This window comes from Papaver somniferum, chromosome 8, assembly GCF_003573695.1.
Source record: "Papaver somniferum cultivar HN1 chromosome 8, ASM357369v1, whole genome shotgun sequence".
NCBI classification, from domain to species: domain Eukaryota; kingdom Viridiplantae; phylum Streptophyta; class Magnoliopsida; order Ranunculales; family Papaveraceae; genus Papaver; species Papaver somniferum.
This window is the reverse complement of record NC_039365.1, coordinates 127,564,936-127,625,883: the sequence shown is the minus strand read 5'-3', so window position 1 is coordinate 127,625,883 and position 60,948 is coordinate 127,564,936. Positions and strand designations below refer to the sequence as shown.

The 60,948-nt window shown below is 37.3% G+C and overlaps 2 protein-coding genes and 1 non-coding gene across 3 annotated transcripts; all 3 read right to left on the bottom strand.

The window, feature by feature from the left end:
- Positions 1 to 6,999: 6,999 nt before the first annotated feature.
- On the bottom strand, positions 7,000 to 10,933 carry LOC113306024. Its single transcript, XM_026555013.1, has 5 exons — positions 10,865 to 10,933; positions 10,387 to 10,767; positions 8,534 to 9,576; positions 8,029 to 8,333; positions 7,000 to 7,853 (listed from the first exon to the last, which is right to left on the bottom strand). Exons 1-5 carry the CDS (start codon positions 10,931 to 10,933, stop codon positions 7,000 to 7,002), a joined length of 2,652 nt encoding a protein of 883 aa, XP_026410798.1.
- Positions 10,934 to 14,905: 3,972 nt separating this feature from the next.
- Positions 14,906 to 16,024, bottom strand: LOC113306023. Its single transcript, XM_026555012.1, has 2 exons — positions 15,404 to 16,024; positions 14,906 to 15,280 (listed from the first exon to the last, which is right to left on the bottom strand). The coding sequence occupies exons 1-2, from the start codon at positions 16,022 to 16,024 to the stop codon at positions 14,906 to 14,908; spliced, it is 996 nt and encodes a 331-aa protein (XP_026410797.1).
- Positions 16,025 to 20,186: 4,162 nt separating this feature from the next.
- Positions 20,187 to 20,290, bottom strand: LOC113307116. The gene has a single exon (XR_003339039.1). It is a non-coding gene; the product is annotated as a small nucleolar RNA R71 (small nucleolar RNA).
- Positions 20,291 to 60,948: the final 40,658 nt, after the last annotated feature.

The window sequence follows — 60,948 nt, the reverse complement described above, 5'->3', positions numbered from 1 at the left end:
ATTGAATACAAGAGAAATCACTTGAACGGTACCAAAGACCAATGTTCAAGTATCAATCAATGTAAATCAACAACCAAAAATTGGATATCTAATTGATTGATTTCAAACGCAGAACCTGTGATATTTCAATTATATAACAAAATATAATGTGGAAAAGAAATAACACAGACACCAGAATTTTGTTAATGAGGAAACCGCAAACGCAGAAAACCCCCGGGACCTAGTCCAGATTGAACACACACTGTATTAAGCCGCTATAGACACTAGACTACTACAAACTAACTTCGGTCTGGACTGTAGTTGAAACCCAATCAATCTCACACTGATCCAAGGTATAGTTGCGCTCCTTACGTCTCTGATCCCAGCAGGATACTACACACTTGATTCCCTTAGCTGATCTCACCCACAACTAAGGGTTGCTACGACCCAAAGTCGAAGACTTTAATAAAAAAATCTGTATCACACAGAAAAGTATACGATAATAGATAAATCTGTCTCCCACAGAAATACCCACAAGTTTTGTTCCGTCTTTTGATAAATCAAGGTGAACATGAACCAACTGATAACCCGGACTTATATTCCCGAAGAACATCCTAGAATTATCAATCACCTCACAATAATCTTAATCGACCCGACGAAAGAAGATATTGTGGAATCACAAACGATGAGGCGAAGATGTTTGTGACTACTTTTATATCTTGCATATAGGAGATAACAATCTTAAGCCAATCGTTACTATTGTACTCAACACGATAGAGTCAGCAAGATTAGATCACACAACTACAAGAAAGTAGTATCGGTCTGGCTTCACAATCCCAATGAAGTCTTAAAGTTGCTAACCTGGTTTTCAAGAAGAAACCTAAGGTTAAAGGATAATCGACTCTAGATTATACAACTAGTATCACACAGGAGGTGCGGGGATTAGGTTTCCCAGTTGCTAGAGTTCTCCCTTATATAGTCTTTCAAATCAGGGTTTGCGATCAATGTTAGATTAGTAACAAAGCATTCAATATTCACCGTTAGATTAAAACCTGATTAGATTCAAGCTAACATTTTTCAACCGTTGGATCGAAAACCTAGCTTGTTACACACAAATGAAATGCACGTTTCTAGGTTTGTGTAACCGTACCCAAACATGTACATTTGTTGGTTCAATCAGTAGTTAACCAAATGGTTAGCCATATGAGCACTTTCATATCAACCATATTCTTCTTCACCATAACTAGTTCAAATGACTCAAATTAACTAGTTAGAGAGTTGTTCGATTGTATATATCTTATATAACTATACAAGGCACAATCGAAGCAAAAACGATTTGATTCACTCGAATCGATTCATGAACTTTATAGCCATGGTTTGCAATTTGCATTCCTTAGTTTAATATAAATATATGTTCACAAATAATCGTCTTTAGATATAACCAACTCAAGTACGCGGACTTAGTTCGCGGACTTAAGTTCCCGGAAGGAGTTTACAAATTCCAGCAGATATTCTCGGGATGAGAACCTCCGCCAGTTCGGGGACTGAGTTCACATCTCTTGATCCGGTTTTACTAATCAACAAAGTAAGCATAATTTGGTTCAAGGAATAAGGACTTATACATATATGTGTTCCCATACAATGCTTATATCCAACATTGGTTATATAATCTAAACTCTCATTTCAATTATTGAAACATTCTTAGAGGATGTTATATAGTTGTTATTCACAAACCATTTTTCGTCAAATCCATTTTGAAAGTGATTGAAACATAACATGACTTTCGCCAATAGGTAAAGATGAACTTGTCCAAAGCGAAAGCTTACCAACACATATTTCGAGAAATAGATAAGTGAGATAAACTCGGCTCGAAATAGCAAATGTGTATAATCAAAGTCTATATAGCAAAACGACTTTTGTCTCAAGATAGGAGATAGAGTATATAGACTTTTGAGTGATAGATAAGTTCAAGTCTCCACATGCCTTTTAGTCGATGAAGTTCCACCAGTTCCTTGAGTAGTTCTTCGTCTTGTATGATAATCTCCATGGAGTTCTTGAGCTCAACTACACTTTTTATCCTAGTCCGAGACTTAGATATAGTAGACTAGAAATCAAGACTTATAGTTTTGATCACTAACATTGACAAACATGCTTGAGATAGAAACGCATGCGAGTTCGACCGAGCAATGCTCTAACAAATATGTCTTGACGCTGTGCCTTGGAGAAATACAAAATCTTACATAAATGTTCCATCATGGAATATGTTTTGTGGATGGAGTCCCCAGAAATCATGCAGGTCCTGACAGGAGGAGGATCTCTGTGAATTCCTTAATTGAAGTTCTCCTACATCCGCCTTCTCCTTGTAAATGTGCTTCAATTTGTTGCAGTCACTGGTTGGGTGATTGGAAAACCTATGGTAATGGAAATATTTGGGATCCGCCACTTCTTTTTCAGTTAGTGAACATCTGAGAGGCGGTAGTTTGACGTTATCATCTTGAATCCATTCTTCTAAGAGTTCGATTACCTCTTCAATCGGATACGGGAGGGCTCGGTATTATTTTGTTCGTTGATGAGACGCTTGTTCCCTCGAGTCTTGCGTGCATCTTCGTTCCTGGAGGGTCTGGTTCTTTCAAGCAATGCTGGTGCGTTAATGCAGGATTCCACCAACTATTTTTTAGGAGCAATGCGATCCTCTTCATCTATCCGTCCCGCTGAAGTGCTTGCGTCAGGGGTGTTAAAAGTATTCCATGTCAGCTCCATCGAGAACTTCTTGTCTTTCCATCAAATCAACAATGGTAATATGGGGTTGGCTTCCTCTGGCTCCTCCAAACTCTCGTCCTGATGGAGGAGTAGCAGTAGCTCTGGTAACAATTGGGGGCGTTACGCTCGAAGAAACATTGAGAAAGGTGGCAGCGGCTTTGGCTTTGGTGATATGAGGTGTCACGCTGGAAGGATCATTTCATGTGCCGCTGGTGTTGGTGGTAGAGGATGTAACACCATGAGATGCGTCGAGTGTGTTGGCGAGCGGTACATTGGTGTTAGCAACAGGGATAGTGACGCCAAGAGTATTACCAGTGCCAGCAGCATCAAGATTGGTAACTGACCCAGACCTAAGATCCACCATCTTGAAATTGATAGGATTGAAATGAAATTGAAAATTGATCTTGCAACCGAGAGATGAACCTTCCACTGTGGTCTCCAATTGTTTGAGGGTAAAAACTGGTTATGCTGTTTTTGGTAAATTTAGGTGTGTTGATGAGAAACGAATTGAAACCCTAAACAAATGTACTGCACATGAGTACTTTTGAGTTCGAGAGATCAATATGTATAAGACTCTGGCCTAAACCAAGAAATGTTCGTTCCAGATTCAATTCGGTCACAAGGTGAAGGAGAAGGGTTGATCTTAGGTATGGAAGCGAAGAAGGTGTTTGAGATCAGAATGTTGAATTATGAAGGTGTGGCTTTTTTATGACTTGTATCAGAAAATGCTTTCTGGATACTTACGTTGATAAAAATTGTGTCCCCCTCTTTTGTCGAAATAGATTGAAAACCTATTTATACAAGTCATTGAGCGCACCCTGATCTCATAGGAAATGGAGGAAATTAAGTAGTGGAGAAGTGGGTTTGTGCGGAAGGTGGTAATAATCGTGTTTCCGTTATGAAGGAAGACTGATCACATATTCACCCACTACTCTTATTACTGTTAACCATCCGTCTTTCTTGACACTTTCTCGTAATGGGCACGTTGCACGCCGCACGTTGTAAACGGCCAGACCAATACCCCAGTGAGCATCCCCCAGTTTGTGACATGTTTGATGTCTCGAGTAAGTCGAGTCGTGGGACTCGTAGCTGAAGCAGCACATAGTGCTTTTAGTTCAGATAATAAATTATTTGTGAAACCAATATTTATAAAGTATTGCTTATAATCGATATATATAAAGCATCGCTTTCGAATAAGCAGCTGGAAATAATCGATGTGCTAGAAGCATCGCTGATTTTGAGCTCGGTCGAATCAGTCACGGATTGAGCGTCTAAAAAGTAGCACAACCGGCCATCTTTGGGTAATCGTTTGAGGACCCTATGGTTGAGCTGTCTCTTTGTCGAGCATTTCCTGTGGATGAGGCATGGCCGGTGATCACAATGCTACTTTGTTATTTTTCTAAAAATAAATCTACACCATCCAACTAGGCTGGCGAAGTTGGACGGACGAGATGATTTGCGGCAGTTGTGTATTGCCGTTAATGCAATTTTAGGGTTTAGGGGCCACACAACCAACATATTTTGGTTAATCAAATCCAAGCGTCGGGCGCTAATTGAAACAGGCCAATCAACCATGTGTGAAGATGAGCCGCTAGTGAGTATGTTGACATCTCTTGGGTCATCTAAAATCATATCTAAGCCGCTCGATTCGGTTGGCGAAGATGAATGGTCACGATCGATTTGCGACAGTAGCACACTGTCGCAAACATGAATTAGGGTTTTAGAAACGGCCGCGTCTACCCTAGTTCAATCGAGTAACTTTATACGTCATTGACTTCCCACGGGTAAGTCAATCAGATGGGAATAAAGTTGGGCCGGTGGTGAACTCATGTGCACCTCCTTGATCATCTGAAACGCGAGTTAAGTCGTCCAACTAGGATGGATAAGTTGGACAGACACGATCTATTTGCGACAGTTGTATACTTCCACGGCCCAAATTAGGCTTTTGGAAACAGTGTGTTTGCCCTAGTTTGGGTAAACAATTTGTTGCTCGACAGACTTTCCACGAGCAGATCGATCGACCAAGGGAGATGCTGGGCCGCCAATGAACACGCTAGTACTTCCTTAATCGTTTGCATGAAAATATAAGCCGTCCAACTAGGATAGCGAAGTTGGACGATCATGATGTTTCTAAGACCGTTTTGGACAGTCTAGCTCGTTTGAGCTCTCCTTTTCAACAGCGCGATCACCCATGTTAGGGTTGGCGTTCAAAGGCATTGCGTATAGAATAAATGGATCTCGACCGTCTGGGATGCTAGTGGGCCTGCCGGTGGTCCTCATGATGGTCGCCTAGTTCCACTGGGAGTGGGTTAGGCTTGTTGAATCATGCGACCAAATCGTGTGGCTGTGATCGTTTCTGAGACTGATATTAACAATCTAGATTTTCCTTAAGGAATTCAAGAGTGTTCGATCGAGCTAACTTAAAAGTGCATCGATACAAATTTCTCTTTGTCAGAGAGTGATACAACCTATATGGGCACTTCCATGCGGATCTTAATACTGACACTTCGGGAGACTCATGCTACTCTGTTGAGACTGAACATTTAATCGTCATATCATGTCAATATTGAGAGTTCGGCTGGGAACATAGCGTAGGAAAATACTAGGCAAGTAATGCATTAGCGAATAATGCCGGTGGAAGGTAAAATTCACAGATATTTGGGATTGTTGTTGCACGCACCATTCTGAATAAATTTCATATATACAAATTTATTGAATTACTCAACACATATGTGAGCGAAGAGGATTAAGCACTCATTGCTTTTAAATGGCTTTTGTTCCTTTGCAGGATGACAATGCATTAAATACATGGTTTACGATTTTATCCCTTGAACTAAAAACCACCATCAACAGTCGCAGAACTTGATGTCTTAAAAGGAGCACGACCAGCCATCTTCAGGAAGATGCCAAGAGCCGTATGGGTAGGATTAGGGTTGGCCAATCAGTTCGTATGGAGGCGATCACAGCGGCATCTCATTGGTTCAAGTATTTAGTTATTCTCCCCTCCTTTAAAACACTAAGTCATATAAGCTCCCACATCGCACGGTGAGTTTGACACCCCTCTCAAATTAAATGAGATAAAAGCTTTGAACTATAACAATTCTTGAGAGGACAAGTGGCGGGACACTATTAGTCGGAGCATTAAAATTTGAATTACACTCCGTTTACACCCTATATTTAACTGGTTGTTTGTAGAACCGTCATCTTAAAGGTGGATGGACAATACTTCCGTCACAGTATACACCTAACTAACTTAATTACACTTGGTTTACACCAAATACTTAACGGGATGTTAGTCACGGCGTCTGATGTAGACAATACTCCCGTCATAAACTTTAACCTAACTAAGATATCCATTGTTTAAAGAGAAAATTAAATTTCAAGTAACCCTAATAATCTCATACTAAAACCTAAAAATACGTATAGTGCCTCCCTTCTCATACTTTCTTCTAAACCCTCCATTCTCTGCCTCCATTTTCCCTCCAACCTTAATAAGTTGATATTCTTCTCTGCCGCCCTCATCTCTCGCCTCTTTCTTTGATTTATTCTTCTTTATTTTGTTTTAGTTTGTTGGTACGTGTTTACTGTAAATGATAATACCTAACCCTATTCTCTTCGAGTGAAATAAAAATTAGGTTTTCTTTTATTTTATTTTTTTGATTTAATTTTAATTTGTTGTGAACATAATAAGAATTAATCATGAGAATGAGATCGTCGTGATGCTGAGATGAAATTAATTGATGTATGATGAATTGGGTTGTCGTTCAATTTGAGTTTCCAGCGATTTGTGGAGAGAAAGTCAGTGAGGAAGATTGAGAGATGGTGAATGGTTGAAGATGAATTCGAAGAAGAGACATATACTGATATTGTAAGAAGTGAGAACAAATGGGTTCATGCGATATGGGTTTGCTGCAGTGGAGTATGTGATTATGTTTAGAAGGTGGTTATGTTTTATCATGGATTTTGTTGTTGCAATGAAGATAAAAGGAGGGTGCATTGTTGTGGTTGAATCTGGCAGAGAAAGGGATCGAATTTGATGGATGTGGTGGTCGTTGTTCAACCAAGAAGATGGTTTTTTTGAATCAGTGGTGTTTTCTATTTTGGTTAATTAGGTATATGTTTTAAATTTAAGTGAATGGTATTTAAGTAATCCCCCTCCTTTAAAACACTAAGTCATATAAAATCCCACGTCGCAGGGTGAGTGTGACACCCCTCTCAAAAAAAAATGAAGGGGGAAAGGGCTCAAAAAGAGCCCAACTTTTATTGAACTACCTCAAAATTGAGGTTTGCTGAGATACAAAGGGGTGGATAATTAGCATTCCACCAATTATTTACATTATCATGAAAAACATGTTGGCATAATTTGTGTGCCAGATGATTTGCACTCTTGCGAACATGCTCAAATTTGATATCATCAAATAAACCTGCATAGTCTTTAATTCTCAGAACCTCAGAACTAATCGACCATGGAATATCTCTAGACTCCCCAAGGACAACAACAATCACATTAGATGCATCTCCCTCAATGATGAATTTTGGAAAGTTATGTCTCAAACCAAGTTCCAAACCTAGTCTGCATGCGATTGTTTCAGCCAAAAGAGAAGAGGTACAGTAAAAGGTTCTCGATGCACATACCAAGAATCTTCCATTGCAGTCTTTGGCTATAGCACCCGCCGCTCCATTATTTGGGATAAACGCAGCATCTACATTTATCTTAATAAAGTGCTGGTTTGGAGGAGACCATGTATGCACTATATTATCATGAATCACATTGTTTTCCTTGAAGTTTTCCATACATAGCTGGAAATATTTGTTAATATTCTTCAAAGTGTGGCTGATCGAAAAGTTTCCTTGGGAAAAAAGGATATCATTCCTGGTTTTCCAGATATTCCACAGAGTGCACATTCTTTTCACAAATTCTTCCGTTGAGCCGTCTTCAATACAATTCCTGACTATTTCCATAACAGTAATATCTCGAACTGATAAATCAGAACCCAGACCCGCAGCATCAAATACCAGTTTTGCTCTTGCACAGAAAAATAGTAAATGAATTACCGATTCATCTTCTTGGCCACACAGCGTACATGTTGTATAAGTGTTAGGAACAAATTTGGCTATATTTGATTTAACAGATATACCATTGTTCAATATCTTCCACACGAAAATTAATATTTTGGGCATGATGAAACCAAATGACCATAGTTTCTTCCACGGAAATGCACCAAAATTCAGATGAAGTAGGCAGATTTCGTATAAGTTGCTTGTAACAAGATTTTATTGAGAACTTACCTGATGGAGTACATTTCCACACCAATACATCCTTAGATATATAATCATGACTGATATAGATAGAGGTGATGTTTCCGACTACCTCAGGAGAAAAAATATCTTCCAATAACTCCAAGTTCCAATCTCCACAATTGGGTAAGATTAAATCAGACACCTTCTGGAGATGAATCTGTGCATCTACTGGTTTAGTAATAATATGATCCATTAGTTGAGGAACCCAAGGGTTATCCCAAATTTTAATATCCATCCCATTCGAGATCTGCCAGATTACATTATTCAGTAAATACTTCCTTACTTCCAATAAACTGTACCAAATCGAGGAACAATTAGTTGGTTCTGAAGTTGTCCAGAATGAATCATCGTGAATGTACTTTGCAGCCAAAAGATTCACCCACACGACATCTTCATTCTCCAAAAATATCCAGGATAATTTACATACCAATGCTATATTCATCAGTTCCAAGTTTCGAATCCCCAGTCCACCATCTTCTTTACTTAAGAAAACCTTCGACCAATTGAAGAATTGTAATTTTTCTCATCAGTGTTGTGCCCCCACCAAAAACACCTCATTATCTTATCAATTTCTTGTGTAACACCTTTAGGGAGAAGGCAAATTCCCATGCAGTATATAGGAATTGAGGAGAGACTAGTTTTTAATAAAATAGTTCTACCTGCCATATTTGTATAATGAAATCTCCATCCTGGAAACCTGGAATTGAATTTATCCACAAGATAGTCATAGCTTGCAACTCTATAATCTGATTTTAAAGGAAAAATCCCCAGATACTTAACATCAGAAACCATTTCTCTAACTCCCAGGTCTTGAATTGTCGTTTGTCTTCTTAGGTCGGAGATTCCTTTGCTGAAATATATTGCAGATTTATTGTAATTTGTCATTTGACCCGACAATGATGCATACTGATCCAACAGTTTCTTCATATTAAGTACATTAATTCTGGAATGCTCACCAAAGAAGAACAGATCGTCAGCGAACATCAAATGTGTAATTGTAGGCGCCCACCTGTTGATTTTATAACCTTGATATAATCCTTGAGATTCAAACTGATTCATCAGAATTGAGATACCCTGAGAGCAGATAATGAATAAGGATGGGGATAAGGGGCATCCTTGTCGAATTCCTCTTTCACTCTTGAAAAATCCTTGGGGAGAGCCATTGATGTTGATCGAGAATGAAATACTTATTACACAGGCCATGATTAATAAGTGAGTTTTTCCATTAATTCCCATAACATGTAACATATCTCCAAGAAATCTCCAGTTTACACGATCATATGCCTTGACCATATCCACCTTTAGTGCAAAGTGTCCATTAACTGCTCCTGAATTGTTCATGGAATGAAGTAATTCTTTTGCAATAATGATGTTGTCTAATATCTGACGACCAGGAACAAAAGCACTTTGCGACCAACATATAAATTCTTCCAAGTATGGCTTGATTCTATTTGACAGAATTTTGGCCACAATCTTGTATAATACATTACACAGATATATTGGGTGATAAGCTGACAGTGCTGCTGGATTCTTAATCTTAGGAATCAATGTAATATTAGTGTGATTCAATAACTCAGGGAAAACAACATACTAAAATATTTCTTTTATTAATTTGAAAACATCATTACATACTGTACCCCAACATTTTCTATAGGATACTGGAGAATATCCATCTGCACCTAGAGATGTGAAGGATCCCATCTTTGAAACTACATACCAAATTTCTTCCATTGACGGAATTCTACAGATTTCATCATTATCTAAATTGGATACTGCCTGACCTTAGATGTTGAAATGTGGAGGATCTGTCGTAGATTGCTCTTGGAAAATGGATTTGAAGTGTTGTATTAGTTCACGGGAAATTTCACTTTGATCTGATGTCCATGTTGAAAAATGACTTATAGTATCCTTCCTTTGTCTTTGTTGAACTGAAAGATGAAAGTGTCTCGTGTTCCTATCTCCACTCTTCTCCCATTGTTGTTTCTTTCTTTGATCCCAGTAAGTAGCCTCCATGATTTATTATTCATTAAGATGAGCCATCACCAATTTTTGTTTTTGAATGTTAGCAGCAGAAGGTCGTCAAAATTGAATCCGAAATAACTTGGTTTTCAAAACTGAAATTTTATGTTTGATGCAGCCAATTCTTCCGCCACCCCATTCAGTAAGAAAGGAACCAAGTTTTCTTAACTTTGATTGAATATCTTCATCGTCATCTTGAGACCAGCATACAGTAACCTTTTGAAGAAATTACGGGTGCGATAGCCAATGATCTTCAAACTTGTAATTTGGCGCCGCTCGTGCAATGTTCCTGCAGGTAGTTAATAATATTGGAGCGTGATCACTCACAATTCTGGGAAGATGAAGTACAACGACATTATGGAAACTAATGAACCATTCCGTATTTGCTAGAACCCTGTCAAGACGCTGCATTATCAAGCCATCTATCTCTCTTCCATTCGTCCACGTATAAGAAGGACCCTTATAACCCAGATCAATCAAATGATTCATTTGAATGAAATCATTAAAGTAAGAGATATTATAATTTAAAACTGGTAGACCACCAAACTTTTCTTCATTTGAGACAATTGCATTGAAATCACCTATGAAGCATTTTGGACCATTGAATTCCTGAGCGTATGAAGTCATATTTTTCCAGAATTCAGATATATGAGAAGCAATCGGAGGTCCATATGAAAAATAAATTCCAAGAACCCCTTCCATCCGCACCTTGAACAGTGGCATGAATAAGATTAGAAGTCTGAGAAACTATTGCAATGTTTAGGTCATCTTTCCAAAGTAGCCAAAGTCCTCCACTTCTTCCCACCGATGCAACAATACAATGATTTTGAAAACCAAATTGGGATATACGTTGTAATGCCACTTGCTCAGCCATCTTTGTTTCAGACAAAAATAAGATTGCTGGATCAGTACCTATGAGGAATGTTTTTAGTTCTCTTATTGTTGGGGGATTCCCCAAACCCCAACAATTCCATGCCATCATTAACATTTATCACGTGGCTGATGATGTATGATTCTTCTTGCAGTCTTTTTTGAGATTTGTTATCAGCGTAGCCATCTATTTCAGGAGGTTGATTATTACCAATCTGGAGCCTTGCGCCATAATTAGGTGGCTTAGCCACTACTTTTTTTGGAGGGTATTGAATTGCAGAAGAAATTTGTTTACCCTTTTCCATAGCAGTGCGATTTGCGGTTTCTCGATATAGAATTAGTTCTGAATTCCATATACTCCTTTCCGCCACTGTCATATCAACCACATGAATTTCAGATCTGAGGATTCTCGCCATAGTGTAGTCAGTCCTTGTGTTTTGAGAATACTCTGCTGCAAATGTTGTAGAGATCTGCGGACATAACTGTGCATTCCTATCTTCACCAATTTTTGCTTTTACTCTCGGATCACGATTTATTGAAGAAGATGCTATGTTTTCATTGATGTTGCTCGCTTGGAAGTTTCTATTCTCTGATTGTTTGTAATGGATGTCATCCACCACAAAAATATCTTTGAAAACTGGTACTTCTTGTTTTGTCAATCTGCCAGAAGCACATATTGTTGACTTATAAGTTGGCTTCACTAACTCCAATGCCTCTTCCTGTAAATGTGGCGTGAAGGTATTGTAAACATGATTCTTGTAGAAACTCATGTTAAGTGCATATTTTGCATATATTTAGTGTCGAATCCATGCTAATAATTGCTTAGTTTCTTGCAAATTATTATATATTATGTTTTTTTTTTTTGTATGTTTATGTTTTGCTAGGTGAATCATCCAAAAGAAGCGAATTTGCACTTAATTGTGCAAATAAAGAAGTTAGCCGCAAGCGAAGAAGGGCCAAAGACCAAGTGAAACTCATCCAAAACGGGAAGTTATTGATGTCATCGTGAAGAGGACGAAAAGACGAAGCCAATGGCGAAAGAATGGAGTCAATTCGACGTCGTATGATGATTCTAGAAGCATTTGAAGCAAGCCAAAGTTGTCGAAACATTGAGAACCTGCAAGGTGAAGTTGAAAGGCGATTTCTAAAGGCATCCGACTATTTTACTCGGGGCTTCCACCAGCATCTTCTTCACCAAGCATCACGACCAGTTCAGGGAACTGAAATTAGGTTACAACCATGGGTAGTTGACGAAGAGGAGATTGAGCTCGAGAGTTTCAGGGAAGTAATGTTGCTGCGAATGGTTTACAAGGGCTGTAAGAAGAAGGGGCTTGCTGTGGGAATTCAGGGAGATGTATTCACTGTCACTAATTGTTGCCAGTTCGATCGAGATAGCAGCATTGATGATGCTCACGGTGGAGTCTGTGATGGAGAATATGATGTTTCGATAAGAAGGCAGTGCTGACTCGAGTTGGAGGTGCTGCTGATTAATAATGGTGACTGATATGGGTGAATATCATGGAGATCGATAGAAGGCTATGGTCGCTGTAGAGAGGAATGAGAAGAAAATGGTTGCTGCCATTAACAACCATTGACAATGGATAAATGGAGAGTTGTTGTTGCCGGTGTTGAAGTTTGCTGGCAGTGAAGTTGATAGTAATGCTCGTGATCAAGAGAAGGAAGTGACTCAGGTTTGGGTTTCGAGGCAATCGAATAATGGCAGAGATGATAAACCGAGATGGACCAGAGTCTGGGTTCTGTTTCTTAATATGCAGTGAAGATGTTAGAAGCATGTGGTTTTCACGGAGAGCCTGGTATACGCGGGAGTTATTGGTTAGAGTTTGAAAACTCAGATGATTGTAAAACTCACGCAGATGTGAGTGTCTGAGGAAGATTGGTCGAGAAGTGAAAATCCAGGGGAAAAAATATTTCGCGGAGATACTACTGTCCGTGAATCTTATGGGAGCAAATTAAAAATCCAGGGGAAAATTTATTTCACGGTAAGATGATTGTCCGTGGATGGAGAAGCCGTGGATATCAAGGAATGGACTTTTTGCAACCTGCGCAAGCCCAAATGGTTCTGTTACATCTTTACACGGAAGTTTATGGAGAACCATAATATTGGGCATACCAAAATCTTCCAAGGCATACTGAATGAAGACAAAAAAGGTTGTGAAATAGCAAAATCAGATAACCCCTTAACCCAAATTTTTTTAATGGCAAATCTGCCCTTTACGTATTAGTGTTAATAATCTTGATTAGTGATTAAATATTTTGTTTAGTGATTAAAATAATTTTCATTAGATGAAAAATTTGAGGAAAAAAAATCAAAGTTTTGGTTTGGTTAAGAAGGAGAGAAAGAGAAGGAGTGAGAAAATTCTAATTCTTGATTCAATGGAGGATGAGGAGGGTCATATATCATCTAAAAAACCTAGGAAAATGCACATCAACTACACCAATGATTCCCAAACCATTGGAGGATGAAAAGGTTCGACTTACATTTATGAGCCGAATCGATCCCTTTATGAACAGTTCGGCTAGCTGAAACGGTTTAGGTATGCGCCGAACATTTGCTAGACACTAGTTCGGCTTGTATAAAATTTTCCTAGAAAGCCGAACCTATTCCTAAGAGTTCTGGAATAAAAAATGTTAATGGTTCGGCTTATATAATGAAAATCGTATCAGCCGAACTGTTCATATACACTTTCAGGCTGAAAATTTGAAGAACCGTTCGGCTTAAAAAACAACAACATTATGCGCCGAACTTAGGTTCGGCTCACAACGCAACTATATTATGCGCCGAACCTAGGTTCGGCTCACAACTCACCTAAATTATGCGCCGAACCTTGATCTGAAACCTGGATATTGACAACTAATGAACAGTTCGGCAAGCTGAAAGTGTTATTGTTATGAGCCGAACCAACTAGTTCGGCTTGTTTAAAAATATCATAATGTGCCGAACCTAGTCCTGTGTGATCTGGAAGAAAAATTATGTGAGGTTCGGATCATAGATGTAAGCCGAACTGTTCATCAATGGGTTGGTTCGGCTCATAGATGTAAGCCGAACCTTTTCCTGAGAGTTCAGGAATAAAAAATGTGAATGGTTCAGCTTATATAATGAAAATCGTAGATCTTAACTCACTAAAATCAAGTAGATTTTATCTTCATCTTCAAGAGAATGAAAATACGAAGATAACACAAAAAGAATGAGGTCATTCCGACATTGGACGAAGAAGTTATGATCAAAACAAGATCGAAAGAATTCAGTCTACAGCGGGAAGTTCGGCTGATAACTCATCAACACGAGTCAGCCGAACCTAAAGCCTATAAATCAATATTTTCGAAGTGTTTAAGGGTGTATAGGTCATTGCATACCCATTAGACACCCCTTATCAATACACCCTGGTTAGGAAAATGACTTTGTATGCCTATAAAGTTTTTGGTATGCCCAATATTATGGTTCTTTATGGAAGTGAGATATTTGGCTCGGGTTTTGGCAAGTTTTGGATACCATTCAAACGGGATTTGGTAAGCGGGCACAGCCACAATTTGGACACCTATATAAGAGATATTTTTATCTCTTAATCTTTTTTTTTGCTAAGATAAAAGATTTCAGTTCAGAAAAGAGATTACAGATCTAGGAGAAAGTCAGGTTTTTCACATGTCCATTCAACCATTACATTATTTCTCCTACAATGTTTTGTTGCTTTATCATCTATGGAAATAAAAATTTTATTAACGTAATCAACTCTTGAGAAAGGAAAAATATTTAAAAGAAAACGACAATCATCTAAAATAGTTGATTAAACCAGCATAGTTGATGGTTATTATTCTTCAGGTAATTAATTGCACTCTTTGCATCATTGCGAACACAGAATGTGGTTATGTCTTTGTTCTCCATCCATTTGATTCCTTCTAGTAATGCGATGCATTCTGCTTCTTCTGCTGATCTAGCTACTCCTTTGATGATCAAACATCATTCAAAAGACCCTGTCAAATCAGTTAATACAAGATCAGAGCCTGCTTCATTAGTATCAGAGTCATAGCTAGCATCACAATATAGAATACGGCAATGCTCAGGCAGGCCACTGTTATCTGGTGATTGTATAGGTACAATAGATATGTCTAGTGGAACAATTGGTTCTGGCATACAAGCATCTATGTCTGCTAAGAGTTTCAAAGCATGATTGGCAGTGCTCAATGGTGTCAAAGTTTGATTTTGAAAGGTCTTGAAACACCTATCCCTCCATATGCACCATGCTGTGACAAATATTGATTGTTTGATAGCAATACCATGACTAATTTTCAACCATTCATCAAACCAAGTCCTAATACTTGTTTCGGTAAGATCCTATGATGTTACATAGTGACCAAAGGGAGTATTTTCCCAAACAGTTTTTGCATAATCACAGTGAAGAAAAAGATGTTCAGCTGATTCATCAGAATTAGAATCACATAAGCAACAAGTATCTACCTGGTTTCTGTATTGTGAGAGTCTGACTCCAGTAGGTAAGACATTTTTTATACACTTCCATAGGAAGAGATGTATCTTAGGAAGAGTGGGGAAGCTCCGTAGAGCTTTGTAGGTAGGTTGACTGGGATGGGGATTCTGTAAATAGTTTATCTCGCCAGAGAGAGCTTTATAACAAGTTTTCACGGAAAATTCACCATTCTTAGTATACAAACATACTAATCCGTCATCCCCTGTGAGGGGAATTCTAATGTTGGCTATCTTTTGGGCATTGTCCAAAGTGAAAAAACTATTAATAAGATCTATATTCCAAGTCCTAGTATGAGGGTCTATGAAATCAGACACCGGCATATTAGGATTAGGGTAACAATGAAAAAGAGGAGAGGATGCATCAGAAATCCAATTATCAGTAAAAGCATGAATACTATACCCGTTCTTGACTTTCCAAATAGAATTTTTCCTAATGATGTCTAGACCAACATCAATACCTTTCCATAACCAAGAATAATCTAGAGATTTTCTAGCATGCAAGGGATGACAATTCTTGAAATATTTACATTTAAAGATTTTAACCCACAACTCAGTTGGGGAGTGAATAAGGGCCCAAGCTAATCTGTCTAACATCGCCCTATTAAAGATTTTTAAGTCTTTAAAGCCAAGGCCCCTTGGAGTTTGTGAGAACAAACATCTCTCTAGTTTTTAATGTAAATACCACCTTGGTTATTCTTTCCCCACCATAAATCCCTTTGGGATTGTCCCATTTTTTGAGTTATGGTGTCTGGAATGAGAAAGGTACTCATATGGTAAACTGGAGAAGATTTCAAGACATTCTGCACCATTATGGATCGACCAGCTTGAGAAAACTGCTTTCCTCTCCATTGCGCAGTTCTTTTACCAAAATGATCAAGTAAAATGGCTAAAAGATTCAGTTTTATTTCTATCAATGAATAAAGTAATGCCTAGATATTTCTCCTTTAGATCGATTTTCTTAACTTCGCATTAATAAGCGATACAGCAAGATCAGGATGTACATTCTTACTGAAAAAGCATCCTGATTTGTCAAAATTGATTACTTGACCAGAAATATTACCAAAATATTTGATCAAAGCCATCAAATTACTAGCTTGTTCATGGGAAGCCTTGAGAAATATGAGGCAGTCATCGGCAAAGAGTAAGTGTGAAACACTTGGTATCTCTTTGCTGATGCGAACCCCTTGAATTAGCTTATTGTTTTCAGCGTGTACAAGATATCTAAATTAACGATTTCATACATAAAATAAATAGGTAAGGAGATAATGGGTCCCCCTGTCGCATACCTCTAGTTGGTTTGAAAGAAGGACAGGGGGATCCATTAAGCATGATAAAAATATTGGTGGTGCTAATACATTGATAAATAAGAGCACACCAATCATCGGAAAAACCAAAGCATTTAAGAATATCAATCATAAAAGACCACTCGACTCTGTCAAAGGCCTTAGACATATCAAGTTTAAGGCCCATGACTCAATTTCTATATTTTTTCCTTTTCCTTTTCATAGTATGAACTATCTCTTGCGCTATGACAACATTATCAGAAATGTGTCTCTTAGGAACGTACGCAGCTTGATAAGGAGAGATTAGTTTACTAAGTAAAGGCTTCATTCTATTTACAAGAAGTTTAGAAATAATCTTGTAACTAGTACTGCACAAGGAAATTGGCCTAAAGTCGGATGGAGATGAAGGACTGCTGACTTTAGGGATAAGTGATAGAAAAGTATGATTCATATAGTTAAGTAAATGCTTTGACTCGAAAAAAGACTTAGCAGTATTCCAAACATCGATTTCAAGCAACTATAAATTCTGTTTGTAGAATCCTGGGGGGAACCATCAGGTCCAGGGGTTGACCAAGAGGTCATATGTTTGATGGTTTCCCTTATTTCCTCGAGGGAAATAGGTCTAAGCAAATAACTATTGTCATCTGCAGTGATACCAGGTTCGATACAATTAAGAAACTCAGCATTACGAAAAGGCTGAGATGTAGAGCTTATGCTTTTAAAGTGATTAATCAGAAGGCCTTCAAGTTCATTCCTATCCTTAGACCATTCAACATTGGGTAATCTAAGAGTCTCGATGTGGTTAAAGTCTATTGATAGAAGTATGATAGAAGTTGGTATTTCTATCAGCACTTTTTATATAGTCATGTCTAGACTTTTGGGCGTAAAATTCTTCTTGAACCTTCTGCCAATGTTCAAGATCTAATTCTACTCCCCTGACCTCGTCAACATTCTGAATAGATGAAGTTTGACTATTTAAATGCTGAAGTTGGTCAGAAAGAGACTTGACTCTTTGATCAACATTCCCAAAATAATGTAAATTCCAATTTCTCAAATCATGTTTAACATTCCTGAGTCTATTAGTAAACTGAAATGCAGGCGAACCTCTAACATGTTTTGAATAAGCATTTTTAATGACATCTTTAGATGTGGGATCAGAACTCCAAAACCTAAAGTATATAAGGTTTGTGGCCTTGATTACAATTTTGGTTTGTTACAAGTACTATTGGTATATGATCTGAGCCAATAGTATCTATGTGGTAAACCTTTGAAAAGCAATAATGTTCAGTCCACAAACTGTTTCCCATGACCCTTTCTAATCTAGATTTAATTAAGTTATCACCACTTTGTCTATTTGACCAAGTAAATTTTGTACCCACATAACCCAAATCATTAAGGTCAGAAGAATCAATAATGCTTTGGATTTCAGGGATTTCAGTGGTAGTAGGATTGGTATTAGTTGATCTTTCGTGATTGAACATGGTGATGTTCAGATCCCCTATTAGAATCCAAGGCTGATTAATATTAACACCAATATCCTTAATGTAATTCCATCGTGCCATTCTTTCATTATAGTGAGTAGAGCCATAAAGAAAGGTGGCGAGGAATTCTGGTTTGCTAGGGTCATACGAAATCAAAGCATTAATCATATTATCAGTATTATGGACAATATCTAATTGAAAGCCACTTTTCCATAAGAGGGCAATGCCACCTGACAGACCTATAGAGGCATGACACCAATAACATGGATAATTAAAGCTTTTTAGATATTGATCCATTTTTGGAGTATCATTCTTAGTCTCACACAAGAAAATTATGTCAGGGCTTTGAGACCTAATAAGATTCCTTATAGAGGTTCTAGTATTAGGATTTCCAATTCCCTGACAATTCCAAGATAAGACTTTCATGATGTTTAAGCAAAAGAAAATAAGAAGACAATTTTACTACAAAAGTTATCACTGTAACTCAACTGAAAATGAAAAATGGAAACCCAAATGCAGATGTCGGCTATATGCAAGCTATTGTGAAAGCTACAAATTCTAGGGTAGGTTGGTCTTTGATTTTTAAGTAGATTAAGGGTAAAATTAGATGAATTGCGGAATTGTTGCTTATGTGATAGAAACTCAACCAAATCCTAGAACAAACAAGAGCAAACACACACAAATTTAATCTATTTATTACCCTAAAAAGAAAATATCGAAAAAATTTGAAGAAGGAAACCCAAAATTCGAAAATACACAGATGGGGGTATTAAAGCACTATAACGATTGAAAGCAATCAAGAATTTATGCATGCAATTATTAAGATGAACGAGAAACAAATTTAAAGTTTTAGAAATAGAGAATTGGATTACCTGATTTTTATCTCTTAATCATCCAATCTTTTATCAAGCTTTTGGGGAGAAGAACACAAGAGGAGAAACCTAGGGTTTTAGAGCTATTTTCATCACCATAATTATTTCTCTTACTTTTATCATATGTATCTCATGGGTTTCACTAATCCCATGAGTAGCCAAACTTCTTAGTGATTGGGGATGAATTCTAAGTTCTAATATATGATTCAATTTAGCATATAAATCTATTTAACTCTTCACATGATTATTGTTTGTTTTTTACAATAATTAATTTTATGTTTGATTGATAAATTATTTAGGTATCCAGCTGAACTAGTTTATTAGTTAACCTAATGCTAGTAGAGAATTAGGATATCCGTAATTGTTGAATAATTCTCGACACGAGTAGAAATTGTGAAACCTTGCAGAGGGATTCTGTGGAGCAATCGCAAGTAGAAACAACTCCAGAAAGTGAACCTTGCGCTAAGAGTTCAACTACTAGGATTGACCTAAATTCACAAAATATAAAGCATTCGACCGAACTACACTTAGAGTGCGCTACTTTTAGGTGGTTTATAGAATATAATCTATCATTCGAGCGCTTCGGTGTCCAGTGACTTAAGGAATTCTAAGGATAGCACTGCGCTAGATGCTTTCCTACGGTTGATAATAATCTGTGGATGATAAAGAATAGATGAATATGCTACAAGCACGTCCAAAGTTGCAAAGAAGAACCTTCTACATCAACAATGGTAGGCGGTAAAAATAATACTCCACCAGCTCCACCTGAGAGGAAGTTAGGAGAGTTAACATCTACATGCTTAAATTCACAACCACTGTGCATTACAATCACTAACCCAGTGGAGCTGAAGTCGAATCTACTTCATCATCTGCCGAAGTTCAAGGGACATCCTGGTGAAGATCCGAACCGTCATCTTCAAGTATTTCAACACAAGATGACAAGTCTTAGGCAAAGTACCGAAGAAGATAGGGATACAGCTTTATTACAATCCTTTCCATTCTCCTTAGAAGACTTAGCATAAGAATGGTTGTATTATCTTCCTTCAGGGAGTGTTACAACGTGGACTCAGATGAAAAAGCTATTTCTGGAAAAGTACTTTCCTGCTTCTAAGGAGGCTGCTGCTCGTAAAGAGATTACCGGTATTCTACAGATCACTGGAGAATCTTTTTATGAATACTGGGAGAGGTACAAGAGGTTACCGGCGAGTTGTCCTCACCAAAATATATCCTCAACACTTATCATTCAATACTTCTATGAAGGACTACTTCCAGAACAGAGGAATTTGATTGATACAGCAACCTGTGGTTCACTCACTGAGAAGACAATCTCGCAAGCAACCAGTCTGATTGAGAGTATGGCCTCAAATGCACAACAGTTTTATACAATACATGACTCAAATGTCATAAGGGTTAGCGAGATAGGGGAGTCTCAAAATACATAGAACCGGTTAAGTACAATTGAGAAGGCGATTCATCGTATAGCTTCTGTAGTAGCTCCACCATATGAAGAAGAGGCCGAGGTTAATGCTTTATTTCCTAAACCAAGGCCAAGGTATGATCCATATTCTAACACTTATAATCCAGGTTGGAAAGATCATCCTAATTTCAGTTATGCAAACTGAAAAAGCGGGGGTCTAACAACACCACCCAATATTTAGCTTAGCAATCTGTATGGACTAACTCCGAAACACTTTCTAGAGAATCAACTAGACAGTCAGACTCAATCTAGATAAAAGTATCTCAAGGAGTTAATATCTCAATCTCTCGATTTAATCTTAATCAAGCAAACTACGAGTCTCAATTAAAGAGAGATAACTTGGATGGTACCAAAGACCAATATCCAAGGATCAATCAATATCAATCAATAACCATTAGGTCGGACTCTCGAATTGATTGATCTAATGCACAACCTGTATTATTTCAATTATATAACAAACATAATACGGAAAAGAAATAACACAGACACCAAAAATTTTGTTAACGAGGAAACCGAAAATGTAGAAAATCCCCGGGACCTAGTCCAGATTGAACACACACTTTATTAAGCCGCTACAGACACTAGCCTACTCCAAGCTAACTTCGGACTGGACTGTAGTTGAACCCTAATCAATCTCCCACTGATATAAGGTACAGTTATGTTCCTACGCCTCTGATCCCAGCAGGATACTGCGCACTTGATTCCCTTAGCTGATCTCACCCACAACTAAGAGTTGCTACGACCCAAAATCGCAGGCTTTAACAATAAAAAAATCTGTCTCACGCAGACAAGTCTATCAAAGGATCAATCTGTCTCCCACAGATAAACCCTAAGGTTTTGTTCCGTCTTTTGATAATAATCAAGGTGAACATGAACTAATTGATAATCCAGTCTTATATTTCCGAAGAATAGCCTAGATTAATCAGTCACCTCACAACAATCTTAATCATATGGTAGCGAAACAAGATGTTGTGGAATCACAAACGATGAGACGAAGGTGTTTGTGATTACTTTTTATATCATGCCTATCAGAAATATCAAATCTCAAGCCAATCAATATGATTGTACTCGTACGATAGAAGATGCAAGATCAGATCACACAACTACTATGAAAGTAGTATCGGTCTGGCTTCACAATCCCAATGAAGTCTTTAAGTCGTTAACCCCGTTTGAGAAAATAAAACCAGAGGGTTAAAGGAGAATCGACTCTAGTATTCAAACTAGTATCACATGTAAGGTGTGGGGATTAGTTTTGCACAATACTAGATGTCTCCTATATATAGTCTTTCAAATCAGGGTTTTGCCTTGGTTACAAAGCAAACGATATCCACCTTTAGATGAAAACCTTATTTAGATTCAAGCTAATATTTCTCAACCATTATATCGAAAACTTAGCTAGTTATACACAATTGAACTGCACGCTTCTAGGTTTGTTAACCGTACCCAAACGTGTTCATTGTTGGTTCAAAAATAGTCAACCAAAAGGTTAGCCATATGAGCATTTCATATCAACCATGTTCTTATTCACCATAACTACTTCAAATGACTCAGATGAACTAGTTAAGAGAGTTGTTCAATTGCAAGGAAATCTCATGTACTACACAAGACACAATTGATGCAAAGATGATTTGATTCACTCAGATCGTTTCATGAACTTTATAGCCACGGTTTGCAAACTGCATTCCTTAGTCTTTATAAGTTTAAGTTCAGAAATCATCTTCAGATATATAACATTTCTCAAGCTCGCAGACTAGGTTCGCGGACTTAAGCAACCGGTAGAGTTTACAAACTCCAGTAGAAAATCTCGGCAAAGACTTTCCGCCGGTTCGCGGACTGGGTTCGTGGACGCAGCTAGTTCGTCAACTCCATCAGAATTTTTCGGGATGAGAAGTTCGGCAGTTCGCGGACTGAGTTCGCGGACTTGGCTCATGCCATTCTCCGGTTTCTCTTGATCAACAAAGTTCGCAAACTTTGGTTCAAGGAATAAGACTTATACATAAATGTGTTTCCACAACAATGTTTATTTCCATCATTGGTTATGTAATCTAAACTCTCATTTCAATCATTGAAACATTCTCAGAGGACGTTATATAGTTGTTATTCACAAACCATTTTTCGTCAGAGCAATTTTCAAGATGATTGAAACATATCATGACTTTCGTCACTAGGTAAAGATAAACTTGATCGAAGCGAAAAGCTTACCAACACATATTTCGAGATATAGATAGACGAGGTATACTCGGCTTGAAATACCAAATGTGTATAATCCAAGTCTATATATATAGCATACGACTTCTTGTCTCAAAGATTAGGAGATAGAGTATATAGACTTTTGAGTGACAGATAAGTTCAAGTCTTCACATACCTTTTTGTCGAGAAGTTCCACCTGTTCCTTGAGTAATTCTTCTTCTTGTATGATGAATCGCCATGAATTCCTTGAGCTCAACTACACTTTTCTATCCTAGTCCGAGACTTAGCTATACTAGACTAGAAATCAAGACTTATAGTTTTGATCACTAACATTGACAAACATGCTTGAGATAGCAACGCATGCGAGGTCGACCGATCAATGCTCTAACAATATTCCCCTTTGTCAATTTTAGTGACAAAACTATCAATACATATGGAATACCAAAAAGATAAAGAAACTTTAGTGGCTCCTATCCCATAGTCTAATCTTCAACATTCCTCGAAATCTTCGTCACTTCCATGTACTCCAATGATCCCAAAGGTTGTAAGTTTAGTATCACCCTTGTTGAAGATCCATAGCTATAACAATGAGAAAGCATCGTTCTTGATCATTGTTATACAATGTCATAGTATTATTACACAGTGTCAAAGTCCAATTGTATCACGACTTCAACAATAATACTATGGTGATATGTATCACTCCCCCTTAGTCAATACTCCATCTCACATGGAAACCACTCTCCCTACACAATGATACGAAAACCATATGTATTTGTAGTGTGAACTACATATTAATTATCCCTCTTTTTGTCAATAAAATTGGCAAAGGTACAAGAACGGGATCATAATGAAATTTCCGTAAGAGACATTTCATGACCAAAAGAAGAATACATACCAACTTAATTTAGATGCAATCATATAGCCTAAGCTAATAGCATTCATCAAGGAGTTTAAAGATACAAGATAACCCCTCTATTATTCCACAACCGCACTCCCCACGAAGATATTACCATTAAGCACAAGTTCAAAAGAACTCTCCCCCATTTGATGTCATTCCCGAAAGAACAACAAGAGCGACCTTAATTTCAAAAGAAAAGAAGGATTTTATTGTACACCAAAAACCATGAGAAAGATTTCTTATATCCAAAAACTCAATAAAATTAATCACAAGCAAACCCATGATTAATTTAATCGGAATACACAATCAAATTAAACACACAAAGTGGTCAACTTAATTGATTATGCTCAACATAAGAAAACTTACAGAACATATTACTAACATAACCATTAGAAAATGATTAGGATAGTCGTTCATATACTCAACACAAAGGCTTATGGAATATATGAATACTCAACTAGCCTAATTACAAGAGAACCCATCATTAATCTAATTGGAATACACAATCAAACTAATCACAAAAGTAATCAATTTAATTGTCAATTGTTTTGCTCGACATAAGAAGACTTACGGAGCAATAACTAAATAACCAATCAAGATGATTAATTTAGTTCACAATGCTCAACATAAAGTACCTCATGGGACAACCAACAAAGCTAAAATAATCAACTTCGTTGTATCGTGCTCAACATAAGACACATTACGGAGCCTCATAGTAATACATAGGATATGGATCAATAAAGATATTTACTTTGGAATACACAAGGATTCATTCTATCTTTCATCATTATATTCATAACAACATTAATAGACATAATCCTTGAAAACAAAATATTTTAACCTATCTTCAATCAAAGAATTGACAATATAGGCTTAACTTTTGTATTTGTCAAAAGTCTATTCATTCTTTAATCAATAGTGAATACTAAACATGAACGAATTTACTTTTGACAATATATGGGACCTTCACGGACGCAACCATACATATCCCATCACAAGTTGCAATATAACAAATCACAAAGATTAATACTGCAAAAACAACATCCTCCAAATATTTTTAGAATTTTAAACCCAAAAACCTAAAAAAGAAACAAGAAGATGAAAAATAATAGCTATGTGTAGTCACAATCATCCCTATTCAAGCACTAATTATTCTTCCATCTAAGCCAAAAAGAAGACATATTAGGCAACAAAAATAATCAGTTTTCCTTGATGATTTCATACCTCTGGAATGGTCCATCGAAATAGGAATCATTGATATCCTTGATCTTGTTGACAGTAGAGACCCCATGTTCATGAGTAAGAACATTAGTTTTTCGATCGACAATGCGAACAATAGTCTCTAGACTTTGCACAGTCAAGGATAACTTTCTTATGATTCCTGATCAAGATATTCAGAGTACCAAGGATCTTTGCCTGTCCATCAATGAGATGGTTTATCTGCAGTTGAAGGTTAGCAAGTTCGTTCTTTACTTCATTCTGAACGATAATTAAATCCTTGATGGATTCTCCAATCCAAGAGTTATACTCTTTTATTTCAAGCATCTTCCTCAGAATAAACTCTTGAGCAGGATCACTTCCTTTGAGATCATCCTCTACAGTAGGGTTAACTTCTTCTTTGGGAACGATTTCCATCGAGTTCCTTTTCGAAGATTAATATATATATATATATATATATTTATATTTATACATATGTTCAAGTGTACACCTTATATAGAAACCCTAGAGTTCCTTGAGGAGATATGAACGTTCGTGGACTAAGCCATACGCCAAAATCTGGACCCAACCAGGAAAACTGCATGCTGTGTTGCTTTCAAAAATTCTCCAGCCCTAAAAAGAAAGGTCACAGTGATGAATGAAAAAAATACTAAAAACTCACATCATAAGATATCAAACATACAAACTTATGAAAGTCAGCTAATCACTTGAGCAATTCTCAAACATCATCCTTGTATCTCTCAAGTTAGATACAAGAACGAAGCTTTCTACTACTAGGTAGCAGAGGAAGACATAGTCTCACCATAGGTTTTGAGAGAGTAGTTGTGATTTCCACCAGGATATCTGACTTTAGTATTTCTTATATTCCTATGGTAGTTTCCACTTTTAGGGAAATTTCTCATAGCTCTTCCTGAAATCTCAAGAGAAGAAGCTTTCTGATTACTAAGTCTAGGACCTCTAGAGATAGGTTCAAGAGTATTTTTCGAGATGGGTTTCCAAACTCTAGACTTTGACTCACCGGAGTTCTTCTTATAAGCACAGGTTATGCATTCATCAGTAGCATAAGAATTTATACCACTAGAATGCACAGTCCTGTAATGACTCCCAGGAAATAGATCATTTTTACAAGATGTATGGTTTCTTGTGAGCATGAGGTTCACTGCAGTAGTCGATTGACTATTTACTCAATTGACAATGGAAAGAAGAAAATTACGAAGTTTAGAAATTTGTTTCTTCCTGGAAAAGCAACGGATAGCATAGTGATTCCCTTTTCCACAGCAGGTACAGTTTCGTGGAGAAGACGTAATAGACGACATCTGTTCTAACTTTACAGACCTGTGAGAAGATTGTAAGTTATATAAACTTTTCTTGATGCAATATTCTATTGGGGGATATTTCTTCTGTATGTCAAGAGGAACAGGTGGAACAGAAAAAAAATCCTTAAGACAGAGTTTTCCTTTTCCAAGGTCATACACTGTTCATGTGCTAGTGATCGTGATACTTCTAGCTTCTCTTTTTCAACACGAAATCTATCAAGATCATATGAACGCGTCTTGATCAATCGTTTTTCTCTAATTGAGCCTTCTTGGATAACCTTTTCAAGATCACAAATTTTTTCACGATGTAGATTATTCTCTTGAAGAAGTTTCTCATCATCCTTAGAGAAGGACTCAATAATGTTATAGAGTACACGTTCTCGATCAATAGACTTTTCAAATTCATCAATGAGTTGATCATGATTTTGAAGATCAACAAACTCAGTAGAATTTTTTGCGATTCTGGTGAGATCCATTTCAGCTTTTTCCATTGTGGCCAATACCTCATTGGAGGAAGAGTGATCAACACAGGATGAGTCAATCTTCGTACCTCGGGATTCGGAAGAATCTACTAAGGAGCAATCCTTTGAGGTATTCCCGAGACAACTGACATAGTTGAAAGATTTTGGAGGCATCTTGGTATGCATAAGAGATTATTTCCTCAGACTCAGATTGTTACAAACACAGATTTTTGAGGTATTGAATGTGTTTGCCTGCTCTGATACCAATTGAAAACGCGGGGGTCTAACAACACCACCCATTATTTCGCTTAGCAATCTGTATGGAATAACTCTGAAACACTTTTTATAGAATCAACTAGACAGTCAGACTCAATCTAGATAAAAGTATCTCAAGAAGTTAATATCTCAATCTCTCGATTTAATCTTACTCAAGCAAACTGCGAGTCTCAATTAAAGAGAGATAACTTGGATGGTACCAAAGACCAATATCCAAGGATCAATCAATATCAATCAACAACCGTTAGGTCAGACTCTCCAATTGATTGATCTAACGTACAACCTGTATTATTTCAATTATATAACAAATATAATGCGGAAAAGAAATAACACAGACACCATAAATTTTGTTAACGAGGAAACCGCAAATACAGAAAACCCCGAGACCTAGTCCAGATTGAACACACTGTATTAAGCCGCTACAGACACTAGCCTACTCCAAGCTAACTTCGTACTAGACTGTATTTGAACCCCAATTAATCTCCCACTGATCCAAGGTACAGTTATGCTCCTACGCCTCTGATCCCAGCAGGATACTACGCACTTGATTCCCTTAGATGATCTCACCCACAACTAAGAGTTGCTACGACCCAAAATCGCAGGCTTTAACAATAAACAAATATATCTCACACTGACAAGTCTATCAAAGGATTAATCTGTCTCCCACAGATAAATCCTAAAGGTTTTGTTCCATCTTTTGATAATAATAAATGTGAACAAGAACCAATTGATAATCCGGTCTTAAATTCCCGAAGAACGACCTATATTAATCAATCACCTCACAACAATCTTAATCGTATGGTAGCGAAACAAGATGTTGTGGAATCACAAACGATGAGACGAAGGTGTTTGTGATTACCTTTTATATCTTGCCTATCAGAGATATAAAATCTCAAGCCAATCAATATGATTGTACTCGTACGATAGAAGATGCAGGATCAGATCACACAACTACGATAAAAGTAGTATCAGTCTGACTTCACAATCCCAATGACGTCTTATAAATCAGGGTTTTGCCTTGGTTATAAAGCAAACAATATCCACCGTTAGATGAAAACCTGATTTAGATTCAAGCTAATATTTCTCAACCGTTATATCGAAAACTTAGCTTGTTATACACAATTGAACTGCACGCTTCTAGGTTTGTTGATCGTACCCAAACGTGTGCATTATTGGTTCAATAATAGTCAACCAAAAGGTTAGCCATATGAGCATATCATATCAACCATGTTCTTCTTCATCATAACTATTTCAAATGACTCAGATGAACTAGTTAAGAGAGTTGTCCAATTGCAAGGAAATCTCATGTACTACACAATACACAATTGAAGCAAAGATGATTTGATTCACTCGAATCGGTTCATGAACTTTTATAGCCACGGTTTACAAGCTGCATTCCTTAGTCTTTATAAGTTTAAGTTCAGAAATCATCTTCAGATATATAACCTTTCTCAAGTTCGCAGACTAGGTTCGCGGACTTAAGCAACCGGTATAGTTTACAAACTCCAGCAGAAAATCTCGGCAAAGACTTTTCGTCAGTTCGCGGACTGGGTTCCCGGACGCAGCTAGTTCGTCAACTCCAGCAGAATTTCTCGGGATGAGAAGTTCGGCAGTTCGCGGGCTGAGTTCGTGGACTGAGTTCGTGGACTTGGCTCACGCCATTCTCCGGTTTCTCTTGATCAACAATGTTCGCAAACTTTTGTTCAAGGAATAAGACCTATACATAAATGTGTTTTCACAACAATGTTTATATCCATCATTGGTTATGTAATCTAAACTCTCATTTCAATCATTGAAACATTCTCAGAGGACGTTATGTAGTTGTTATTCACAAACCATTTTTCGTCAGAGCAATTTTCAAGATGATTGAAACATATCATGACTTTCGTCACTAGGTAAAGATAAACTTGATCGAAGTAAAAAGCTTACCATCACATATTTCGAGATATAGATAGACGAGGTATACTCGGCTCGAAATACCAAATGTGTATAATCCAAGTCTATATATATATCATACGATTTCTTGTATCAAAGAGTAGGAGATAGAGTATATTTGAGTGACAGATAAGTTCAAGTATTCACATACCTTTTTGTCGAGAAGTTCCACCGGTTCCTTGAGTAGTTCTTCTTCTTGTATGATGAACCGCCATGAAGTCTTTGAGCTCAAATACACTTTTCTATCCTAGTCCGAGACTTATCTATACTAGACTAGAAATCAAGACTCATAGTTTCGATCACTAACATTGACAAACATGCTTGAGATAGCAACGCATGCGAGGTCGACCGAGCAATGCTTTAACACAAATAAGCAAGCTGCAGCTCCTAATCCTTATGCGAGGCAAGGTGGTTTTCAACAATAATTCAAACCACAACCGCAACCACAAGCTCCAAAGGAGGATGCCTCTGAGAAGATGATTACCATGATGCAAGGTCTTTCATCTATGTTCCAACAAAGTCAACAGAAAGCCGAACAAAATCAGTTAAAAACTGATAATGCTATTAGAGATCTACAAACTCAAATGGGGCAGTTGGCTACGAATGTGAATCTACGGAAATCACAAGCATCGACAAAGTTGCCATCTCAACCTTTTGTGAATCCAAGAGAGCATCTCAATGCAGTGACTTTAAGAAGTGGGAAACAAACGGAAGAGCTAAACCAACAAGAAGTGGTTAATAACGATATCGAAAAGGAAGTACAGGTACCATACCAAAAGAAAATCCAACCTCAACCGGCCAACCTAAGGACACGGTTCCCATCTTTACCACACCACCTCCTTTCCCTAGTCGTTTTTCCAAATAAAATAAGCAAGCTCAAGATAAGTAGATTATGGATATTTTCAGCAAGATACAAATCAACATTCCATTTATTGAAGCCATCAGAACCGTACCCAGGTATGCCAAGGTTTTGAAGGATTTGTGTACAAGGAAGGATAGGTTGATTGTTAATCAAATTACTCAGGTGGGCGAAAGTGCTACAACTATGTTACTAAATAAGATGCCTGCAAAATGTGAAGATCCAGGTGGCTTCATAGTGCCAATTACTATTGGTAAACAACGATTCGAGCGTGCTTTGCTTGATTTGGGAGCATCCATAAGTGTTATGTCAGCCGATGTTTATGATTCTTTGAATTTTTGACCTTTGAAATAGGCAAAGATTACTATTCGATTGGCAAACAAGTCCAATATATATCCTAAGGGAGTCGTGAAGGACGTGTTAGTTCAAGTGAATCGGTTAATCTTTCCGGTTGATTTCTACATTGTGGATATGCAAAATGGAGATAATTGTTCATCTACTTCGTTACTTCTTGGGAGACCGTTTATGAAAACAGCAAAGACGAAGATTGATGTGGACAATGGTATACTCACTATGGAATTTGATAAGGATATCATTCGCTTCAACATATTTGAGTCCATGCATTATCCTAGTTGTTAGAGCATTGCTCGGTCGACCTCGCATGCATTGCTATATCAAGCATGTTTGTCAATGTTAGTGATCAAAACTATAAGTCTTGATTTCTAGTCTATTATAGCTAAGTCTCGGACTAGGATAAAAAAGTGTAGTTGAGCTCAAGGACTTCATGGCGATTCATCATACAAGAAGAAGAACTACTCAAGGAACCGGTGGAACTTCTCGACAAAAAGATATGTGAAGACTTGAACTTATTTGTCACTCAAAAGTATATCTACTCTATCTCCTACTCTTTGAGACAAGAAGTCGTATGCTATATATATAGAATTGGATTATACACATTTGATATTTTGAGCCGAGTATACCTCTCCTATCTATATCTCGAAATATGTGTTGGTAAGATTTTCGCTTCGATCAAGTTTATCTTTACCTAGTGACGAAAGTCATGATATGTTTCAATCACTTTGAAAATTGCTTTGACGAGAAATGGTGTAACAACTATATAACGTCCTCTAAGAATGTTTCAATGATTGAAATGAGAGTTTAGATTACATAACCAATGGTGGACATAAACATTGTTGTGGAAATACATTTATGTATAAGTCTTATTCCTTAAACCAAAGTTTGCGAACTTTGTTGATCAAGAGAAACCGGAGAATGGCGTGAGCCAAGTCCGCGAACTGCTGAACTTCTCATCCCTAGAAATTCTGCTGGAGTTGATGAACTAGCTGCGTCCGCGAACCCAGTCCGCGAACCGGCAGAAGGTCTTTGCCGAGATTTTCTGCTGGAATTTGTAAACTCTATCGAAGTCCGCGAACCTAGTCTGCGAACTTGAGAAAGGTTATATATCTGAAGATGATTTCTGAACTTAAACTTATAAATACTAAGGAATGCAGTTTGCAAAACGTGGATATAAAAGTTCATGAACCCATTCGAGTGATTCAAATCATCTTTGCTTCAATTATGTCTCGTGTAGTACATGAGATTTCCTTGCAATTGAACAATTCTCTTAAATAGTTCATCCAAGTCATTTGAACTAGTTATGGTGAAGAAGAACATGGTTTATATGAAATGCTCATATGGCTAACCTTTTGGTTGACTATTATTGAACCAACAATGCACACGTTTGGGTACGGTTAACAAACCTAGAGGCGTGTAGTTCAAGTGTGTATAACAATCTAAGTTTTCGATCTAACGGTTGAGAAATATTAGCTTGAATCTAAATCAGGTTTTCATCTAACGGTGGATATTATTTGCTTGGTAACCAAGGCAAAACCCTGATTTATAAGACTATATATATGAGACATCTAGTATTATGCAAAACTAATCCCTACACCTCACGTGTGATACTAGTTTGCATACTAGAGTCGATTCTCCTTTAACCCTCTAGTTTTAATTTCTCAAACCGGGTTAAACGACTTAAATACTTCATTGGGATTATGAAGCCAGACCGATACTACTTTTATCGTAGTTGTGTGATCTGATCTTGCATCTTCTATTGTACGAGTACAATCATATTGATTGGCTTGAGACTTTATATCTCCGATAGGATAGATATAAAAAGTAATCACAAACACCTACCTCTCATCGTTTGTGATTCCACAACATCTTGTTTCACTACCATATGATTAAGATTGTTGTGAGGTGATTGATTAATCTAGGTTGTTCTTCGGGAATATAAGACCGGATTATCAATTGGTTCCTGTTCACCTTGATTATTATCAAAAGACGGAACAAAACCTTTAGGGTTTATCTGTGGGAGACAGATTGATCCTTTGATAGACTTGTCTGTGGGAGACAGATTTGTTTATTGTTAAAGCCTGCGATTTTGGGTCGTAACAACTCTTAGTTGTGGGTCAGATCAGCTAAGGGAATCAGGTGCGCAGTATCCTGCTGGGATCAGAGGCGTAAGATCATAACTTTACCTTGGATCAATGGGAGATTGATTGGGGTTCAACTACAGTCCAGTCCGAAGTTAGCTTGGTGTAGGCTAGAGTTTGTAGCGGCTTAATACAGTGTGTGTTCAATATGGACTAGGTCCCGGGGTTTTTCTGCATTTGCGGTTTCCTCGTTAACAAAATTTCTGGTGTCTGTGTTATTTCAATTTCCGCATTATATTGTTTTATCTTTATGATTGAAATAATACAGGTTGTGCGTTTGAATCATTCAATTGGAAAACCGTCCTTTGGTTGTTGATTGATATTGATTGATCCCTGGATATTGGTCTTTGGTACCATCCAAGTTATTCCTTGTATTTGATTAGAACTCTCAGTCTTGCTTGAGTAAATCAAATCAAAAGAGAGATATAAACTCGTTGATGTACTTTTAATTGATTGAGTCTTGTTGATTCTCTTAAAAGTATATTCGAGTTTGTGCATACAGATTGCTAAGCGGGGTGGCGTTGTTAGACCTCCGCTTTTTCAATTGGTATCAGAGCAGGCAAACACGTTCAAGACCTCAAAAGTCTGTGTTTGTAGCGATCTGACTCTATGGACAGAGGTGTTATCTCTAGTAACGTACCACCAGTCTTCGATTGCTCTAATTCCTTATAGTGGAAAATTGATATGCGAGCTTTTCTTCAAGCACGTGATTTTCAATCATGGGTATATGTTGTTAATGGCTATGATGCTCCCGTTGTGGCAGTTCGAGATGTAAACGTACCCAAGAATATTGGTGAATACAGTCCTGCTGAGATACATGATGCAAAGCAAAATTCCGACGATTTGAATGCAATCATACATGACATTACCCCAAATATTCAACACCATATGTCAAATTGCACTAGGTATAAATATGCTTGGGATATCTTAGAAACCGTATTTGAAGGTAACTCCAGTGAAAAGGAATATAGACTTCAAAATCTTAATTCCGATTGGGAGAACCTTCGTATGGCAGGTGAAGATACATTTGATGAGTTTAATCACAGAGTGTCTGAAATTGTTAATGCATCTTTTGCATTGGGTAAGACTATTCCTGAAAAGGATTGTGATGAAAATTCTCAGATCGCTGCCATCTAGATACAAATCTAAGAAGCATGCCATCGTTGAGGGAAACAACCTTGATAATCTTTCCAGAAATACAAGGTTGTAAAGCTAAAGATCTTTGATCATGAGCAAACATCCAAAATTGGAAAGGATATTGCCTTTAAAGCACATAAGAACACTAAATTACTTGATAAAGGTAAAAGTGTTTATGTCTCTGAGGATGACTTTTCGGATGAAGATCTTGACAAATCAGTCTCCTTGATCACAAGACAGTTTAGGGATCTTCTATTGAAGAGAAGTAAACGGTTTTCAAGAGACAGACCCAGGTCATCAGATAAACCTCAAAATCGCGTTCAACCTAAAAACAGGGATGCTGACGAGGCTGATGACGAGGATATTCCACAATGCTTTAAGTGTAAAGCTTTTGGTCATCTTGCAAACGAGTGCCCAAATCTTATAAAATACACTGGGAACAAAGGTCTTGCTGTAACGCTTGATGAGATGTCTGAGATCTATGATTCTGATGAAGACAGGAAATCAAGTGTCGGTCTTCTATGTGAAAACATTGATTTTGTTAACTGTAGCAATACATACATCAACCTTGATGGTTCCGGTGAAGAAGTGAATCCAATCAAGCTGGAAGAATAAATTGACCCATCCTTTGGAAACTCTGAGTGTAATGTTTCAGGATCTACTATGTGTCTAGCTGCGTTCACACCACAGATGCCTGAATATTATCCAATTTTGACGTGCTCATTTTGTTCTCAGAAAGGTCATGAACTATCAAGATGTTACAAGTAAAAACATCAAGTGAGTCGCCAACAAACTTCAACGAAGAGCAAATCGATTGGCAAGGAAGCTAAAACTTGCTCAGAAGACTGCTGAGGTATGTAGGATTTTATCTTCATCTAAGAAGTTGGTTTCGAAAGATAAAATAAGACCATTAGAGAAGAAAGTATGGTCAAATCGCTTTGATAGACAAAAGTCTGAGGATTCCTCTCAAGAGGAAAATGGTGGACAAATTTTTGTTCACCATAACACAAATTGATTGTGTTGCTCGATAAATCTTGTCTCATGTACCTGATCAAAAGAGATAAGATTGTGGACCTCTCAGGCTTTAAGAAAAGGTTTGTTTTGGGTTGTTTTTCCTATCTATCAAATAAAGTAAAGGGTTATTACCGACAATTCTACTCTTTATAGGGTTTAGAGTTGGACATCCACGAACCTGTTTAAAGGTTGCGAACCCTACAATTTTTTTCCTCTCTGATATCCTTTATATCTTAAGACTGCTTAATGAGATTGTGAATTCCACCCACAAAAACCAATTGTTTATAGTTGTTCTCCAAGCATCATGTCTTTGGATGGAAAAGATGTCAATATGATTGTTAAGCCATCAATCAAGGAAAAAGAAAAATCTCCAATAACTCCTTCATTGAAAAGAAAGAGGAGGAATACAAGAAAGCCAAGGGTTGTCCCTTCTAACTCTCATAAGTTTTCGATGTTCTTGATGAGTTGAAGGATATAAGAAAGGAGATTAGTGAAATAAAGGCTTGCGTTTTAAGATCTTTGGAAATTCAGAAGGCCTTGGTTCGACATCATCAGCCAAGACGGTTCGTTGATATCAACTCTTTCATTCACGAACCTTATGTTCCAATGGCTGTTGACGACAAAGAGTTCGGGAATGATAAAGAATTTCTCAAAGACATTGTTGCCTAGTATGTCTTCTTTTTGTTTTAGTTGGAATAATAACTAGTGCTTGAAGAGTGATGATTGTGACTGCACATAGCTATTATTTTTCATCTTCTTGTTTCTTTTTTAGGTTTTTGGGTTTAAAATTCTAAAAATATTTGGAGGATGATGTTTTTGCAGCATTAATTCTTTGTGATTTGTTATATTGCAATTTGTTATGGGATATGTATGGTTGCGTCCGTGAACTTGAAGGTCCCATATATTTTCAAAAGTAAAGTCGTTCATGAATTGGAATTCACTACCGATTAAAGGATGAATAGACTTTTGACAATTACAAAAGTTAAGCCTATATTGTCAATTCTTTGATGGAAGATAGGTTAAAATCTTTTGTTTTCAAGGATTATGTCTATTAATGTTGTTATGAATATAATGATGGAAGATAGAATGAATCCTTGTGTATTCCACAGTAAAGATCTTTATTGATCCATATCATATGTATTACTGTGAGGCTCCGTAATGTATCTTATGTTGAGCACAATACAACGAAGTTGATTATTTTATGATTAGCTGTGTTGGTTGTTCCGTGAGGTATGTTATGTCAAGCATTTTGAACTAAATTAATCATCTCGCTTGGTTATTTAGATATTTCTCCGTAAGTTCTCTTATGTCGAGCAAAATAATTGACAATTAAATTGATTACTTTTGTGATTAGTTTGATTGTGTATTCCAATTAGATTAATTATGCGTTCTCTTGTAATTAGTCTAGTTGAGTATTCATATATTCCATAAGCCTTTGTGTTGAGTATATGAACGACTATCCTAATCATTGTCTAATGGTTATGTTAGTCATATGTTCCGTAAGTTTTCTTATGTTGAGCATAATCAATTAAGTTGATCACCTTGTGTGTTTAATTTGATTGCGTATTCCGACTAAATTAATCATGGGTTTACTTGTTATTAATTTGGTTGAGTTCTTGGATATAGAAAATCATTCTCGTTGATTTTGGTGTCCAATAAAATCCTTCTTTTCTTTTGAAATTAAGGTCGCTCTTGTTGTTCTTTCAGGAATGACATCAAATGGGGGAGAGTTCTTTTGAAATTGTGCTTAATTGCTATATCTTTATGGGGAGTGCGGCTGTGGAATATTAGAGAGGTTATCTTGTATCTTTAAACTCCTTGATGAATGCTATTAGCTTAGGCTATATGATTGCATCTAAATTAAGTTGGTATGTATTCTTCTTTTGGTCATGAAATGTATCTTATGGAAATTTCATTATGATACCGTTCTTGTACCTTTGCCAATTTTATTTACAAAAGGGGGAGAATTAATATGTAGTTCACACTACAAATACATATGGTTTTCGGATCATTGTGTAAGGGGGAGTGGTTTCCATGTGAGATGGAGTATTGACTAAGGGGGAGTGATACATATCACCATAGTATTATTGTTGAAGTTGTGATACAATTGGACTTTGACACTGTGTAATAATACTATGACACTGTATAACAATGATCGGGACCGATGCCTTCTCATTGTTATAGCTACGGATCTTCAACAAAGGTGATACTAAACTTACAACCTTTGGGATCATTGGAGTACTTGGAAGTGACGAAGATTTGGAGGAATGTTGAAGATTAGACTACGGAATAGGATCCACTAAAGTTTCTTTATATTTTTTGTATTCCATATGTATTGATAGTTTTGTCACTAAAATTGACAAAGGGGGAGATTGTTAGAGCATTGCTCGGTCGACCTCGCATGCGGTTCTATCTCAAGCATGTTTGTCAATGTTAGTAATCAAAACTATAAGTCTTGATTTCTAGTCTATTATAGCTAAGTCTCAGACTAGGATAGAAAAGTGTAGTTGAGCTCAAGGACTTCATGGAGATTCATCATACAAGAAGAAGAACTACTCAAGGAACCGGTGGACACGTTTGGGTACGATTAACAAACCTAGAGGCGTGTAGTTAAAGTGTGTATAACAAGCTAAGTTTTCGATCTAGCGGTTGAGAAATATTATCTTGAATCTAAATCAGGTTTTCATCTAACGGTGGATATTGTTTGCTTTGTAACCAAGGAAAAACCCTGATTTGAAAGACTATATATAGGAGACATCTAGTATTGTGAAAAACTAATCCCCACACCTCACGTGTGATACTAGTTTGCATACTAGAGTCGATTCTCATTTAACCCTCTGGTTTTATTTTCTTAAACCAGGTTAACGACTTAAATACTTCATTGAGATTGTGAAGCCATACCGATACTACTTTTATTGTAGTTGTGTGATCTGATCTTGCATCTTCTATCGTACGAGTACAATCAGATTGATTGTCTTGAGATTGATATCTCCGATATACAAGATATAAAAAGTAATCACAAACACCTTCGTCTCATTGTTTGTGATTCCGCAACGTCTTGTTTCGCTACCATACGATTAAGATTGTTGTGAAGTGATTGATTAATCTAGGCTGTTCTTCGGGAATATAAGACCGGATTATCAATTGGTTCCTGTTCACCTTGATTATTATCAAAATACGGAACAAAACCTTTAGGGTTTATCAGTGGGAGACAGATTGATCCTTTGATAGACTTGTCTATGGGAGACAGATTCGTTTATTGCGATTTTGGGTCGTAGCAACTCTTAGTCGTGGGTGAGATCAGCTAAGGGAATCAAGTGCGCAATATCCTACTGGGATCAGAGGCATAGGAGCATAACTTTACCTTGGATGAGTGGAAGATTGATTGGGGTTCAACTACAGTCCAGTACGAAGTTAGCTGGGAGTAGGCTAGTGTCTATAGCGGCTTAATAAAGTGTGTGTTCAATCTGGACTAGGTCCCGGGGTTTTTCTACATTTGCGGTTTCCTCTTTAACAAAATTTCTGGTGTCTGTGTTATTTTAATTTCCGCATTATATTGTTTTAATTTATAATTGAAATAATACAGGTTGTGTGTTTGAATCATTCAATTGGAAATCCGACCTTTGGTTGTTGATTGATATTGATTGATCCTTGGATATTGGTTTTTGGTACCATCCAAGTTATTCCTTGTATTTGATTAGAACTCGCAGTCTTGCTTGAGTAAATCAAATCAAGAGAGACATATAAACTCGTTGATGTACTTTTAATTGATTGAGTCTTGTTGATTCTCTTAAAGTATATTTGAGTTTGTCCACACAGATTGCTAAGAGAAATATTGGGTGGTGTTGTTAGACCTCCGCTTTTTAACTAGTCATGTGCACTCCGCTTTCTCTATTGATGTTATTGATTCGTTAGCACAACAAATGTTTGATTTGAGCAATGAATATGAAATTGAGTTGTGTTGCGAAATAGCATTGATTTGGACGTTTATGGCAATCGAATTTGGACGTCGATTTAGTCAAAGAGATAGTGGAGATGTGTGGTGCTTTAACAACATCACAAGAATCTAAAACGGGTAACATCTCTTATATTTCTTTACCCATGACTAATGAGGTTCCTTTACTTTCTATTGTGCAGGAACCTAAACTAGAATTGGAGCCTCTTCCCGATCACTTAAAGTATGCCTAGTTGGGTGATAAAGACGAGCTTCCGGTGATTATTGCAAAGAATCTCAATGCCATACAATAAGAACGTCTATTTCGGTTTCTGAAAGAGCACACAACTACAAAGAATCTTGATGACATTAAAGGCATTAGTCCATCAATGTGCATGCATAGAATCCTAATGGAAGATGATAGCAAGCCGGTACGTGATGCTCAACGTAGGCTTAATCCCCCAATGATGGAGGTCGTGAAGAAAGAGATCCTCAAATTACTAAGTGTGGGGGTAATTTACCCAATTTCTGACAGCAAATGGGTTAGTCCGGTACAAGTGGTGCCTAAAAAATAGGGTGTCACTGTTGTTAGAAATCAAGATGATGAACTTGTTCCTACAAGAGTTCAAACAGGATGGAGAGTGTGCATAGACTACCGAAAGCTTAATGTCGCAACAAGAAAGGATCACTTTCCTATGCATTTCATTGATCAAATGCTAGAGAGGTTATCGGGAAATTCATATAGACGGATGTCGTTTGGTCTTTGCAATGCGCCTGCCACTTTTCAGATATGTATGGTTAGTATATTTTCTGACTACGTGGAAAACATCATTGAGGTATTTATTGACGACTTTAGTGTTTATGGTGATTCATTTGATATTTTTTTAAATAATCTTGAACTTGTTCTTAAAATATGCATAAACACTAATCTTGTTTTAAACTGGGAGAAATGCCACTTTATGGTAAACCATGGAATTGTACTTGGCCACATCGTGTCCTCTCAAGGTCTCGAAGTAGACAAGGCAAAGATAGACTTGATTAAGAACTTACAATACCCCACTTCGGTGAGGGAAATTCACTCGTTTCTTGGTCATGCAGGTTTTTATAGGAGGTTTGTCAAAGATTTCTCCAAAATCTCAATGCTGATGTGCAAATTGTTGCAAAAAGAGGTTTCCTTTAACTTCGACCAGAATTGCAAGGATGCCTTTAATAAATTGAAGGAATTGTTGACTACTGCACCAATTATTAAGTCACCTGACTGGAGTTTGCATTTCGAGTTGATGTGTGATGCAAGTGATTATGCAGTCAGAGCTGTTTTGGGTCAAAAAGTAGAAAAGAGGTCACATGTGATTTATTATACATCAAGGACCCTAAACGATGCTCAAATCAACTATTCTACTGCTGAGAAAGACTTGTTGGCTATAATATTTGCATTAGAAAAATTTAGAGCTTATTTAATGGGTACCAATGTGATTGTATATTCTGATCATGCAGCACTGCGGTACCTATTGAAAAAGAAGGAGGCTAAGCCTAGACTCATACGTTGGATTATTTTGCTGCAACAATTCAATATGGAAATCACAGACAAGAAAGGTGTTGAAAATACAGTTGCTGATCATCTTAGTAGACTTGTTGTTTCTGAAGAAGAACTTCTCTTACAAGATCGTTTTCCGGACGAACAAATTTTGTCGACTGAAGAATCAACACCTTTGTATGCTGATATAGTGAACTACTTGGTTACAAGGCAAGTACCTAGTACAATGTATACTTTTCAAAATCTAAAGCTTAAGAAAATAGTCAAGCAGTATGTGTGGGACGATCCCTACTTGTGGAAATATGGTGCTGATAAGATTATCCGCAGGTGCGTAACAAACTCTGAATTTCAATCGATTTTGTCTTTTTGTCATTCTTATGCTTGTGGTAGTCACTTTGGTGCAAAACGTACCGCTCTCAGAGTCCTTGAGAGTGGATTTTATTGGCCTATCCTATTTGAGGATGCATATGCTTTTTGCAAATCTTGTGATAGATGTCAACGAACGAGAAATCTAGGTACTCAAAATCAAATGCCACTCAATCCTATTCTCACTGTCGAGATTTTTGATGTGTGGGGCATTGATTTTATGGGTCCTTTTTTCAATTCTAATGGAAAATTTTATATACTTCTTGATGTGGATTATGTTTCAAAATGGGTGGAAGCTAAAGCCACCCCTACTAATGATTCTCCAGTTTTTTGTGAGTTTGTGAAGGAATATATTTTTTCTAGACATGGTAGACCAAGAGTGGTTATCAGTGATGGAGGTTCGCACTTCAAGAAATCCTTCCATGCTCTTCTCAAGAAGTACAACATAAATCATATGGTCGGTACGCCATATCACCCACAAACTAGTGGGCAAGCTGAAATTTCAAATTGTGAGATCAAGTTCATCTTGGAGAAAACCGTTAACACAACATGGAAAGATTGGAGTTATAGACTCAACGATGCACTTTGGGCGTATAGAATGGCCTACAAACCACCGATTAGTATGTCTCCATATCGGTTGGTGTATGGAAAAGCTTGTCATCTTCCAGTTGAACTTGAACATAAGGCTTATTGAGTGATAAATATGTGCAACATGGATTATGAAAATGCTGGAAAACATAGAAAGTTATAACTTAATGAGCTAGAGGAGATAACGTAATGATGCTTATGAGTGTGCTCGAATTTACAAGGCGAAGACTAAACTTTTTCATGACAAGATGATTTCTAGAAAGAGTTTTGTTTTGGGACAAAAAGTTCTTCTATTTAATTCTCGTCTTAAGTTATTTCCCGGTAAGCTAAGGTCACGCTGGAGTGGACCTTTTGTTGTTACTATTGTTTTTCCTTATGGTGCAGTTGAAGTTACTAGTCTCACGAAAGGGACGATATTCAAAGTAAACGGCCATAGATTAAATCCATATTACGAAAAATTCCCTACGGAGAATGTGGACGTGATTGAGCTTCGTGATGTACTCCCTCTGGAGGAGTAGTTTGGAGAATGCCAAGTCGGGCTGAGGACGTAAAACTAAGTGCTTAATGGGAGGCAACCCATAGGTTTTGTATCTTAAACCCTTTTATTTTTTGTTTTTATTGTTTTCATATCATATTTGCATCCACATGTTTAATTTCATTCAGTCTGGAATCTATCTTAGAAGAGAATTATGACGAATACCTTTTCGTCAGAAAAAATTCAGACTGCTCGTAGTTCAGTCCAGAGACCGTAACTGTCAGACCGTTTATATAAACACTGTGCCTTTTTGACACTGTGTAGAAAACACATAGATGAACAACTTTTGTGAAATGGAGTTTTTCCAAATTCCTTACCAATTTGCACACTTTGTGCGTTTTATCTGCTGCTACGTCAGAATTCAGACATTTCAGTTTTACACATTGAGGATAATGTAAAGTTTAAGTGTGGGGGAGTATTTTGCATATAGAGTTTTTAGTTCTTTTTGAGTTTTCAAAAAAAAATTGCATAAAAACCTCCAACTTGTAGATATTTTAGAGTCACTAGCATACTTCTAGGTATGTTTACATAGAGAATTCTGACCAACATAACTGAACTTGGAAGTGTTAGGGAACTACGTTCGGATTTCTTACGAATTGGAGTGTTAAATAATGGATTTAATTATGCCGGTGATGCAAATGAGGTGCAGGAAGAAATGCATTATTAGAGTTGCTGATCAATCATTAGTGGAGACTACCCATTTTCATATCAACCGAGGCACCAAACCAGATTTCTTTATAAATGACTAAAGAGCTTTCTTTTGAGTGTGTGTCATCGTACGTTAATTCCGGGTAGAATGGTGAGCTACCCAACCTCCCACAAGTAGAAGCACTACTTTTTGATCTCTTGACTGCTAATTTTATCAATCATGAGGGTGATGTCTATGGACGAAAACCACCTTCTTGTAGCTTGATTTGTAGTTGGCACCATTCTCTCTCTCTCCAACAATAGATCCATAGAAGCACCATCATCATCAACAAGTGGAGCGATATCAAAATCTACAAGGAAGTTTGAAGACGTTTGAGGTTTACAAGCAACAATTCAAGGAAGAGCAAAATTTTCATATCCAAGTAAAAGCAATATATAATGAGCGTATTTTTATATACATATTGAAGACTTACATATAAAGAGCAGAATTCTATATCTAAGTATGAAGACTTATTACAAGAGCGAAGAAAATCAAAAGGTGAGAGTTATTGAAGTTTATGATACAAAGACATTATAAGTTGTGAAGATCAAAGTGGTAACGTACTTATCTCATGGCCATGTTAATTTTATTTCATATTTATTGTTTTAGTTGCAATCGATTTAGAAAAAAAAATACAAAAAAAAATACAAAAATACAAAAAAACAAAAAAACAAAAAAAAAATACAAAGAGATTTGCATTTAGGTTGTTATTTCATCAATAAGGCCATGTGGAAGAAAAATATATAGAGAAGTTTCAAGCAACAAGAAAATTGAGGAAAAGGGAGTTACAAATTGTCAAAGTTTTACGAAGTTCAGGAGTTTATCATCAATAGTTGAAGACCGAAGACGAAGACCGAAGACGAAGACCAAGAAGATGAAGAAGACGAGCTGAAGACTACGTTTCTATTGGATGTTGTGAGAGTGGTGTTATCATCATTGCAATTAGATGCGAAGGTGGTAAGTACTCTCATCCTCTATTTTTAATAATAATGGTTGATTTCCTTTCTTAGAGATCATCAGAAAAATATCTTTATTTTCCACGATCTTGTGGAGTATCCAGAAATAATTCGGAAGGTTTCCTTCCCACCATCCAACGTGTGTAGGATTCTCTCTTCATTCCTACCTGCACACTTGTGAAACCCATAAAAAAACTATCTTATTGAGTGCAATTATCATAAAATCCTTTTAAGTGAGGCAGAAGTCGAGGAGAAATGCTTATTGGTCGCTCTCAAACATGCGTTCTCTCATTATGGTGTGGTTATTTCTCACTTAAGATTTAATAATGAATATGTTCTTTGGTATTTCTAAATTCTTATTACTAGCATGCAGAAACTCTATGTCCTCATAGATTTTTGGATGCTTGAGAAAGGAACCAAGTTTTCTTAATTTTGATTGAATATCTTCATCATCATCTTGAGACCAGCATTCATTAACCTTTTGAAGAAATTCCGGGTGCGATAGCCAATGATCTTCAAACTTGTAATTTGGCGCCACTCTTGCAATATTCCTGCAGGTATTTAATAATATTGGAGCGTGATCACTCGCAATTCTGGGAAGATAAAGTACAGCGGCATTATGGAAACCAATGCACCATTTCGGATTTGCTAGAACCCTGTCAAGACATTTCTTATCAAGCCATCTATCTCTCTTCCATTCGTCCATGTATAGGCAGGACCCTTATAACCCAGATCAATCAAATGATTCATTTGAATGAAATCATTAAAGTAAGAGATATTAGAATTTAAAACCGGTAGACCACCAAAATTTTCTTCATTTGAGACAATTGCATTGAAATCACCTATGAATCATTTTGGACCATTGAATTGCTGAGCGTATTAAGTCATATTTCCAGAATTCAGATCTATGAGAAGCAATCGGAGGTCCGTATATGCAAAATAAATTCCAAGAACCCCTTCCATCCACACCTTGAACAGTGCCATGAATAAGATTAGAAGTCTGAGAAACTATTGCAAAGTTCAGGTCATCTTTCCAAAGTATCCAACGTTCTCCACTTCTTCCCACCGATGCAACAATACAATGAATTTGAAAACCAAATTGGGATACACGCTTTAATGCCACTTGCTCATCCATCTCTGTTTCAGACAAAAATAAGACTGATGGATCAGTATCTCTGAGGAATGTTTTTAGTTCTCTTATTGTTGGGGGATTCCCCAAACCCCAACAATTCCATGCCATCATTAACATTTATCAAGCGGCTGTTGAGGAGATGCAGCCTTACCATAGGATGATCCATAGCCATTCTTTTTTGCATATTTCGAACGTGGAGAGTTGCTGATGATGTATGATTCTTCTTGCAGTATTTTTTAGATTTGTTATCAACGTGGCCATTTATTTCAGGAGGTTGATTATTACGAATTTGGATCCTTGCGCCATAATTAGATGGCCTAGCCACTATTTTCTTTGGAGGGTATTGAATTGCAGAAGAACTTTTTTTACCCTTTTCCATAGCAGAGCGATTTGCGGTTTCTCGATGTAGAATTAGTTCTGAATTCCATATACTCCTTTCCGCCACTGCCATATCAGCCACATGAATTTCAGATCTGAGGATTCTCGCCATAGTGTAGTCAGTCCTTGTATTGTGAGAATACTCTGCTGCAAATGTTGTAGATATCTGCGGACGTAACTGTGCATTCCTATATTCACCAGTTTTTGCTTTTCCTCTCGGATCACGATTTATTGAAGAAGATGCTATGTTTTCATTGATGTTGCTCGCTTGGCAGTTTCTATTCTCTGATTGTTTGTAATGGATTTCATCCACCACAAAAATATCTTTGAAAACTGGTACTTCTTGTTCTTCCAATCTGCCAGAAGCACATATTGTTGACTAATAAGTTGGCTTCACTAACTCCGATGCCTCTTCCTATAAATGTGGCGGGAAGGTATTGTAAACATGATTCTTGTAGAAACTCATGTTAAGTGCATATTTTGCATATATTTAGTGTCGAATCCATGCTAGTAATTGCTTAGTTTCTTGCAAATTATTGTATATTACGTTTGTATTGTTTTGTTTATGTTTTGCTAGGTGAATCATCCAAAAGAAGCGAATTTGCACTTAATTGTGCAAAGAAAGAAGTTAGCCGCAAGCGCAGAAGGGCCAAAGACCAAGTGAAACTCATCCAAAACGGGAAGTTCTTGATGTCATCGTGAAGAGGACGAAAAGACGAAGCCAACGGCGAAAGAATGGAGTCAATTTGACGTCGTATGAGGATTCTAGAAGCATTTATAGCATGCCAAAGTTTTCGAAACATTGAGAACCTGCAAGGTGAAGTTGAAAGGCGATTTCTAAAGGCACCCGACTATTTTACTCGGGGCTTCCACAAGCATCTTCTTCACCAAGCATCACGACCAGTTCAGGGAACTGAAATTAGGTAACTAGCATTGGTAGTTGATGAAGAGGAGATTGAGCTCGAGAGTTTCAGGGAAGTAATGCTGGTGTGAATGGTTTACAAGGGTAGTAAAAAGAAGGGGCTTGTTGTGGGAATTCAGGGAGATGTATTCACTGTCACTAATTGTTGCCAGTTCGATCGAGATAGCAGCATTGATGATGCTCACGATGGAGTCTGTGATGGAGAATATGATGTTTCAATAAGAAGGCAGTGTTGATGGTGCTCGAGTTGGAGGTGTTGTTGATTAATAATGGTGACTGATATGGGTGAACATCATGGAGACCGATAGAAGGCTATGGTCGTTGTAGAGAGGAATGAGAAGAAAATGGTTGCTGCCATTAACAACCATTAACAATGAAGAAATGGAGAGTTGTTGTTGCTGGTGTCGAAGTTTGGTGGAAGTGAAATTAATGGTGATGCTCGTGATCAAGAGAAGGAAGTAACTCAAGTTCCGGTTTTGAGGCAATCGAATAATGGCAGAGATGATAAACCGAGATGGACTTGAGTCTGGGTTCTATTTTTTAATATGCAGTGAAGATGTTAGAAGCATATGGTTTTCACGGAGAGCCTGGTGTTAGAGCATTGCTCGGTCGAACTCGCATGCGTTGCTATCTCAAGCATGTTTGTCAATGTTAGTGATTAAAACTATAAGTCTTGATTTCTAGTCTACTATAGCTAAAGTCTCGGACTAGGATAGAAAGTGTAGTTGAGCTCAAGAACTCCATGGCAATCATCATACAAGACGAAGAACTACTCAAGGAACCGGTAGGGATCTTCATCAACTAAAATGTATGTGGAGACTTGAACTTATCTATCACTCAAAAGTATATCTACTCTATCTCTTATCTTGAGACAAAAGTCGTTTTTCTATATAAACTTAGATTATACACATTTGGTATTTCGAGTCGAGTTTATCTCGCCTATCTATTTCTCCAAATATGTGTTGGTAAGCTTTCTCTTTAACCAAGTTTATCTTTACCTAGTGACGAAAGTCATTTTATGTTTCAATCACTTTGAAAATTGCTCTGAAGAAAAATGGTTTGTGAATAACAACCATATAACGTCCTCTGAGAATGTTTCAATGATTGAAATGAGAGTTAGACTATATAACTATTGATGGATATAAGCATTATTGTGGAAAGCACATATATGTATAAGTCCTATTCCTTGAATCAAAGTTTGCAAACTTTGTTGATCAAGAGAACCGGAATTGTTAGCACAGTCCGCGAACTCATTCCGCGAACTGGCAGAGGTTCTCATCCGAAAATATCTGTTGGAGTTTGAAAACTCACTCAGCAAACTCAGTCCGTGAACTGGTGAAGTTCTCAAACCCGAGAATTTCTGCTGGAGTTTATGAACTCCTTCCGGGAACTTAAGTCCCCGAACCCAATCCGCGAACTTGAATAGGTTATGTCTAAAAATGATTGTTCTTGAACTCCTCTTTATTGATTAAGGAATTCTTTTGCAAACCGTGGATATAAATTTCATGAAACGATTCAAGTTAATCAAATCGTTTTTTCTTTGATTGTGTCTTGTGAAGTTACATAAGATCTAAGAAATTGAACAACTCTCTAACTAGTTCATTTGAGTCATTTGAACTTATGGTGAAGAAGAATATGGTTGATATGAAAGTAATCATATGGCTAACCATTATGTTAACTATTGTTGAACCAACTAATGTACAAGTTTGGGTACGGTTACACGAACCTGGAAAGGTGCATTTCATGTGTGTATAACAAGCTATGTTTTCGATCTAACGGTTGATAAATATTAGCTTGAATCTAATCAGGTTTTCATCTAACGGTGAATATTGAATGCTTTGTTACTAAGCTAACATTGATTGCAAACCCTAATTTTAAAGACTATATAAGGGAGAACTCTAGAAACTGGGAAACTTAATCCCCGCACCTTACGTGTGATACTAGTTGTAGCTAGAGTCGATTCTCCTTTAACCCGCTGGTTTTCTTTTCTCAAACCGGGTGTTGATGGTGGATTTTAGTTCAGGGCTAAAATTGTAAAACCAAAATTAATGTGCTGACACCCTGCAAAGGGTAAATCCAATTGACAAACGATGAGCGCAGAAATCCTCTCGTTTTATTTATTTGAAGCAATTCAATAAATATATAAAGTTCACTCAGAATGGTGCATGTAGCAACAATCCCAAATATTCTGCGTATTTATAGCAATATTAATTGATGCATGAGTTTCCTTGTATTTCATGTGATGTTCTCAAAAGGACTTTCATTATTGGTGCGGCATGATGACTGAGTGTCTACTCTCAGCATAGTAACACGAATCTCCAAGTGTCAATGGTGAGGTATGCACGAAATACCCGCAGGCCATACCATTCTCTAATCAGGAGAATCCTGTGTCGGCGCGCTTATATTAGACCGATCGAGCATGTTTAATTCCTTAAGGGGAATCTGGACTGTCCATGTCAGTCTCAGAAACAATCACGGCCGTGCAAGTTGGCCGCATAATTTAACCATCCTAGACGAACCAGCAGGAGACCACCGTAGTGACCACCAGCGGGCCGCTTTTTCCCTAGCCGGTCGAACACATGTTGTACTTCCAGACACTTGCCAAATGCCACCCCTGAAATAGGGTGTTTGAGCTGGTTTTTTTTTTCTTGGAGTAGCTCGCACGAGCAAAGACTGCCAAAAGACAATCTCAAAACAACACCGCGGCCGTCCAACTTCACCAGCCTAGTTGGACGGCTTGGATCGTTCCGCGATTGATCAGTGAGGCCCTGATGCACACATTGGCGGGCCCATTCCTCACCTACCCGACCGACTCTCTCAAGGCTTAGCCATAGAGAAGTAAACTCTTGCTCGAAGTGAGGCTGGCGTGATGTTTAAAGGGTCGTAGGAACTCCACTAGTGTCTTAAGTCGATCACAACCATCCAACTTCGCCTGCATATTTGGATGGCTTAAATCGCGCCTAGGGCCATCGAACAAGTACACATATGTTCACCGTCGGCCCAACATGGCCCCCACACGGTCGGTCTCCACAAAGAAGGAGCATAACCTTCCAAACTGTTTGGCCGAAGTCATGCGTGCGTGACTGCTTCAAAACCCTAATTAGGGTTTGCGGCATTGTATAACTGCCGCAGTTTGATCACGACCATCCATCTTCGCCAGCTTGGATGGAGGGTGTAGATATAGATTAAGGAAGTCCAGAGAGTATCAACGTGATCACCATGGGCCCACCTATACGTGTGACCGATCGGCCTAGGACAACCATGGCCGAGCGCCTCGAAACGCACGCCCAAAAGTGGCATGTCGTGCAGCTTCCAAATCCTTTGCGGCAATGGATTTCTGCCGCAAACCGATCTCAACCACTCACCTCTGTCGGTCAAATTGAGTGGCCTAAATCGCACCTTCGTGAGACGAGACAGCATGGACATGTACACCGGAAGGCCGTTTACATGCATGCCTGGTCGGTCCTATCAAAAATGGCGTCCATGCTTGAATTCGATCGAGCAAAAGAGTGATGCTTGCGCACCTCTTAAAAACCCTAAAATTCCATCAACGGTCGCAAATGAGAGTCGCAAACCATCTCGTCCGTCCAACTTCGCTAGCTTGGTCGGACAACCTAGGTTAAAAGCTAGACGACCAGTGAGGCACCTCAATGATCACCGTCCGCCGCTCTTCCACAGGAAGTGATCAGACAGACATGTCTCATCCATGCAGCCTCCAAACGATCACTTGCAGATGGTTGGACGTGATGCTATTTTAAGACGCTTGCTCCGCGACTTATTCGGACAAGCTTTAAAACATCGATGCCTCATACATGCTGATTGTTTACGATGCATTACATGTATCGAACATACACGATATTTCATGAATATCGATTTCTTAAATAACTTAGTTATTTAAATTAGCACCGTATGCTACTTCCTGTGAGTCCCACGATCCACTCATTTCGAGACATCAAACATGTCACAAACTGGGGGATACTTTCTGGGGACTGGTCTGGCGGTTTACAGCGTGCAGCGTGCAACGCGCCATCACAAGAACGTGTCAGGAAGCATGGAAGGTTAAGATAATGAGGGAAGTGGGCTAAGACGTGATCGTGCAACCACCCATACGACCCCACTACTCCATCACTCAACTTCCTCCACTTCTTACGAGATGAAGGTTTTCGCTCAATGACTTGTATAAATAGGTCATTCACCTATTTCCAAGCAGGACATACGAACACAGAAAAACCAAGTGTTGTCATCCGTATCCAGAAAACATCCAAAGCTGATTGCTTACATTATTGCAAGCCGGTTCGATATTCTGATACAAGTCATAAACATCCAGCACCTTCAAAATCTCAACACCTTCTTCGATTCCCTCCCTAAGATCAACCCCATCTCCTTCACTTTGTGACCAAAGCAAGTCTGGAACGGCCATTTCTTGGTTTAGGCCAGAATTGTATAGATTGATCTTTCGAACCAGAAATCACTCCCGTGCAGTGCATTTGTTTAGGGTTTAAATTCATTTCTCATCCACACACCCCAAAATTACCAAAACCAGCAGAAATAGTTTTCACCCATAAACACCGGGTTAACGACTTAAAGACTTCATTGGGATTGTGAAGCCAGACCGATACTACTTTCTCGTAGTTGTGTGATCTGATATTGCTGTTTCTATTGTATGAGTACAATTAAAATAATTTGGCTTGAGATTTCTATCTCCGATAGGCAAGATAAAAAGTAATCATAAATATCTTCGTCTCATCGTTTGTGATTTCGCAATAACTTGTTTCGCTAGTCGATTAAGTTTATTGTGAGGTGATTTATAATTATAGGTTGTTCTTCGGGAATATAAGTCCGGGTTATCGATTGGTTCCTGTTCACCTTGATTTATCAAAAGACGGAACAAAACTCATAGGTATATTCGTGGGAGACGGATTTATCTATTACAATATACTTTTCTGTGTGAGACAGATTTGTTTATTGAAGTCTTCAATTTTGGGTTGAAGTAACTCTTAGTTGTGGGTGAGATCAGCTAAGGGAATCAAGTGCGTAGTATAACTGGGATCAGAGACGTATGGAGCATAACTGTACCTTGGATCAGTGTGAGATTGAAGTTAAATCAATAAGAATTTGCGACCTTTTGGTTGTTGATTCAAATTGATTAAAACTTGGATATTGGTCTTCGGTACCATCCAAGTTATCTCTCTAGTATTTGATAAAGACTCGTAGATTTCTATTTGCTTGAGTTTAGATCAAATCGAGAGATTGAGATATTAACTCCTCTAATATATCGTTATCTAGATTGAGTATGACTGTCTAGTTGATTCTCTAGCAAAGTATATTGGAGTTTTCCATACAAATTGCTAAGCGAACAATTGGTTGTGGTTGTTAGACCCCCGCCTTTTCAATTGGTATTAGAGCAGGCAAACACGTTAAAGACCTTATAAGTATGTGTTTGTGACGATCTTCTGATGGATATGTCTATCTTTATTAACGTACCAGATGATGCTAAAAGCTTGGACTCACCTAAGAGAACTGTCACATCTAAGTCAATATCTAAACATTCTCTTGATGTAAAAACTGTTGATTCGGAAACTCTTCTAGAAGAACAGTTGGATGAACTTTCTGATGAAGGTGATTCAGATATTGATAGATATGTTGATGAGGAAGTCTCAGAGTATGTTATGTTTTTGGATTCGTGGAATATGAAGAAGATTAAAACTTCTCATGTCTCACTTCTTCTGACTCCTCTCTGTCGAGAGAACAAGAAATCGAGAAGATGTTACGCAGGTGTTTATTTTTTGAATCGTTCTAACGAATCGATTCTTAAGGATTCTGAGGAAAACCTACGTATAAAGTGACTTGAATGTGATAATCTTTATCAAAAGTATTTTTTTTTGGAAGAAAAACTTGCCGAATCTGAAGCAAAGATTAACTCCCAGCAAACAAGTTTTGACGACAGAGAAAGCGGTTATCTCACTCGAGAAAAACGCCTTGAGGCTGATTTAGCTGCTGCTCTTGATAATATCAAGAGATTGGAAGATGACTTGAAAAAGTTCAATACTAGCTCAAGAAAATTAACCACTATGCTAGGAGCAAGTAAAAATCATCGTGATACACGATGATTAGGATATAAAGGAATAAATGCTCCAATTAGCAAAGAAGTAAAATTTGTCAAGGCTAGTGATTTTTCTCAACAAGAGGTTTCTACTGATGGCAAAAGTGAAATACCTTCACCGGCAGTTAAGGTTCAAAAGAGCAAAGTTTACCAACCTCCAAAGTCAGCACACCTGGATCGATGTAAGAACATTCCTTATGTCTGCTACTATTGCGAAAATAAAGGACACCCTGAACAAAGATGTCATATTCGTTTAAGGAATGAAAAACTTCACAACATTCTTGTATGGATGTCTAACGAGTTATTAAACCTGTCTCTCATATGGTTGAAGTAAAAGGCATTTTCAACAAACAAGAAAAATATTGTGATAAGTCATTTCTTAATTGTGTCTTTGAAATGAAAATTGCCTACAATGGAAGAATGGCAGAAGAGAAACTGACTTCTTAAATAACTTTAAGAAGAGAAAAAGACAAAGGAGAAAGAAAGAAAAGCCAAATTCCGCTTCTACTGAAAGTAAACCAGAGGTATCTGCTCCTGATTTCATTCATATCAACAATCGAGCCTCAGAGCTTCAGACCAGCATAAACAGACTTAGACGGAGCATCAAAAAAACATGGAAAGCGGTTGGTACAGGTACTCTTAATTCCTCTCCTGATAAAACTCCTTGAATTACGACAAATGATTTTCCTGAAGGGGAGAAAGAAGAAATCAGCATTCATGAGCAAAATGCTCATCTAAATACAACATGACTTCTGAATGTAGCATCCTTCCTATAACCAAAGAAGGATGCTCATTGTTCTCAAGAAAATGTGTCTTGAGAATGCAGTCAAGGTTGTATGATACTTGTGTTGTTGTATTTAATGATTTTTGAAATCTGTCGAGCCTAGCTCCAGTTCTTCTCTCTTGAAGATTTTTCTGATCACCCTCTTTTGAGAAATTTTTCCTTGTTTTCATCCTTTTTTCAAGAATTTCTCCTCCATTTTCCTTGGTCGCGTCTTGAGACATATTGTCCACGTACACCGGACCCACACGGATGTCTGTCCTTCTAGGGTTTTCATGGAACCTCCTCATATTCATATGTTTCACAGATTGATACATTGTTCCATAAGGTCTAAAGATTCTTCTGAATATTTTATATACACACAATGGACGGAGACAACAAAGGTGCTGAAGTCAAGAAGGGAAAGACTATCGAGTTTCACAAGAATCATGTTTTCATAACTTGCTATCATGCTATTGATCATGAAACGAACTACCTGTCCAGATGTCATCACAACTGGTAGGAAATCTTCTTCGAGATTTTGAGGTCGTTCGTGAACAACTCAGAATTGCAACAAGTAAACTTGATTTTCTAAAGAACGAACTGAAGAAAGCAACTGATGAGCTTGTCCTTGTTCATTCTATAGTTGCTAATCGGGTTTAATGTTTTTCAAATCATGTTCTCTTAGAGATTTGATTGCATAGTATATCTTCTTTTCTTGTTTTATTTATAAGAATAACTAGAGATTGGAATAGCCATGATTGTGATTACACGTAGCTATGTCCAACGATTTTCATCTTCATATTTTTAGGTTTATTTGTTTAAATTCTAAAAATTATTTGGAAGATGTTATTTGCAGTATTAATCTTTATGGTTTCATATACTGCATTATTGTTATGGGATTTGTGTGTTTACGTCCGTGAACTTGATTGTTCCATACCTTGTCGAAAGTAAAGTCATTCATGAGTTGATATGCATGTATTGATAAAAGAATGAATTAACTTTTGACAAATACAAAAGTTAAGCCTATTATGTCAATTATTGATGGAAGATAGGTTAAAATATTTTGTTTGCAAGAATTATGTCTATTGTATGTCGTTATGCAATTATTGATGGAAAATAGAATTAATCCTTGTGTATTCCGCAGTATTGATCTTCCCTGATCCATAATCCTTTATGTATTACTGTGAGGCCCCGTAATGTGTCTTATGTTGAGCACTAAACGACCAAGCTGATTATTGTTATGATTAGCTTTGTTGTTGTTCCATAAGGTACTTTATGTCGAGCATAATCAACTAAATTAATCATCTTGTTAGGTTATTTAGTTATGGCTCCATAAGTTTTCTTATGTTTGAGCATTCTTGACTGGGTTGATTGTTTCTTATGATTAACTTAGTCATTGCTCCATAAATTCTCTTATGTTGAGTATGACCAATTAAATTGATTACTTTTTGTGATTAGTTTGGTTGTGTATTTTGATTAGATTCATTACGGGTTCTCTTGTGATTAATTTAATTATTTTTGAGTCTCCATAAGTTTACTTATGTTGACCATTTCCGATTAAATTAATCATAGGTTCTCTTGTGGTTAATTTAATTGAGTATTTTTTGATTCAAATTCATATTCGTATGTGATTTGTTATGTCCAAAGAAATCCTTCTTTTCTTTCGAAATTAAGGTTGCTCTTGTTGTTCTTTCGGGGATGACATTTTATGGGGGGAGAGTTCTTAATTGAACTTGCGCTTAATTGCCATATCTTTGTGGGGAGTGCGGTTGTGGATATTATAGGGGTTATCTTGTATCTTTAAACTCCTTGATGAATGCATTTAGCTTCGGCTTTATGATTGCATCTAAAGAACAAGTTGATATATGCTTTCTTTTGATCATGAAATGTCTCTTTCGGAAACTTCATTAGGATCCTATTATTGTACCTTTGCCAATTTTATTGACAAAAAGTGGGAGAATTAATATGTAGTTCACACTACAAATACATATGGTTTTCGGATCATTATGTAAGGAGGAGTGGTTTCCATGTGAGATGGAGTATTGACTAAGGGGGAGTGATACATATCACCATAGTATTGTTGTCAAAGTTGTGATACAATTGAACTTTGATACTGTGTAATGATACTATGTCACTGTATAACAATGATCGAGAACTTTTTTTTCTCATTGTTATAGCTACGGAATTTCAACAATGATGATACTAAACTTACAACCTTTGGGATCATTGGAGTACTTGGAAGTGACGAAGATTTCGAGTAATGTTGAAGATTAGGCATGTGGAATAGGAGCTTCAAAAATGTATTTATATTTTTTGTATTCCATATGTATTAATAGTTTTGCCACTAAAATTGACAAAGGGGGAGATTGTTAGAGCATTTCTCGCATGCGTTGCTATCTCAAGCATGTTTGTCAATGTTAGTGATCAAAACTATAAGTCTTGATTTCTAGTCTACTATAGCTAAAGTCTCGGACTAGGATAGAAAGTGTAGTTGATGTCAAGAACTCCATGGAAATCATCATACAAGACGAAGGACTACTCAAGGAACCGGTGGATCTTCATCAACTAAAAGGTGTGTGGAGACTTGAACTTATTTATCACTCAAAAGTATATCTACTCTATCTCCTATCTTGAGACAAAATTCATTTTGCTATATAGACTTAGATTATACACATTTGGTATTTCGCGCCGAGTTTATCTCGCCTATCTATTTCTCGAAATATGTGTTGGTAAGCTTTCGCTTTAACCAAGTTTATCTTTACCTAGTGACTAAAGTCATGTTATGTTTCAATCATTGTGAAAATTGCTCCGACGAAAAATGATTTGTGAATAACAACTATATAACGTCCTATGAGAATGTTTCAATGATTGAAATGAGGTTTAGACTATATAACCATTGATGGATATAAGCATTATTGTGGAAACACATATATGTACAAGTCCTATTCCTTGAACCAAAGTTTGCGAACTTTGTTGATCAAGAGAACCGGAATTGTTTGCACAGTTTGCGAACTCAATCCGCGAACTGGCGGAGGTTCTCGTTCGAGAATATCTGCTGGAGTTTGAAAACATACTCATCAAGCTCAGTCCGTGAAATCAGTCCATGAACTGGTGAAGTTCTCAAACCCGAGAATTTCTGCTGGGGTTTATAAACTCCTTCCGGGAACTTAAGTCCGCGAACTTGAGTAGGTTATGTCTAAAAACGATTGTTCTTGAACTCATCTTTATTGATTAAGGAATTCTTTTGCAAACCGTGGCTATAAAGTTCATGAAACGATACGAGTGAATTAAATCGTTTTTGCTTCGATTGTTTCTTGTGAAGTTACATAAGATCTAAGAAATTAAAAAACTCTCTAACTAGTTCCTTTGAGTCATTTGAACTAGTTATGGTGAAGAAGAATATGGTTGATATGAAAGTAATCATATGGCTAACCATTTGGTTAACTATTGTTGAACCAACTAATGTACAAGTTTGGGTTCGGTTACACGAACCTGGAAAGGTGCATTTCATGTGTGTATAACAAGCTATGTTTTCGATCTAACAGTTGATAAATATTAGCTTGAATCTAATCATATTTTAATCTAAGGTGAATATTGAATGCTTTGTTACTAAGCTAACAGTGATTGCAAACCCTGATTTGAAAGACTATATAAGGGAGAACTATGGCAACTGGGAAACCTAATCCCCTCACCTTACGTGTGATACTAGTTGTACCTAGAGTCGATTCTACTTTAACCCTCTGGTTTTTTTTTCTCAAACCGGGTTAACGACTAAAAGACTTCATTGGGATTGTGAAGCCAGACCGATACTACTTTCTCATAGTTGTGTGATCTGATCTTGCTATTTCTATCGTACGAGTACAATTGAAATAATTGGCTTGAGATTTCTATCTCCGATAGGAAAGATAAAAAGTAATCACAAACATCTTCGTCTCATCATTTGTGATTCCGCAATAACTTGTTTCGCTAGTCGATTAAGTTTATTGTGAGGTGATTGATATTTCTAGGTTGTTCTTCGGGAATACAAGTCCGGGTTATCGATTGGTTCATGTTCACCTTTATTTATCAAAAGATGGAACAAAACTCATAGGTATATTCGTGGGAGATGGATTTACCTATTACAATAGACTTTTCTGTGTGAGACAGATTTTTTTTATTGAAGTCTTCGATTTTGGGTTGAAACAACTCTTAGTTGTGGGTGATATCAGCTAAGGGAATCAAGTGCGTAGTATCCTGCTGGGATCAGAGACGTTGGGTGCATAATTGTATCTTGGATCAGTCTGAGATTGATTGGAGTTCAACTACATTCCAGACCGAAGTTAGTTTGTAGTAGGCTAGTGTCTGTAGCGGCTTAATACAGTGTGTGTTCAATCTGGACTAGGTCCCTTGGGTTTTCTGCATTTGCGGTTTCCTCGTTAACAAAATAATACAGGTTGTGTGTTGAAGTTCAATCAATAAGAATTTGCGACCTTTTGGTTGTTGATTCAAATTGATTAAAACTTGGATATTGGTCTTTGGTACCATCCAAGTTATCTCTCTAGTATTTGATAAAGACTCGTAGATTTCTATTTGCTTGAGTATAAATCAAATCGAGAATTGAGATATTAACTCCTTTAATATATCTTTATCTAGATTGTGTATGACTGTCTAGTTGATTCTTTAGCAAAGTATATTGGAGTTTTTCCGTAAAGATTGCTAAGTGAAATATTCTGTGTGGTTGTTAGATCCCCGCTTTTTCACCTGGTATACGCGGGAGTTATTGATTAGAGTTTTAAAACTCAGATAATTGTAAAACTCATGCAGATGTGAGTGTCTGAGGAAGATTGGTCGAGAAGTGAAAATCCAGGGAAAAAAATATTTCATGGAGATACTACTGTCCGTGAATCTTAAGGGAGAAAATTAAAAATCCAAGGGAAAAATTATTTTACAGTAAGATGATTGTCCGTGGATGGAGAAGCTGTGGATATCAAGGAATGGGCTTTTTGCAACCTGCACAAGCCCAAATGGTTCTGTTACATCTTTACACGTAAGTTTATGGAAGTGAGCTATTTGGCTCGTGTTTTGGAAAGTTTTGGATACCATTCAAACGGGATTTGGTAAACGGGTACAACCACAATTTGGACACCTATATAAGAGATATTTATATCTCTTTATCATCCAATCTTTTATCAAACTATTGGGGTCATCCAATCTTTTATCAAACTATTGGGGAGAAGAACACAAGAGGAGAAACCTAGGGTTTTGGATCTATTTTCATCACCGTAATTATTTCTCTTACTTTTATCATATGTATCTCATGGGTTTCACTAATCCGATGAGTGGCTAAACTTCTTAGTGATTGGGGATGAATTCTAAGTTCTAATATATGATTCAGTTTAGCATATAAATCTATTTAACTCTTCACATGATTATTGTTTGTTTTTTACAATAATTAATTTTATGTTTGATAGATAAATTGTTTAGGTGGCCAACTGAACTAGTTTATTAGTTAACCTAATGCTAGTAGAGAATTAGGATATCCGTAATTGTTGAGTAATTCTCTACATGAGTAGAAATTGTGAAACCTTGCAGAGGGATTATGTGGAGAAATCACAAGTAGAAACAACTCTAGAAAGTGAACCTTGTATTAAGAGTTCAACTACTAGGATTGACCTAAATTCACAAAATATAAAGTATTCGACCAAATTACACTTAGAGTGTGCTACTTTTAGGTGGTTTATAGAATAAAATATGGCATTCGAGCGCTTCGGTGTCCAGTGACTTAAGGAATTTTGAGGATAGCACTGCGCTAGCTGCTTTCCTACGGTTGATAATAATCTGTGAATGATAAAGAATAGATGAATATGCTACTTTGATGACGGTTTAGTAACGAAGAAGGATTCCTTGATCACCAGTCTCCATATTGCTTACAACTTAAATCTTAATTACTTTTCATTGCTTTATTATTTATTTAGCTTTAAGAGTCTAAAAACAAAACTCCCCAATTGTGACCTTTTTGACAACTAAACTCCCTGCTCTTCGTGGGAACGATCCTTGCTTCCATTATATTACTAGTTAATTGTGTATAAATAAGTGATTTAATTTGATTGCACTCATGACACGCATCAACTCACTTTAGGGCACATCTTCATCCAATGCCCAATTAGTCTACAGAACACGCAGAAACGTGGAAGACGTTCATATCTCAGTTCAAGGGAATAATTTGGTTTTCCAGGTAGAGGGAAAGGAATGGATTTTGGTAAGGGATGGTTAATGGAAATATGGGTTTTGGTTCTGGCCAATTTTCCCCAAGAAGTACACTCGTATGTTGTATTATGTAGAGTAGCACCTATCTGAGAGATTAAATCATAGACATACAGGGAGCAAAGATTTTCCACAGGTAGTCCATGTATTTGAATCCCCAATTTGACAGATTCGAATTTATAATCTTCGTGAGGTTTATCTGGTATACATATCTCAATGGCATATCCCTCGACTATCATTCCAGCATCGACTTGAGATTCAAATTTGATGATGTAAGAGTCATCCCTGAAGACAGAAACATAGAAAATTTGGTTAGTTTTCCACATTTTCTGAAGGGTTTCTCGAACTAGGTTGATAGAATAGGTTCTTGGTGAAATAATTTTCAGAATCAAACAATTTTGATATCTTAGTGTGGATCCTGGAAAAAAAAATTTAATGTTGATCGTGGCATTGGATGATTCTTGGGAAAGAAGACTAGAAAACTGATTTAGAAGATCAGAGGAAGATGGATTTGAATGTATATGGCGTGCACGGTTTTCTTCATACGACATGGTGAAATTTTCTTGAAGAATAGAGATACAAGACCCTAAAGGCTATAAAAAGGAATAACCCAATAATTGGTTATTGTAGCAGTTTATTGCATTTAATGGCAGTTCGTGCTATAGTTTAGAAAAGATTATAACCGAAAAAAAGTGGTTGATAAATTTTAAGGATAAGAAAGACTATCTCCCACTAATTTCCTAATAAGTAATGGTGAATGCAGATTTACATGCTGATTCCAGAAGGAATCAGAGTAGAAACCGAACTCTCAAAGAAGAACTTTCTAAGACATGGAAACTTGTTTCAAGAACATAATACTGATAAGTGCATAATTCACAAGATTTTAGTGTTAATTCCATACTAGTATTTGTTGGTTTTCTTACCAATTATTGTATATTATGCTTGTTTTCTCTTATTTGTGTTTTATTAGGTGAATCATCCAAAAGAAGTGAATTTGCACGTAATTGTGCAATAAAAGAAGTTAGCTACAAGAATAGAAGGGCCAAAGACCATGTGGAACCCGTTCGAACCTAGGAGTCCTTGATATCATCTCGAAGAGGACGAAAATACAAAGCCAACGACGAAAGAACGGAGTCAGTCCGAATTGTATGAAGATTTTATGGGTAAGGAAGAGCTCGAGAAACCAGTGGTCTGTAGTTGCTCGGTGTTTGACTGGTGGAAGATATATGGAAAGATTAGCAGAGCTTGGTTACTATTGGAGATGGCAACGAAGCTGAGCTCGAGATAACAGGGAATGGTGGAACTTGACTGTAATGCTGGGTTAGCTGTCGAACAAGAAAGAAGAAGTTCAGGAAAGAAATGGTGATCGAGTCTGCTGGGGTTAATGGTGATGATCATCGGTTCGAGTAGAACAGAGATGGTGATATCTCGGAACTGTAACGTCTGAGTTTGAAATGAATGAATATAATGGATTTACCGAGTTGTGAAAAATATTAAGGCGAGACTGTGATGTTGCAGGTGATGGTAGAGAAAAATGGAGAGTCTTGAGTAAAACAGAGATGTAAATGGAAATCAGAAGGGGTAAGCTATGTATCTGTGAGTTGGACAGCGATAACTGTTTTGGTTTTACATGGTATTTTACGAATGGAAATTTTCAGCCGTAAAACTGTCGTGAAATTTGTGAAAAGTTTCAGGAGAAATTACGTCTAGGAAGTCGACCTAGCCGTATAAGAGGAGATGGAATACACTTTCAGTTCCGTGGAACTGATAGTTATCAGACAATTTCCTTAGTCCGATATTCTTTACATGATTTTCAAATAAGGACTTAGGAAGTGATTTAGTAAATAAGTCTGCCACATTCTCATCAGACGGTACTTTGCTGACTTGAATGTTTAAGAGACACTGTTGTTGCTGATTGTATAAGAACGTGAAATATGTTTCGTATTATCACCCTTGATATACGCTTGTTTCATTTGTTCGATACAAGCTGCATTAGCTTCATAAATGCATGTCGGCTCTTCAGTGGTAGAATTCAAACCACTTGTACCTCGAATATGTTTAATGATAGACTTTAACCGTATACACTCACGAACTGCCTCATGTAGGGCAATGATCTCAGAGTGGTTCGTGGAGGTAGCCACAAGAGTTTGCTTGGTCGATCGCCAGGATATCGCTGTGTTCCCTATGGTAAATACATAACCAGTTTGAGATCGATATTTATGTGGGTCTGAAAGGTACCCAACATCATCAAAACCAACCAAAACATTATTTGGGGTTTCAGTGTAGGGTGTTGTCTTAGCATTCCTCCTTTTGTCCTCATAGGGATAAAATAAACCCATGTCAATGGTTCCTTTAAGGTATCTAAATACATTATTTATACCATTCCAATGACGCTGAGTTGGCGCGGAGCTATATCTAGCTAACAAGTTCACTGAGAATGAAATTTCTGGTCGAGTACATTGTG

Bases quoted from the DNA above. Each gene is read 5' to 3' on its own strand.
- LOC113306024 (XM_026555013.1), bottom strand. From the start codon at position 10,933: ATGGCTGAGCAAGTGGCATTACAACGTATATCCCAATTTGGTTTTCAA. The intron at 8,334-8,533 runs GTTTTCTTAAGT...GATTTGGTACAG, and splicing joins AATTCTTCAATTGGTCGAAG to TTTATTGGAAGTAAGGAAGT. The intron at 7,854-8,028 runs GTAAGTTCTCAA...AATCAAATATAG, and splicing joins GTGGAAATGTACTCCATCAG to CCAAATTTGTTCCTAACACT.
- LOC113306023 (XM_026555012.1), bottom strand. From the start codon at position 16,024: ATGTTAGACAGATTAGCTTGGGCCCTTATTCACTCCCCAACTGAGTTG. The intron at 15,281-15,403 runs GTAGATACTTGT...GTAACATCATAG, and splicing joins TCTCACAATACAGAAACCAG to GATCTTACCGAAACAAGTAT.